At 53.9% G+C, this 70,530-nt stretch overlaps 1 protein-coding gene across 2 annotated transcripts; it reads right to left on the bottom strand.

Moving 5' to 3' along the window:
- Positions 1–48,876: 48,876 nt before the first annotated feature.
- Positions 48,877–65,079, bottom strand: PRELP (proline and arginine rich end leucine rich repeat protein). 2 transcript variants are annotated; one of them, XM_059675471.1, is made up of 3 exons: positions 64,906–65,079; positions 53,849–54,810; positions 48,877–51,419 (listed from the first exon to the last, which is right to left on the bottom strand). In XM_059675471.1, exons 2-3 carry the CDS (start codon positions 54,792–54,794, stop codon positions 51,247–51,249), a joined length of 1,119 nt encoding a protein of 372 aa, XP_059531454.1. In that variant the 5' UTR covers positions 54,795–54,810; positions 64,906–65,079; the 3' UTR covers positions 48,877–51,246. The 2 variants fall into 2 exon arrangements, with proteins under 2 accessions (XP_059531454.1, XP_059531455.1); XM_059675472.1 differs by having other exon boundaries at positions 64,916–65,078.
- Positions 65,080–70,530: the final 5,451 nt, after the last annotated feature.

Genomic DNA, 70,530 nt, shown 5'->3' with positions numbered 1-70,530 from the left:
CCCAAATACGAGGCACTCTACCCAAACCCCACTAGTGTCTCTCCTGGCGACCCAGTGTTGTGCCTCAGGCAACAAGATGGGTGGCAGTTAGGACTGAGTTGTCTTGATCTGAGAGTTCCCAGCATTCAGAATATTGAGCAGCGTTTACATAATTAATTAATTAGAGCCGATTCAAGCATATCCTTAAGTGCTATCCCTCTCTCATATTTCAATGCACATTTTGAAGAAGTGAGAAAATTGCCCTGGAGCGAACGGGTTGGTGACTCTCTGTCAGCTGCATGGTGGTGTGGGTCCCTGGTCCGGTCCTTCCTAGGAGAGTTGCCCAAATCCCCCGTTCACTCTGGGAGCTCCCCTCTAGCCAGAGCAGTGACATGCACCGCACCTGGGGGCAGCACTCACATGCCATATCTGGAGAATGCAAAGATGGCCCAGCCCAGCATCCCTCCATGAACTCCCCATTGTTGCTTCAGTGACCCCGAGTCCTTTTCTGAGGGTCACAGCCTAAGAACCAAAAAGGGAAAATTTAGACATTCTCCCCCCCCCCACCGAGCAGCACTGCTCTCAGACCGCCCAGCAACTAGACCTGCTTCCCTTTTCCTTGAAGTGTCCCGGGAATAGGGTGGTCAGAGTTAGAAATGTAAAGAAATAAATCACAAGACAGGATGCCTGGTTAAATTCAGACTCACATGAATGAATGATGTTTTAGTATAAGTATGTCCCATGCAATAGCTGGGCACCCTGCATTGTATCTGGCAACCCTGCCCAGGGAAGGAAATGACATCATCTGTTGGGGTTGATCTAAAGGCACTCACCCTCCTTTCCCCGATTCTGCTGCCCCTTACGCTGACGTGCTATCAGCTCCTTTAGGAGTGAGCATAGTATTTAGCAGATTATTGGCCAAGAGTAGGCACCTCTACAAAATGAACCAATTAAGTAGCTCCCCAGGATTTTCAAACTGGAAATAAGAAAGAATTAAGTGCTGTTGGAGGTTGGGGTTTGGAAAACATGGAACTCAGGGGCTGACGGCAGCCTGGATTTCACACACAGGGCAGGACTGGTCTCTACGGAGAGAATGAGTGGATGGGCAGGCAGGAGCAGAGGGGAGAGCGGGAGACAGTTCTGACAGTGCTGAAATGTCAGGGTCCCGTCATTCCTGAGGGCTCTGCCTTTGCCATGTTTTGATCTTTGATCTTGCTTAGATTCTATGATTATGTTCTTTTTCCCCCCCCCAAAGAGTTGGAACCAAATACATACAAGTTGCAGCTGCTGTTATTTTGTTGTATTAGAGTAAGAAGGTGTGAGTAGGAGCCATGTCTTACTCATCTTGGCCTCCCCAGCATCTAACCCAGTGCCCAGCAGAGAGTGGGATTTCAATGATATTTCAAATCTCTCTCTATAAAACCCTAATATGCAAGTAGGCCGAACGGCAGAACAACCGAACAACCGAACATCCGGTTGCTATAATGTGTGCTGACCACCGGGGGTGCGTGCAGAACATGGCGAGTGTTGGCAGCAGGCGGCAGAGCGCGGCACATGGTGGGCATTGGCTGCGGCAGAATGGTGGAGCAAGTGAACAGGGGCGCCAGACCAAGGCGGGGTGCTGGTCGCTGTCATTGGGACAAGCCTCTGGTGGTAACTGAAAATTCTTTGCTCCTGCGCGCTGCAGTCCCGCCAGGTGCTTGCACCTGCTGCTGGAGCCGGCTGCAATCGCTCCCTGCCATCAGCCTGTGGGAGTGGCAGAGGCAGGAGTGGGGCTGCTGGCAGATAGGGGACGGGGGGGGGGGGGGGGAGGGGGGTCCTTGGTGGGAGGGGCCAGGCAGGGGCGTGGAGGATGGGCTGAGATCCGCCCCTGTGCCCACCGCAGCCTCACGGCCCACAGTTCCTTTCAAGGTGCACAAATTTGTGCACTGGGCCCCTAGTAAGTTAATAAATGACTCCATGGGATTGGAGATCAGCAGTTTAATGCACAGTTGATGCATCTTATTTCTTGAACAGAAGATACTGAGACCAGCAACTTTTCTCAGCAGCTCACCGAAAAGCCCTGAAACTCTTGGAGCATCTGCCACCCACACCTGGCCTGATGTGGGAGGCAATGCTATTCAGGTTTGAATGCTTCTGTCCAGGGGGGAGAGTGGTGAGGCTTCCCAAGCTAGCCTCCTTGCATTCTGCAGTTGTTTCTATTCCTTTCTAGACAAATGAGAATAAAATAGAAGCAAGTCCCGTAGGGCCCTCCTACGGAGGCCCTGGGAAGGTGGCCTGGCTCTCATGGCCCTCGCCCCAGACAATAGGGAGACACAGGCAAAGGGTCCCTGCAAGGCATGTCCAGCGGTGCCATGAGGAACAGCTGTGCAGAACCAAAGTGCTCAGGCATCCACACTGTTACAGCCCGTCCTGCCTGAGCTCTGGCCCTTCAAGCCCCCTTACCCTGGCGCAGTGGCCTCCAAAACCTGGAATTTAGTTGCCAGAGTTCAGAGATCTCAGGTTATATCAGAGGCAGGGCCCGGAAGTACCCACGCCCCCCAAGACCCTTTAGGAAGAGGAGTCAGCTTTCAGTTTCAGTGCCGAGAGGGCCCGGACCGAGTAGGTGGACGGTACTTCTCTTTGCCAGGGGAAGGATGAACTTCTGTCCCCCACCCCTGCACCCGAGGAATTCTGTCACCCCTAGATTATTTGTGCCAACCTTTTGAGTTGAAGAATTTTAGAGCTGGGCGAATTTGTTTGTTTTCCCAACTTGTACCGCTCTTTTTGTCAGAACAAATTGCCTATACAAAGGGATGGCTTAACATTCAATTATGGAGAGAGGAAACAGAAAGCAAACTAAGGCTTTGCAACATCAAAGTGAATATTATCTTTGGCAAAATGTAAAGAGGCGAAGACGAAAAGGGCTGATCAGAAGGATCTGTTAATAATGGGCTTGTCAGCTGATCCCCGAGGCCCCTAAAGTTCTTCCCTACATTTGTTTGATTTTCTCTGGTTCTGGGCTCTTGTCACATTTCCTTATCCACTGTTTTTGTTTCTTCTATGCTCATCACGTCTGTATGCTGATTTCTGTAAAGATGGCGAGGAAGGCCTCTCTGGAATAGAGATTTGCTAGCGCATGGGAGGACAGGACAGTGGTGATTTGCAGAAAATGCTACTGTATCTCCATGAGTATATTCTTTCTGGGGACTTCTGGGCTACCCATCTTCTCATCCTCAGAAAGATGTGCCTATTGACCTTCAGGTGAATAGTTATACTCCTTCTTTATTATCCACTAGGTGTCTTTTTAGAAAATATGCTTTTATTGATTTCAAGGAGAGGAAAGAGAGGGAAAAAGAGATGGAAACATCAATGAGGAGAGAGAACCATTGATCTGCTGCCTCCTGCACACCCCCTACTGGGGATTTAGCCCACAACCCGGGCATGTGCCCTGACTGGGAATGGAAACCTGACCTCCTGGTTTGTGGATCGATGCTCAGCCGTTGAGCCACACTGGCCAGGCTAAGTTTCATATTATGTTAAGTTCTTCAGATGTATTATCTCATTAAAAAAAATTAACAATCCTGTTAGGAGATATTATTCCCATTTCACAGATGAAGAAACTGAGTCCTAGTGACACTAAATAACTTGACTGATGTCACACAGCTGGTCAAGCCAGGATTGGGACCACAACTTTTCTGACTCCAGAATCTCAATGCATTTGTGTAACTGGCTTCCTTCCTTGATCCACTTCCCTAAACTGCTTATTTTCCCCTCTTTCCTCAAGCCATTTCAGGGTCATCATATTCTCTAGTGAAGGGGTCTTAGTCTGGGTTTGCAGAAGAGCTTCAGGGAATTAGGGAAGCCCCTAAAACCATATGCATCTTTTTTAAAAACTATATTTTTTATTGATTTCAGAGAGGAAGGGAGAGTGAGAGAGAAATGGAAACATCAATGATGAGAGAGAATCATGGATCGGCTGCTTGTGCCCGCCCCCTACTGGGAATCGAGCCAGCAACCCAGGCATGTGCCTTTGACCAGAATCAAACCTGGGACACTTCAGTCCTCAGGCCGATGCTCTATTCACTGAGTCCAATCAGCTAGGGCTGTGCATCTTGAACGTATAGATATTTATAAATGTATTTCTGAGAAATACGTCACATTCTCTGACGGGTATGAGGCCCTGAGTGTTGCAGTAGGTTGGCTCATTCCAAGGAACTCTCGCCTCAGGTTCTAAGACAGAAGTTCCCAGCATTCCTGAGCCTCCACCTCACCCAGGGAGCTTGTTAACATGCGAACACCTGCCCCGCCCCTGGGACTCTGGCGGACCTGGGGCCAGAGCTGGGATCTACATTGCGACATGCACCTCAGTTGCCTGAGCTCAGAGATCTGGGACATACCCCTCCTTTGGAGAATAAATCATTCTCTAGGAGGCCTTATTTACTCTGCGGTCCCCACGGATTCCTGGTGACTGCAGGTTTGGCATTACCCCATAATTGTATTGTAACCATTCCTTTGAGAGGAATCCAGGCTGTTACCACCTCTCCCACGAAAAATGTGTGACCCTGTCCATGAAGGTCAGGGTTGTGTGCCACAGAAAGAGGAGATCCAGGCACTGAGGACCCCTGGGGGTAGCACTGGGCTGTGGAGTTGAGGTGGGAGATGAGCTCATGCTGAAGTGGGACGAGGGTGTGAACACCCCTCTTTCCTGGACAGGTGACCAGTGGCCTCTAGTACTGTTCCCCTCAGGCTCTTGGAATCTTGACGCGGTCCGGCTCACCGAGGTCAAAGCTCTGAGGGACTGCACAGCTTCAAAACTCTGGGCTAATTGGGCTGGTTCTCTGCTGTAGCCTTGCGTAGAGTAGAGCAAGAGAGGGACAGACTGCAGCCTACTGGTCCAGCTGAAAGCACGCAGGGCAATTATGTAGTTAGCCCCTTTGTGGGGGCCCCTTTCTGCTCTGCAGGTATCAGGAGCTCTGAGCAGCTGGAGGCCATATCAAGGGACTATTAATTCACCCGCCAAGTTGTAACAGTTGAATTCTCTGCCATGCCCTTTCTGAGGCTCCAGTTAAGTGCTTTGATTAGAAAAGAGAGGAATCCTGATCGTCAGAGACGGGCACACCTGGGCCCCTCCAGAGCGCTTCCCACTGTGTACCCGCGAAACAAATGTCTGACGCGCGGCCCCACAAAAGGCATTCGTTGACTGGGACAAGTATATAATGAGGTGTGGGCGTGAAATTTGAAAGCAAACATAATAAGGAGACTCAGTCCATTTTTTCCTTCTGAAGTAGAATAAATGAGCAACAAAAGGGAGAGTTAGGTGTAGCCCAAGTTGTTGCTGAGCAACAGAGGCCCTCAGACCAACTGCAGTGCTGTTTCTAAGGCACCACGCAGGCCGAGCATTTAGGATGTGATCTGACCCAACACGTTTTGGTCACTGGTGTAAGAACCAATAGAATTCCTTACGACAGACAGGCAGCCCTGGGTGTCAGTGGAAAGAACACACTTCTGTGCTCATTGCACATGAACATGGCGGGGAGTCTTACTCTGCCAACAGCAGCTGCACCCCGAGGTGAACTGCTACAGTCAGGAAGCAGAGCATCAAATTTGTGTTCACAATGCAAAGTACAGTGCCAGACTTCAAAGCTTACCTGGGGGAAGATGTGCAAAAATAGCCGAGAAATAGTTCAAGAGAAGAATAAAGACAGAGGATCTCAAAACATACCACAAAGCTTTCGTAATTAAAACAGTATGGCATTAGTATACGAATAAACAAATGTACTAGAATAGATAGTCCAGAAACTCTATGTAAATGGGAGTTTAGTAAATGGTCATGGTGGCATTTCAGATCTTTAGGGATGAGGTATTGGGATTATTAGATATTAATTTGGAAATAAAATTAGCTTCACACCATATACAAAATTAAAATCCCAGGTGAATTAAAGATCTAAATATAAGGGGAAACCCCCCCAAATTACAAAAGTAGTAGAAGAAAATAACATTGTAACAGGGAGAGTTTCTTAAAAGTAATCCATAAAAGAAAAGATTATCAGATTTGACAGTACAGAAATGTTCAACTTTTTGAAGACGTCAAAAAAAAATCAAAAGACAAGAAGCAGACTAGAGGAAAATATTTGTAACATGTAGAGCAGAGAGTAGACTACTATCCATTATATATAACATTTTTCTGTAAATGAATAAGAAAAACAATCCAATTATTTTAAAAGGTAGCTTATAAAGTAATACAACATAGAAACTAATTTCAGCAGCAAACTAAAATACTAGTAAGGCCGACTTACTATTTTTTACCCACCACATTGACTAGAGTTAAAAGGCAAAAATAGATACAATTACTGCTTTTGGGAACTGGGCAGTCATATACATCATAGATGGGAGTGGAAATCTAAGTGTATCACAAGTTTTTGGAAGGTAATGTGGAATATTTATGACATTATAATTCAATATCTAGAAATTCATCCTATAGAAATGCTTATCCATGTATGGTCATAAATAATAGATGGGTATAAGGAATATATATGTTCCTTAGCAGTTTAAAAGTATAAAAAAACAAAACAAAACTAGGTCACTCTCTATTTCTGTTACACAGTCTTTCTTTGAACAGGGTACAGTTGATTACGTTTCCCCTCAACAAATTACAGTTTTATCTTTCTGAAATTGCACCCAATTTATTTTGATTGGAGTCTAGGGTGTTTCCAAACTCTTCAGTCACACTTTCCAGAAACATCTTGGGTTAGTCCCACATTCGCTGTGTATGAGTCTGACGATTTTAACTCACAGAGGGCAATCTTATTTCCTAGCACCCATCTATGAGCAATGAGAAAACTGGTAAAATGCCACATGAATTTGATATATTCTTAACTTTTCTTTCCCACTTTGGAGTCTAGAGGGCTGTGGCTCTTATGGACTCGTTGTCACAGTGCTGAGGCAGAAGCATCCTGGCTGGAGTTCATGGAGGAGGCGGACGCAGAGGAGAAGGGAACCAAAATATAAGTTGCTAGTAAGTGCCTGGCACCATGAAAACAGTGGGTCACAACCACGGTGATGTCACTCCATAGGACACATTTGGCCACGTCTGGGGATATATTTCGTTGTCACAAGTAGGAGGCTTGTGGATAGAGGCCAGAGATAACATCCTACCAGGTACAAGAGAGCTCCCCCTGAAACCCCAACAAAGGATTATACCACCTGGAATGTCAATTGATAGAAGATTGAGTATTGACAGAAAGTGATATAAGGCATCTTACATGGATTGTCGCATTAATATTCTCTATGAGGGAGGAACGGCCGAAAGTCTTTTACCTGGTAGTAGACTTGGCACTAAATCAACTCACTAACCCAGTTAACGGATGTCCTGTTTCCTCCATAAAGAAACAGCGAATGGTGCCCGTGGTACACAACCTGCTCGAGGCTGCCCACTGCCCAGGACGCGTCTGCTCCATCCACAGAGCTGTGCTTGGCAATTGTTGTTGTTGCTGGACCTTGTAATTTTCTTATTATTTCAGTTATGTAATTTGGTCACATATTGCATAAATCAGAGTTCCTCAGCCTTGGCACTGACACAAATCAATGAAATACAAATGCAAAGATAAAGGGCATTGTCTCTGTGATAGTGGACATGGCCGAGATTGCCTCACCCTCACAAACCTGTGTCCTCTAATTCCTGGGACACAGCTGGCCTGCTTCCCAGACCCCTTTAAAGCATTGGACTGGGCCATGTTTCTTTCTTTTAAAAATGTTTGTATTGATTTTAGAGAGAGAAGAAGGGAGAGAAATAGAGAAATAGAAACAGATGAGAGAGAAACATCAATCAGCTGCCTCCTGCATGCCTCCTACTGGGGATCCAGCCCACAACCAGGGCATGTGCCCTGACCGGGTATCAAAACGGTGACCTCTTGGTTCATGATGCTCAACCACTGAACCACACTGGCTGGGTGGATCGGGCTATGTTTCTACTTCTCGCCAGTGGAAGGTGAGCAATGGTGATATGCAGCATGTATCCCTTCTAGGTGGGGTAGCTAAGGAGTGAGTGCACCTTTCTTTCCCCTGCTTGGCACTTGACTTAGCCCCAAATAGTAACTTTGAAAACCATATATGGAAGATTGCAGAGCCAAAAATGGAGGCGCCTGCATCCCTGAACCAGGCTTGGAGAAGAGCCTCTCACCAGTTAGGAGCAACTGCCTTGGCCTTCATATAAATAAAAAACCAACTCCTATTGTGCTTGAATCAATACACATTTTTGGGTTTCATCATTAGAGCCAATAGTATTTCCTTAACTAGTACAACCGGATTGAAGACTTTGGAAAATACTGGTAGAAACTAGTCCCTCAGAATTTGCCATGAAAGTCGGTGTGTGAGACAATGGTAAAATATTGGTAATGAAGTCATGGACACCTAAAAGGATTTTATAATCATATTTCTCCTTAAGAGTCTTTAAACTCTTGCTCTATTTTGATGATGCAAGAAAATCATCTTGGGATCCAATCAACAAACTCCAAAGGCCTGGCCTTACATGAAAAGATTATCTGTCTATGTACTGGAAACTAAATGCTTAAAGTAAATATGTATAATTTTTAACGATTTCTTGCTTTAACTGACTTTTTAAAAAAATCCTCACCTGAGGATATGTTCTTCTATTGATTTTTGAGAGAGAGAAACCTCCATGTGAAAGAAACATCGATTGGTTGCCTCCCGTAGGACCTTGACCGTATCAAACCCACTACCTAGGTATGTGCTCTGACTGGGAATCGTACCTGCAGCCTTTCGGTGCATGGGATGACGCTCCAATCACCTGAGCCACTCGGCCGGGGCACATTAACTGACCTTTTAACATAACCCACTACCACTACTCCCAATCCCACTGAACGAGAGGGCTTCTAGTGTTCCACCATTTTACAAATGAGGAAACTGGAGTTGCAGGAGGTAAGGTGTCTTCTCAAATCACGTGGCCGGCAAGTTGCAGAGCCAGAATTCACCTCCAGACTCCCAAACTCTCCACTGTTACCCAATGGGGTGGCTTTCCTTCCTCTTGTTAGCTCTGAGACTGCTGAGCCGGACATGGACTGTGATCTCTGTATCTGATGGAGAAGTCATTCCTGGAGTTCAGAGGCTCATTACAAACAATGGGTAGCTAATGCAGCCATGCAAGTCGCTCATTGGGCAAATGCTTTCGTTTAAAGGGGTATTTAAGGGCATTAAACATGGGGCCAAGAAGCACAGGCCCTGGTCCCATGCCCGCCCTGCTCAGAGCCCTCAGCTCTCCGTGAATGCAATGGCACTCCAACCCTGCAGCGCTGTGGCCATCCTGGGAGACAGATGCTCCAAGGTCCAGGTGCACCGTTACTGATGCAGAACTTCCTTTACAGTTTAGAAACGGACTCCCGACACGTTTTCTTGGTTGAGCCTCTCAACCACCCTGTAAGGCAGATGGGGCAGATATAACCTCATTTTACAGAAAATTGAGCCTGAGTGGTGTTGAATAATTTCCCCAAGTCCCATGTGTGCTACGTGGCAGAGACAGAGCTGAGATATAAACCCAGGTCTGCACTTCCCGGTTCCATGTCCCTCCTGCCACACTCCACGAACTTCTCCTGCCACTGCAACAAATCCTATCACCTCCCAAACTCTGTGACGTTGCCTCCTTAGTGAGTACAAGTAGTAATATCAGACATCCCTGTCTTGTTTCTATTCTTAAGGCAAACGCTTTTAGGTTTTGCCCATTGAGTATGATGTTGGCTGTAGGTTTGTCCTATATGGCCTTTATTATGTTGAGGTATGATCCCTCTATTTCTATTTTGCTGAGAGTTTTTATAAAAAAATGGGTGCTGGATGTTAAATGCTTTTTCTATATCTATTGACATGATCATGTGATTTTTTAGCCTTCATTTTGTTTATGTGATGTATCACATTAATTGATTTGTGACTATCATCCAAGCTTTACATCCCTGGAATGAATCCCACTTGGTCACGGTGTATGACTGAGGCCCGGCAGGGTGGAGCACCAAGTAGTCTGGTGGGCAGCGCCTCCATAGCCCAGAGGGTGGGTCTGCCTCGGGTCTCACAGCTTGTATGTCCCTGTTCTGTGCTGTTCTCCCTTCCTTCATGGAACAGGGCTCTGTGGGGGTATCCAGGTCCTGGCCAGGGTGGTTTAAACAGGCTTACATAGGGGGTGGTGTGTGTAGCTAGGTGATGGCGAACCTTTTGAGCTTGGCGTGTCAGCATTTTGAAAAACCCCAACTTAACTCTGGTGCCGTGTCACATATAGAAATTTTTTGATATTTGCAACCATAGTAAAACAAAGATTTATATTTTTGATATTTATTTTATTTTTTTAAAATATATTTTATTGATTTTTTTACAGAGAGAAAGGGAGAAGGATAGAGAGTTAGAAACATCGATGAGAGAGAATCATCGATCAGCTGCCTCCTGCACACCCCCCATTGGGGATGTGCCTGCAACCAAGGTACATGCCCTTGACCGGAATCGAACCTGGGACCTTTCAGTCCGCAGGCCAACGCTCTATCCACTGAGCCAACCCGGTTAGGCTTGATATTTATTTTATATATTTAAATGCCATTTAACAAAGAAAAATCAACCAAAAAAATGAGTTCCCGTATCACCTCTGACACGCGTGTCATAGGTTCGCCATCACTGGTGTGCCTTGTAGGATGGGGGGTGCTGGTACTTCCTCTCCTTTCAGTGCCTCAGCTCTGCACCCCCTCAGAGCCACCCCAAGCAGGAGTGGGTCCACAAAGAAAATAAAAACAAAACACAAAAAAACCAGCCCTGCTTGGCACTCCAATCTCAGCGCTGCCAGTCCTGGCTGGCTGGGGCCCCTGCCCAGGCTCCCACCAGGCCAGATGTCTGAGTCCCTCGTGCCAGCAGGCCGCGCTGCATGGGTGCAGTTTCCCGCCCAGAGCTGTTCCGCAGGTTGGGGAAGGTGTGCTCCCCCTTCACTTGGGCTGTGGAGATGGACCCTCTTTCCCAGGGCACTTTGGCCCCTGCCCTGCTGTTCGCCAAAAGTTCTTTCAGAGAATAAATGGTCCCTCGGATTCACTGCTGGGTGAGCTGGTCAGACCCCCCCTCCCCCGGCGGGTCCCAGTTCCACTGCGTGGCCCCTCCCACCCTGGAGAAAGAATTTCCACCAAGATTTAGAAGTGTATGAGACCTGTGGCAGGTGGCTGTGTTGGCAATAGGCTGGAAGCATAGCACCCATAGCTAACAGGTGGGAAAAGGCAGCATTCCTGGTGCAGAGTGCAGAGACTTGAAGTTGGTAAATTCCAGCCTGGTAAGTCTTTTAGGAAATGAGTGCACTCATTCAATACTGATATTGTTCCGCAGTGGTACAGTCCTTGAGAGCCAGAAACACGTCCATGTCTTTGACAAGTAATCCTGCTCTTGAAAATTTATGCTTAAGGAAGTAATTCAACAGAACACCAAAAGCTCTTGGAACAATGGTGTTCGGAGAGGCATTCTTTATAGTAGAGAACATTTGGAAACAATCAAGAGTTCAACAATAGGAGCTGATTAAGTAAAATATGAAACCTCCATAGAATGAAGTGTCAGAAAGATATTAAAAATGATACTTACATTTCTATTAACCAAAAACAATTCAGCAAGTATTGATGGAGGGCACTCTATGAGTCCTTGAGGGCTGCCATAACAAAGTACCACAGACTGAAGGGCTTAAACAGCAGAAATATATTTTTCCACAGTCCTGAAGGCTGGAAGTCTGAGGTCAAGGTGTTGTCAGGTTGGATTCTTCTGAGGCCTTTCTCTTTGGCGTGTAGAGGGCCGTCTGCTCCCTGTGTCCTCACGTTACAGAGCAGAGTTCACCCACCGGGCACCAGCAGAGCCAAATGCTAGACACTCAGACCTGCAGTGGAGAAAGGTTGGCTATTTTATTATGAACTAGAGGCCTGGTGCACGGATTCGTGCACAGGTGGGTCCCTCAGGGTGGGCCTGTGGGCATTGGGCCCCAGCTCGCGCCCCCAGCCTCGCAGCCCTCCAGCCCTGCCTGGCACCCTGCTGTGGCCTAGCACTGCCCCCTCACCTGCTCCACCATCCTGCCTACAGGACAATGGATCGGGGCCAGGCCCCCTGCCTGGCTCTCTCAGCGTCTGGGAACCGGGTGGCAGCCCCACCCCCTGCTGCTGGTTGCTGTCTGTGAGACAATTGGTGGGTGATCGGTCCCTGCTCACACCCGCCTTGGCCTGGCACCACCCGCTTACCTGCTCCACCATCCCACCATGGTCCCGCTCTCCTCAGGGCCCATTGAGGCCGGCAGTGCCTCCACTGCTGCCCACTGCCAGTGCTGTGTCGCCATCGCCTGCCATGGTCTGTGCCGCCCCCTGGTGGTCAGTGCATGTCATAGCAAGCGGTTGAACTACCGGTCGAACAATTTGCATATTAGGCGTTTATTATATAGGACTAGAGGCCTGGTGCATGGACTGGGCGAGACAGCCCCAATCAGCCCCAATCGGGACTGGGCGAGACTGGCCGGACATGCCCTGGAGCCCTTCCACAGTCCCTCCCCATCCCGATTATACACTGGTGGGGTCCCTCGGCCGGGCCTGCAGGGATTGGGATGAAACCAGCCCAGTGCACAGATTCGTCCAGGGCATGTCCGGCCCATCTCACCCAGTCCTGATTGGCTGGACTCCAGCAGCAAGCTAACCTACCGGTCGGAGCATCTGCCCCCTGGTGGTCAGTGGGTGTCATAGCTATAGGTCGAACAGTCATATGGTTGGTTAGGCTTTTATATATATAGATGGTGCTGCTCCAGAGAATGGGACACTAATGTTGAAAAGCCCTAACTCCCCTATCCAAGGATCAGGCAGGTTTTAAAGCATATATGGGGACAGGCATGTGGAAGTACTAGTGGAGCAAGTTTTAATTGAGGGGGGGGGGAGTGACCTTGGAGCTCGGCCATTTATGCTAAGGAAACCAACATAGGATCTTCCTGGACAATGAACTCCCTGCTTCTGAAATGGTTCCTGCGTTCAAGTTCAGGTTAAGTCCGGGTCCTTTGGCTGGGGGGCAGCAGAGGTGGAGACTTTGGTTCCTAGTGCTGCTGGAGGTCAAAGTTCCCTCTTCTGCATGTGCTTAGGCTGCTAGACTTGTGGGTTTTGTCTGTTGTCCCTGAAAAGCAGTATCAGGTTAAACAGAACAGACTCATTTTAGCTGGTTCTGTGGTTACATACACACGGTCTTTCCTTTGTGTCTGGGTTCTAATTTTTTCGACACCAGTCATGTTGGAGTAGGGTCCACCCTAATGGCTTCATTTTAACTTAATTTACCTCCTCATAGTTCCTATCTCCAAATGCAGTCACATTCTGAGGTGCAGTAGATTATGTATAATAACTTCAGTATGTGAATTGGGGTGGAGGGGGACGTGATTCAGTCCACAACAGGCTTATTCTGTATCTGGGACGATGCTGTGGGTTTGGGGAGCTGATATGAGAAAGACCTGGTCCGCCACTGGCTGCTGAACATCTGCAGGCAGGGAAAGGGTTGGCTCTGATGGAAGGGCAGACTATGTCAGGGCAAGAGGCTGGGGCGGGGGTGGGAAGACTTTGCAGGAAGACATTTGGGGGACTGCTGGAAGCAGAGTGCAGGTTACGCTTGGCCTCTCTGAAGTGGTCCTTGGACACTGTACACACAGGACTCCAGGGCTGTAATCATAGTGTGTCTATTCTGTCCCCCACGCCCCTTAAAGTGCGCTCAGCTGGGAAATTTCCTCCTCAGTTCCCGCACCAAAACTCATGCAGTTTTAGGACTTTCTCTGATCACTCTTAGGTATGTCTCTGGGTCATGTGAAATTGATCAACTGTGTCCCAATTTAGAAATGAATGTACTAATCAAAGCTTCCAACTTAACTTATAGCCCGTCTGGCTGCACCTGCTGTATTTGGGCCATCTGGGTGATGATAACCTTTTCCTTCGAAGTAATCTTCTCTCTGCCTCCACCTCTTGGATTGGAGTTGAGGGAGGGAGAAAAAGTTACGCTGTCCCTGTGCACACGTTGTGTCCATGGCTAGAACAGGACTCACAGGCTCTTGGCTGGGGAGTGGTAACGCTGGGCTGTGGAGGGTAGAATGGCTTACAAAAGGCTTTTCGCTAGGTGTGCGTGCATCAGCCGAGAGCAGGGAGAGGAGGCGGTCATCACCCAGGATCTCTTTTTTTAAAGAATATTTTGTTATTGATTTCCAAGAGGAAGGGAGAAGGAGAGGGAGAGGGAGAGGGAGAGGGAGAGGGAGAGGGAGAGGGAGAGGGAGAGGGAGAGGGAGAAGGAGAAGAAAATGTCAGTGATGAGAGAAAATCATTAATCTGCTGCCTCCTGCATGCCCCACACTGGGGATCGGATCAAGCTCGCAACCCGGGCATGTGCCCTGACCAGGAATTGAACCGTGACCTCCTGGTTCATAGGTCGACACTCAACCACTGAACCACACCGGCTAGGTAACACCCAATATCTTGACACGGCCTGGCCTGTGGCTTCTCAAATGGCCATCTTCACTTTAGTCTGCTAGCTCTTGTGAGAGCCTGTCAGGGCAAGAAGCAAAGCTGCAATGGAAATTTGAGCTTCTGGGACACACTGGACTTTACACTCTCCATGAACATGTAGGAGAGACCAGAAGTGGTGACCCGCATGAAGAGAAGCCGCGCCTGAGGTCTCAGAGTGGCCGGCACTGCGGCCTGCATCTGCGGACGAGAGATGTTGCCCGACTTCCTCGAATGAGGCACGATGGTGTCAAGCCCACAGGCTGGGGGGGGGGCCACACGCCTGCATCTGATCCCATCTCTCTGTTAATCAGCTCTGGGCCTGGACCCAGTCACTTACTCTTAGTTTTATTTTATCTACCAGTTAGAAAGTTCTCGCTCACAGAGTTGCCAGAGGATTACAACATATAAAGTATAGACAAGCATCTACCCAGTACCTGGTACATGAGAGGACATACATGAATGTTATTTTCTTCCTTTCACTGATGAACGCTGAGATGCAGCATTTCCTGGAAAGGGGACCTGGCGGGTCTGCCAAGGGCCAGCCAGTAGCGTGTGGGTTCTTGACTTCGAGCAGGAAAAATTTCACAACACGAGTCCAGGTGGGTTTCAGAGGACATTTTTTTTTTTTTTTTAAAGCTGGGGACAGGTTGACAAGGAAGGGCTGGGGAAATGAGCTCAGGCTGGGCTGCTTTGGCTCCGAAGACGTCAGAGAAGAGGGGCCTTGGGACAGGTTCAGGGGTTTTCCACGGGGTGAACTGCCCTTGCCCATTGCTGCCCGGGTTCAAGCCCCCTGGGGTTTCTCAGAGTCTAGGCGATGCAGGCCTGTGGGGGAAGAAGAGGTGGAAGTTCAGCTGGGACCTTCTCTTCGAGGGCTGGGAGTTCAGGAGAGATCTGAGGGAAGGATTTCGATAGAATATTCACCAGCTTTATGTGGATGAGCCATAAGGAAATCTATTCCCTTCCCTTCCTCTGTCCTTGGGAGTGGTTGGCAAATGGCACTAACTGGATTTCTGCTGTCTCCCTGAGTAAGGTGGTTTAAGCTGTTTACCCTCTGGTTGGGGAGAAGAAGTGCAAACCATTTACTCTTAGGTGTCCTTGGTTTAGGGAAGACAGGACTTACTGAATAGCTGCAAACTGCGGTTTAACTATCTGTCTCAGTTCCTCACAGCCTTCTCTCGGGTCTGGGGTCTGAATGAAAGACCACAGTCATCTGTGTGGATGAAAAAGGGGCAAAAAGCGGGCCTTACAAACTCAGCGGCCTAATGTGACCACACGGGATGGTTTGAGATGAAAACTTCTAAACCAGGGCGAGTCACAGCGGGCAGTCATGTCCTAGGCTGGTTTCTTCTTCGCCAAAGGTCAGTCTTTATCTTACCTGTGGCAAAGATGGTCTTTTCGTGTCAGGGTGATTTCCATCGTCCGGACCCCTCAGGGCACAGTCTCCCAAAGCAGGAGACCGCAGAGCTCCTCATTATTATGGTTGTCCTGTTAATTGCGAACTGTTAACTACCCGATGCTCATCCATGTAAAAGAATGTGTCTATTCCTTTTACTTTGTCTTCGATCCCAGAGATTTCCCCCCTGCTCTGCCTCCTCCCGCCCCCCTCATCTATCAGCAGTGGATTTCATGTAACCCCCTTACTTTGAGTCTTTTGTTTCTCCCCTTTGATTCCAATGTATAAAATCAGTGATAAAACTGCCATTTGCCAGAGCATTTTCTCAATTTGTTGAGATTTTGCTTCCCGGAAGTTGCCAGCTGGGCTCACATCAATTCATACAAATCCTTACAGTTTGAATGTTTCCTATATGGACACCTGAGATATGCCTGGGCTGACTCCCCAGGACATGAGGCCATGTTGAGCGTTTCCAGGACCTGACGGTAACCCAGGGCAGCTGGTCCTGAGGTCGGCTGTGATGGCTTTTGTTGCTTTCCTGGTCCTGGAGCTGAAATACAATTGAGGTCTAGACGTTATCTCTAGGGAGGAAAGGTCAGGGGGTCCAAACCGCATGACTAGCGACATGCGGGGGAGGAAAGGTCACCCTGGCGGCAAGGTCTCACCCTACAATTGCCCATTGCAGAAAGCCCAGGTGACCGTCTGCACCTGGCCCATCGTCCTTGCTCTGCTCATGTCTGTCTACCAGGGGTGGGCAAACTTTTTGACTCGAGGGCCACAATGGGTTCTTAAACTGGACCGGAGGGCCGGAACAAAAGCATGGATGGAGTGTTTGTGTGAACTAATATAAATTCAAAGTAAACATCATTACATAAAAGAGTACCGTCTTTTTTTTCAATAGTTTTATTCATTTCAAACGGGCCGGATCCGGCCCGCGGGCTGTAGTTTGCCCAGCTGGAACCGCTTCCCACAGTGACGCCATGGGGAAGATTAGTTAGGGTCTGTCCGACAGCCATGATGTTTGAAGAATGTTTTCCTACTGAAACCTCCAGCTCCTTCTGGGGTCCTGGGCCCACCCAGCCCTGGGTCACAGAATGCTCACCCTCCAGGCAAGTGAAGTCTTTTATTTTTATTTTATTATTTACTCATTTTGTTAATCCTCACTGGAGTATCCTTTTTTCCATTGATTTTCAGAGAGGGGGGAAGGGAGGGAGGTGTGGGGGGGGGGTGGGGAGAGAGAAAGAGAGAGAAAAAGAGAGAGAGAGAGAGAGAGCGAGAGCGAGAGAAACATTGATGTGAGAGAGACACATCAATTGATTGCTTCCCTCATGAGCCACAACCCAGGCTAGGGATCGAACCTGCAACCGAGGTACATGCCCTTGACCTAGAATTGAACCTGAGACCTTCCAGTGCTTGGGCTGGTGCTCTAACCACTCAGCACACTCACCAGGTAACGAAGTCTCTTTTGATATTTTAGAGAGAGTGGAAGAGAGAGGAAAGACAGAGATAAATATTGATGTGAGAGAAAGATATCAATTGGTTGCCTCTTGTATGTGTCCTGCCCAGGGCCCAGGCAGGGAGGAGCCTGCAACTGAGGTACCTGACCTTGACTGGAATCGAACCCGGGACCCTTCAGTCCACAGGCCGACACTCTATGTACTGAGCCAAAGCAGCTAGGGCTTTTTAAAATGTATTTTTATTGGTTTCAGAGAGGAAGGGAGAGGGAAGGAGAGAGAGAAACTTTAATGATGAGAGAGAATGACCACACCGGCCAGGCAGACTGGCTGCCTCCTGTACTCCCCCTACTGGGCACCGAGCCTGCAGTCTTGGCATATGCCCTGACTGGGAATCAAACCCTAACTTCCTGATTCATAGGTCTATGCTCAACCACTGAACCACACTAGCCGGGCAGGTGATAAAGTCTCAATAGCCATTGACCAAGACCTTGGAGTTGTGGTGCTAATGGCTTCGATGGGAAAGGTCCACTGCCCATCCTCCTCCACCGGCCACCAGCCATGTGCCTGGCTTCCCACCGGGCTTGTGGCTGCTCCTCATGCGGGCCCAGTTAGGTGGGGACATACTAGTCTTCTCCACTCTTCCGGTTTCCATGAGAATGACTTCTCGAGGGTAGCACTCCTGGCCTCTTCCTGCAGCTCTCTCTCACTCCACCAGAGGAGAAAGGGAGTGACTTACTGAGAAGGAACTGAGTGGACGTGGTGACCCCCTCCAGGATTCTGCCTTGTAATCTGCATTCTGAGCTCCTCTATCTGCTTAGCAGGACACCAGCTGGCTCCCAGAGCAGGCTTGCTGTCTGGGAGTGGAAGTGCGTCAAAGTATAATTTTCAAAAAAGTTAAAAACATGACTTCCACGGAAATATGGAATGAATATGTGTCAAAGATCTGCTTAACTCATTAACCAGGAAAGGCTAGAGCTGGTTTTTAAGCGCATTTGGTGAAGAGATTTATAGACAGGAGAGGAATGCTGAAATAAGTTGATTAAATTAGGTGCAAAACTGGTTAATATCCCACCCTGCAATTAAACTATAGTCTTTGTAGTTACCTTCTCCAACAAACAGATATCATTTGCAACCCTATCAGACAAATTGACATGCAATGTCAATGAATCTAGGGCCCTAATACATAGTCAATAAAAGTCAAGCGAAGTCAGTTGGTTGGAGAGTCACCCATACACCAAAAGGTTGCAGGTTTGATTCCTGGTCGGGACACATACCTCGGATGTGGGTTCTGAAAATGTTCTGGAGCTGCAGAGTGTGATGTTATGGAGCAGCTGCGAAAAATTGTGAATATACTCGATGTTGGAATTTACACTTTGAAGAATCATAGAGTTAAAATTTATATAAAGTTCTTTTTAATATATTACTACATTTTCTTTAAAATACATTTTACTTTAATACTGTCAGAAAAAAAAAAAAAAAAAAGTCAAGCGAAGTCTCATTTCTCCTAGAGAATTAGATCAATCTTGGTGGGTGAGTTAGATAATCATCCAATAGAACATTGAGAGAACAAAAAGTCATCTTTTTGTAGTATTTCCAAGTTATGATAATTTGGGGTAATACTTAAGGAATAAATTCAGTACTGGGGCAGGGGGGTATTAGCAAGCCCATCGACCATTTTGTTAAAACAGCTTTTTTGCTGTGTCCTCTTTGTAATTCCCGGGTCTCTGTCCCATTGGTTTGTTTTAACTTGGGTAGAGAAGAGAGGGGTTATGTTTATGGAGACTCCCAAGCCCCGTGGGCATCCTCTCCCTTTGGCAGACCCTGTCTTTGCCCTGGGCGCTGCTCCAGGATAACTCTGGCCAGGTGATGGCCGAGACCCCCTTGTACCTCCCCCTGCCAGGCAAGAAGGCACCATCAGTTCAACTCTCACACTGTGAAAGCCCAGGAGGAAACAGACATTCATTTTCTGCTATAAATTTGCTGAGACGCCAGTTTAATAAACAAAATAGATATCTCTTTAGTGTTTTCTCCCGTTATGAATATGTATGAGCTGTTAGAACTCTGGGAAGAGGCAGGCTTAGAGAGGGCTCCTGGATTTAGAGTCCCCGAGGCAGAGCATGACGGAGAGCCTACTCAACTTATATTCTTTTTATAAAAAATATGTTTTTATTGATTTTAGAGAGAGAGGAAGGGAGAGCTTAGAGAGATAGAAACGTTGATGAGAGAGAAACATCATCAATTGGCTGCGTTCTGCATGCCTTCTACTGGGGATTGAGCCCAAAACACAGGCAAGTGCCCTGACGGGGAGTCAAACCAGTGACCTCTTGGCCCATGAGTCAGTGCTCAAGCACAGAGCCACACCGGCCGGGCTTGATTTTTTCTTTAATGCACCCCCCCCCGCCCCCCCCCCCCCCCCGCCAACCTCCCACCCCTATACTGGGCCTCTGAAGATGCTGAGGAGAAATGAGGTTGGGTGAATAGCCATTTCCTATAATCAATCAATACACTCTCAGTGAATGGCTGTTGCTTGACAATCACAGAGATAGGCTCAAGATGTATAGACTCGATCCTTCACAAGTTCATAGTCTCCTCAGGAAGAAACCTATAGGCAAGCAAATTACAAATGCAATGTGACAAATACAGCAATGGAAGCGTGTGTGCGGTATGGGGATCTGTGTATAAGGCAGCTTGGGGTAGAAAAAATACAAATGTGCAAATAGACACACCTAGGTTCAAGTTTTAGCTAGATTGCTTAGCTGAATGTTTTAGACAACTTATGCATAAAATGGGGTCAATGGCTTCCTTACTGTTTTTGTTAGTATTAGAAATAATGTACTTAAAGTACTAAATATAGTAAACAACCTAAATACCACTCAGTAAATCATAGCTATTAATGAGGCATTGATTTTAAAAAATTTTATGACTTAGCTACAGTAAATAGCTCACAATAGAATTGCCCTTGGTGATGTATAAGGCACTTTCCATATCGTAACACTGGGAAAGAGGCAATTTTTGCCCCATTTCACCAACAAGAAACCTAGGGCTTAGAGAGGTCAGAAGCATAGGCCGAGGCCACAATGGCTCCGGCAGAAACCCTGAGAGAGGACCATTTGTTATTTGGACAGAGTTACGGAGCCCGTGTCACCCGGAGGGCAGAGGTTATTTTGCTTTTTCAGGCCCAAGTGCTGAGAAGAGGACCCTGGCGGGTGGTCTTTGCGAACAGGTAGGAATGGGTGGAAGGTGGTGAAGGTCACGTAGGCCACTTGGAAGCAAGCGGGCCCTATTTTTTGTTGCTCTCTCAGGAAGGAGCTCTAGGCAGGAGAGACCAACACTATGTCAATGTCCTCAGACTTTGGAACCCTCCTCACTTCCCTTACATGACAGTTGTATCTCCCACCCCTTCCCCTGAGTGATGAGCAGTAAACTCCCCGTAAGGAAAACCACCTGTCTACATATGTTGGGGCAGCTGGGAACCAGGAACTGGGGAGAGAGCACCCTACTGCTTGGGAAAAGGGGACCCCAAGGGAGGTGTTGGTGGTGGCAGCTTTTCAGGGGAAAAGGAGGCAGGCTGAGTCTCTGGCACATTCCAGAGGCTGGGAAGGAGAAGCAAGAAGAACACAGGAACCGAAAATTGTCCTGGGGCTTCCCAGTGGAACAGCCACCTGGACATGCCCAGGGGGAGCCAGGCTGGGAGCTAGGTCTTCAGAATCCTGACTCTTGTCACCTCACCACACATTCCCTACAAATGCTGCGCCTCCAATCCCGGCATGATGGAGGTAGAAGGCCCCGGTTAGCTTTCTGAGAAGCTCTGAGAGGGTAGAGTGGTTGGACGTTGGGCAGGAGAAAAGCTGGCGAAGATGACTTAGAGGTTGTCCCGCTCAAAGAATCAGGTTCTCTGTGGCCCGTGGTTGGGGGAACGCCCAGAAGTCTAAATTCAGGATCGATTCCAAAGAACTGACACGTAGCCTCATTCAAATTCATAAGAGCTATTTTGCCCATGTAAGTTTCTCCTATTAAAGCTCATGAATTTAAGAGGCTGCAAGCTGGCGGCGAACACTGGAAGTCAGACTTCTCCCCTTCTCTCCCATTCCTGTCCCCTCCCCCGCCCTCAGCTCAGCAGGGCCGCTGTGTGCCTGCCGCGTGGCTGAGATTGTGAGATTGGCAGCAGGGAGGTGGTGATGTCCAATTTTTCTTCACACAGTCACTGCCCCCTTGTCTGTCCGGGGGCTTGGGGTGGCAGTGGGGCAGCAGGTAAGCAGCCAGTGTCTGCTCCTGCCAATGTTAGAACAGAGTGGCGCATGCTTCATTAGCAGCAACATGGATTTAGGCTAAACTTTAGATAAAGCTAGCGAGAAGCCTGAGGAGCGACAAGGGAGAGACTGTGAAGTTTTGAGGATTCTCTTCTAAGATATTTTGGTCTTTTTAAGATTTTTATCTTTATTGAAAGTATTGCCGCTGCCCCCCTTCGTCCCCCATCGATCCCTTCCACCCCCCAATCATTTGGTCTTATTTTTTGAAGTATGTTAGAATACTTAACAGATAGTATGATTTTTCATCCCTAGATACTTCAGCCTACAGCTCTAAAAAATTAGGGCAAACTGATAAGGATGATGATGCTGATGATGTGTGTGTACATGTATGTACACATGTGCATGAGTGTGTGTGTGTGTGTGTGTGTAGGCAGTTGTTTTCAGGAGGAACTGGATACATTCTACTCAGAGGGGAGCAAACCATACATATTCTCTTCATATCCCTCCTAGCTTTTGGAGACTTCATCTCCTGCTCAGCCTGGTGTCCCTGAGCCACGTGTGTGTGTGTGTGTGTGTGTGTGTGTGCGTGTGTGTGTGTGCTGGAGGTGGAGAGGGAAGCACCTGGGGAAAACAGGCTCAAGGCAAAGCCCCTGTTCCTTTGTCTCCCATCGTGGCCTTTCCCTTTCCCTTAGGCCCTCGGCATCCATTGCCAGCGATTCCATAATAATCTCTCACCGAGAAACCTGAACAACATTGAGTGCTGAGTGTGGGACCCAAATTGCAAATCAATGAAGCCTGAATTAAATATTGATTTTCCCCCTTTCCTTTCAGGGAAGCTTCTTTGGTTTTGTTTTTTACTTTTTAATTTTTCATCCTGATCTTTAACCACTCTGAGAGTGAAAGCTGAAAGGCTAATCCCCAGGCAGAGCCCGGTCCTCCCCACGGCCACCCTCCGCCTCCCCTCCCTCCCTCCCTCCCTCTCTTCCTTCCTCCCTCTTGGTAACTTTCCTCTCTAAAGATGGAATGCCAGGAAGTGGGAGATGTGGCTCACAGGAGGGTGACTGGTGCCATCAGCCCACAGGGTTGTGGCTGAGCAAAGGCAGCTGCCCCCGCACCTCAGGGCTCCTGGCCTGGCCCTCTAGCCCCAGAAGGGAGGACTCAGTGCCATCCCAGCCCAAATACGGGATGCAAATGAAGCCTCACAGGGCTTGGCCCATTGGATCTTGCTGGGCGGCTCCTCACCTGCCTCAGGAGGTCTTCCCTGACCTGCTCCTTCTAAAACCCAGGGCTCCCATCCTCGGGGGTGTGCCTGCCGGGCTGGAAGAAGAGAGTGAGGAGCTCCTGAGCCTTAAAAAGATGATGGTGCTTTCTCTGCTGCCCCTGCATCCCCATGGAACAGAAAATGAGACGCCAATTAAGAGTAAGGAGCGCCAAAACATTCTGACTTCCCCGGAACGACAACTAGAATACGAAGCAGAAAGTCACTTTAATATCCTTCTGCTGTGCCTGCTTGGGGGTTCCTACAAGTGGCCCAGTGCTGGGTGTGGTAGGGAGGCGGGGTTCTTTCTGAGGAGAGTCTGGAACCCATGCCTCTTTGCCTGGTGGCCTGTGGTCCTGAGACCTCCGGGCTCCCTGGAGAACCTGCCAGTCCCAGGCTCTGGGCAACACAGACGCGCTCTCCCAGCCCGAGCCTGCTTCCTTTCTCCTGCGCTTGCAGCTTCCTGAGCCTCCAGCACCTCAGTCAGCCTCTGGCTCTGGCTGCAGAAATGAAAACATCCAGGTCTCTGTCCCCAGAGGACCCGTCTCAGGAGGCTGCTCCAGGGTGAGCTGGAGGAATCTAACTGCTGCCCTCTCACCAGCTGAAGGCCTGCTTCCATAGCCCCCCGCCCGGGCACCGCACGGTTCTCTGTGCCGAGGTCTGCGAGCCTCCGGTGAAGGTGTGAGGAGTAGAAACATCTCGCTGGCCCAGGAGATTTCAGAGCCGGCCCAGGAGGAGAAGCCCGGGCCCAGCCCTGTGTGCCTCCCCGCTCCCTGCTTCATTCACTGCTCTGGCAACTCCTTGCCTCAAACTCTGCAATGGGCCAAATGTGGCTTTGAATGGCAGAGAAGGCATTCATTCCGCTGAACATTTATTGAGACCTACTGTGTGCCAGCAAGCGCAGAAGGAATATGGAGACAAAAACACAGACCCTGTGATCTTCAGGGCACCTATGTGGGGAGACAGACAGACAGACAGACAGACACACGAGCACTTACACTATAGTGTGACTAGGGCTATGATATAGTCCCTAAAGCACAGGAGAGAGACACCTAAACCAGTGTAGGCTGGGGTGGGGTGCTGCGGGGTCAGGACTGATTCTTTGCTGCTTCCCATGGATAAGTTAGCCAAACAGATTAGGGAGTGGGGAGGGGTGTTCTAAGAAGAGGAACTGCCAGGGAGCAAAGGAAAGGAGACATGCGGGAGCTCTGTGTCATCTGGAACAGCGCCTCTGCTGAGAGATGAGGCAGTAACAGGCCTGGGCCCAGACTGCGGAGCAGGCTGCCTGAGTTTGCAGCCCGGCTCTGTGATCTTGGGAAATCTATAAAGTGAGAACAATCTGTCAGTGGGACCAGCTTCATGGAGATTCGGGGAGGTAATGAGTAAGTGAGATGCTCTATATAAAGATGAGCATAGCGTCTAGCATGCAGCCAACAGTCTCTGCATTTTAGTTTCTGTCATTGCTGGTGAATTGTGTGGCCTTGCAAAAGGTAACAGCTACCTCTTGTCCTCAGTTTTCTCATCTGTAAGATGGAGTTCTTAACGAAGTGTACTCATTTGTGAGCACGTCAAGGGACTGTCTTACTGACTCTGACCCCCTCTGAAAGCAGGGCCCAGTATATAAACATACCTTTAAGGTTGGTCTCTTTCCCTACCCTTGCTTCTCATTCTCCCAGCCCCCACTTAGGGCCTAAATACTGGAAAACAGTAGCAGCCATTTATTTTCCTCTCACTCAGGATACGTCCTGTTTGATGCTCATCGTCCAAAAATAGATCTGACTCCAGGATCAGCTCCTTTTCCACTAAACTCCTGTTGCCACAACATATTTTTAGTCTAACAATGACGTATAGATTTTTGCTTAACAAATTAGCAAGGCATTAAAAAAATCCAGTTGTAGTAAAAATACAGAGACACGGGAACATTGCTGGTATAATGTTTTAGCTGTAATACATAAATTGCTAAGATTCCTTTGGATAGCAAGCTGACAATATGTATCAAAAACCTAAACATGTTTATGCTATTTTTTCCCAGTAATTCTTGATTCTGACAATAAAACTCACGATAATAATCCTAAATACATACAGAAAGGCGTGTTGCGCAAATAGATCTGTGGCTGCATTACTGAGACCCAGGGAGGATTAGAAAGAGTCTGTCTGTCTGTCTGATCAATCCTGAGGGAATGGCTAACTAAATTATGACAGAGCCATCTCCCCCAATGTAGGCAATTAGGAGGGACCTGAAGGGGTCAAATTCAGAGAGACAGAAAGCCACACGGTTGCCAGGGGCCGGAGGTGGGGATGGGGAGTTATTTTGTTTAATGGGTACAGAGCTGCAGCTTGGGAAGATGAAAATAAGTATGGAGATGGATGGTGGTAGTGGTCGCACAAGAATGTGCATGTACCTAATGCCACTGAATTATACACTTAAAAATGGTTAAAATAGTAAAGTTTACGTTATGTATATATATTTTTGAAAATATATTTTTATTGATTTCAGAGAGGAAAGGAGAGAGAGAGAAAGAGAGAGAGAGAGAGAGAGAGAGAGAGAGAGATCAATGATGAGAGAGAATCATGCACGCCCCACACTGGGGATGGAGCCTGCAACCTGGGCATGTGCCCTGACCTAGAATCAAACTGCAACTTCTTGGTTCATAGGTCAATGCTCAACCACTGAGCCACGCCGGTTGGGCTGTTATATATATTTTCCATAGTAAAAAAAAATATGCATTGAAGAAGACTAAACAGACATTACATTTTTTTTTTGGGTTCTAAAACCCAAATAGAACTTGTCTGGAGTCTGGAAGATGAGATAGTAAATGTGACAGAGGAGCACCCTTGTTCAGTTGTATCATGAAACAAATATCTATGCACCAAGCTGAACGCTGGGGACAGGTGCACAGTGGGACACACAAGACAGCCTGGACCGACCCCTTTCTCCTCAACATGTATCAGAACTGGGGAGCTGCGGTTTGAGGGGAACCCGTTAGCCTGTCTGAGGTAATCCAACCTGTGATGCCTTGTGTGCCCAGTTGTGCGGGTTGGGGCAGGGGCCTCTGCTGGGGAGGTGGGCATGGCCTTTGCCAATGAAACTCTGTTTCCTCATCCAGCTAAGATTTAGGCTTCCAGTCACCAGAGAAACGTTCCGGGGCTGTGGGCTGGCGATCTGGCGATCTCACAGCCCTGAGGGGGGCATGGACAGTGCTTGAGACTTAGTGGGGTAGAGGGGACGCAGGGGTGACCCCCCACGGGCCAGGCCTGTGTTCATGCTCGCCAACGCCTGGTAGAGAAGTGTTTTTAAACACCTCCCCCCCCAGCCTCTGGGAAAGGGGGCTAAACATAGTAAAAGGGGGGTAGTGCTCAACGTCATAACTGGGAGGGGGCAGGGGGCGTGTGTGAGGAGGTGGCCCAGGCAGCCTTGTGCTTCATTGGCTGGTTGGGGGGTGTCCACGCCCTTCATTGGCTGGTTGAGGGGTGTCCACGCTCTTCATTGGCTGGTTGGGGGTCTTGTGCCTGGCATAGGGGTCTTGGACGCTGCATCAAGGGATTAGTGCACAGACAGTAAAGCTGGGCACCTACTTCAAGCCCTGGATCTGCCACTTGAGGTTTAGTCACTTGGACAAATTATTGAACCAGCTCTGGGGCTCAGTTTCCTCATCGGCAAAGTGAGGCTCATAGTAGCATCCACCTTGTGGGCTGTCACGGGCTGTGAAAGGCATTTCAATTTGCAAAGTGCTTGAAGCAACGCTAGGCACATGGTAAGCGCATGGCAGGCTCTACTGAATGAGATTCACTAAACTGGGCACCATGGAGCTCGCGGAGCGAGAAATTCTTGGAGCCTGAACAGCAGCCACAGACTCGGACCTGGGAGTAGTCCTGGCTCTCAGCGGGGAGCCCTCAGTGTCTTCCCCTCTCTCTCCCCCTCAGCTCCTCTCTCTTCCCCTCTCTTCCCCTACTTTCCCTTTGTCTCCTCCCTGGGGGCAGGAACTTTATCCAGGTCTGGGAACCCCGCAGAGGCTGGGAGCCGTGGAGCAGGAGCCGCTTGGCTGGCAGCCCACCTCCTGCCCGAGTCGGTTCCTACAATCACGGAAACCAGCCCCACACTGTCCCTTAACGCTGTCCCTTAAAGACGGTTATGACAATAGCAGCTCGGCTGCCAGCAGCGCTTGGTTCTCCCCTTCGAGTCAGGGATGCGCAGCTATTGCTGGTAACAGGAGCACTGGGAGCTTCTCGGCCTGGCGGGAGGTGCCCAGGGTTCCAGAGCCACACAGAGCACTCAGTCTAGAAACATCCGCCTCACCAAGGTGGCAGGAAGTGGGCGCCAAGGGGTATGGCACTGCCCAGGCTGCCTTCACAGAGGCTGGTCAGCAAATCTCCCCGCTGGGACATGGCTGGGACCTGCGGCGCTGGGCAGCCCACGGCCGCTCCCCTAAGCAGAGCAACTCCTGTGCCCTCCCCTCCTCCTCCGTCACCTGCATCCTCACCGCATGCCGCCCAGCTGGTGCCCAGGGGGACTGAACAGTGTGTGGGTGCCTCTGGGTTAGGTGTGAGGGTGAGCGTGAATGGGCATTTGCGGAACCTCTAGCATGTGTTAGGCATCGTATCAGGAGCTTGGCCCATATTATTTCCTTTAATTCTCACATCAACCTTTTTAATGGCACAGTAGTAAACCCATTTTACACAGGAAACGAAGCTCAGAGAATCAAGGTGATTCGCCCAAGGTCACTCAGCTAAGAAGGGGCAGAGCCGAGATCACACTGAGAGCTGCTGGACTGTGTAAGTGAGAAACCCCATTTCATGGGGCAGAGGTGGCAGAATCTTCTAGTTCGTGGATGTCAGTCCTGCACAGCCCAACCCTGTTCTCTGCAGGCCCCGCGGGCCCTCGATGGGCTCTAGGTCACCTCGCACTGGAGCCCAGAACAATGGAACCTGCCAGTGTCATACATGCCTGAGCTCTGGGCCTGGCCATGGCCCTGGGGGCTGAGAGAGGCCTGCGGCTCCCTCCCTGGGCTGGAGCTCGGCTCCTGTGTGCCTCCAGTCCCTTCCTCCGCTGGCGCTGGCCTTGGCGCTGGCGCTGGCCTGCTGAGGGGAAGGCCTCCTGGTGGCTGAAGCCCTAGTTCATTGCTGTCAGAGGCTCTCATGGTCCCCGAGTCCCGCTACTGGCTGATGCCTGGCACCCGCCCCCCTCCCCCTTTCCCCAGGATGGTCCTGTCTCCTGGCTGAGATTGTGCAAGTCATGGTCACGTGCAGCCCTTGAGCAAGTGCTGTGGGGAAGCATGGCCAATAAAAGCCAAGTGAAAATCCAATAAATCAACAATATTAAACGATATAGAAGTGGATTTCATACACCCACAAAAAATTGGATGTGATGTGAACATTTTTCAGTTTTATTGGAAATAGTAAATGGATTAAGTGTTAACAGTTAAAAGTGATTGCAGACCTTTGCAGTAGGCACTGGCGAATCCGGGGTCCTCCCGGGGCCCCCAGTAGCCGCTGTGTCCCCTGCACACTTGCTGAGCGTCTGCATGGAAACGTAGAGATTGTGCCGTGAGGATTCATCCTGGTAAAGAGCTGGGCGCTAGTTGTCTCCTGACACGTGGCCCCTGCTTCCTGAGAGGACAGGCTGCAGGATGGGCCCTCAGGCAGCCCACGCCCTGGGAGGGGCTCCCTCCCTCCTGCGTCAGGAGAGCTCCCGGGCCCTCCCCTGTCTCCCAGGAGTCGCCCTGAGCCTGGGCGATGGCAGGGACGCTATCATCCAGAGCTCCTGCTCCATGGGGTGTCCCCAGACCCCAAGACTGCATCTCTTTTGGTATTGGAGCTAGTGTATTTTTTAAAATTGGTTTGCGCCTCTTTCTTTGCCACTCGCCCTGCCCCCCTCCCCACCACACCCGGCACCCCCCTCTCCCCCCTGCCAGGATCTTTCAGAGAATGGAACAGGAACTGCACAGGCACCTGGGACCCAGCTCCCCACCCAGGGGCATCCGGTTTGGATTGTCCCCAGCCCCCAGCCCAATCCTCTGTGCTGCTCACAGCCTCTGTCGTTCAGGCTCAACCACTGGCAGCTTGACCAGCCCACTAAGCTTCACCCTGCTCTTGCCCACTAACCTCCATCACTCCCCTGCCCAACTCCCAGAGGCAGCCTCCAGCCTCCCAGCCACCCAGCCGCCCAGCCGCCCAGCCGCCCAGCCGCCCAGCCTCCCTGCCTCCTAGCCTCCCAGCCTCCCTGCCTCCCTGCCACCCAGCCGCGAGCATCCCTGCCACCCAGCCTCCCAGCCACCCAACCACCCAGCCTCCCAGCCGCCCAGCCACCCAGCCACCCAGCCTCCCAACCTCCCTGCCTCCCAGCCACCCTGCCTCCCAGCCTCCCAGCCACCCAGCCTCCCAGCCTCCCAGCCTCCCAGCCACCCAGCCTTCCAGCATCCCAGCCACTCAGCCACCCAGCTGCCCAGCCTCGCTCTTGGTGAGGACGCATTCCTCCCAGCGAGGACACAGCTTGGGCTGGAACCCCATGACACTGCTCATCTGTGTGCCTTGCTGTGAAGCTCATCCCCCTTTTGAGTCTTGGGTTTTTCTTGCCTGGAAGTGGGTGCAGCACCTGGTAAAGGTGTGGATCATAGGGAGAGAGGTGTACAGCACCTACCCCAACATCTGGCCCACAGTGGGTGCTCATTGGTCCTCGTTCCCCATTTCCTTTTCTTCTTTGTAGCTGATCTGTGTCCTCCTAGCATCTGGTTGGGGCAGGAATGTGGTAGGCTTGGGAGTCAGATGGTACCTAAGAGACCTGATGCTGGCCGGGGCTGCTGTCAACTTGGCCTCATCTCCACTCACCACTCCTAGGAAGTGATGTATGTGGATCCAATGGCCGCAGGGCTCCTCATGCACCCAGAGACATGGATGAGCTCTAGCAGGCGGATACCACGGAAATGAAAGGAGCAGCGCTGTGGTCTTGGTGTGACAACGAGTGCTGGGAGTTCCTCCCGTGGTCTTGGTGTGACAGTGGGTGCTGTGACACACACACCTGCTGGTCCTGGGTTGTTCCTGTGCCACCAAGGGAGGGTGCCTATCCTGGGAAGGTCACTTTTCAGGGGAGGAGGGTCTGGGACCCACGCTCCAGGATGTCCTGCTGTCTCTCCGAGGCCCGGAGCAGCCCTACACCGTGGTCACCACGACTGCGGGCTCAGAGGAGAGCTCAGGATCTGTCACACGTCCGCTTGTCAGGCTCTGTGTGTCAGGCAATGGTAGGCACTGTGTGTGTACCCTCTACTTAATTTAATTCTCATAAAGACCCCGAGAAGAAGTCAGATCCCCATTTTACAGATGAAAAAAGTCACAAGAACAGTAACGTACCTTGTGGCAGAACTAAGGTTCAAACCCAGGTTCATGTCCGTGAGGTAACCAGACCGGCCTTGTCCTGGGGTTGCAGTCCAAGGTGTCTTCTCTCCCTGGTTCCTCCCACTGGGGAGGAGAGCAGGGGCGAGGTGTGCATTAGTGGGTTCAGGGGACCAGCAGAGGAAGGGGGACACCTTGAGAAGATGGGGGAGGAGAGGTCCTGGAACCTGGAGGGAGCTGGAGCTGGGGACTCCTGGCAAGCGCTCTGGCCCTCCTCCCTCACCAGGCCTCCACTGGCTGAGCCACGGGAAGCTGAAGGTCTAGGGAGCCTGCGTGGTGCGGGGTGAGGAGAGAGGGGTGTGGAGGGGTGAGCGGAGGCAGGCTAGTCAGTGCCGGGTGCTTGGGGAGCTTTCTGGATCTCTGCCTGGATCTCCAGGACCCCGAGAAAGGGGCAGCCTGCGTCCAGGGCAGCAGCTTCTACCTGACGTCTCAGGTGTGAGAGCTGCAGGGGACAGTCTCTGCTCTTCCCCTCAGGGACCCAGGGGGTGTCCTGGGCTGAACAGGAGCCTCCCTGGAGATCAGGAGGGGTGCTGGGTTGAGGGGGGGGGAGTCAGGGAGAACTTGGTGCCTCTGATGGAAGAAATGGAAGAGAGGGCAGGCAAGGCACACCCACCAGGAGAGGCACCTGCACGCTTCCTACCTTCACAGCACACCCTCCCTGTCGTCAGCCTGTTGTTCTTTCTACAAATACGTGTGGTGCCCTAATTGTGTGCCAGGTCTGTCCCTTCCATGCAGATGCTTGTCCTAAGCAGCTGTCTGTGTGGGCATCGCCCTCCATGGGCTGCTGAGTGAGTGAGGAGACAGCAGTGACAGGTCACATGCTGCCTCCTCCGTGCAGTCCTCCAGTCGACCTCAACCCAAGGCATTGCCCTCCTGAGCTCCTGTGTCTCCCACCGTTAGCATCACTGCCCCCCGCTACAGCCTGCAGCGTCAGCTCCCCAGGACAGGCTGCACATTTGGTTCATCAAGGTCACCCTCATACCCGGAGGAAGGGAGCCACAGCATGGAGTGCTCAGCTCACAGGTACTTCTGTGACCCCTACTGCCCATGCTCATTTCCAGAAAAGAGAGAGAGTTCAACTGCCCACCAATCACGCAGTCATTTTCTGTCTTGGGCAGGAAAACCAACCATGCCAGCTGCCTAGCCCCAGGACCCTACCCCAGTCCCAGCATCTTATCACATTAGCTGCTTGAAGGTGGGGGTGAGGGTGGGGAGTCAGGGGTGGGGGGAGTGGGCAGGGGGCTCCCTTGCCTTCCTGTGTTTTTTTTTTAATTTTTATTTCCCCCTCACCCAGGAGCTGATGGGGAGCAGCAGGCTAGTGGTAACCTGCCAACCAGGATGATGGATGAGCAGGCAAGGTTGTCCCCGTTGTCCTGCGTGTACACGGAAGGGGTATGTGCAGCCTGGAGGCCTGGGAGAGTGGAGTGCAAGGGCTGGGGCGAGTGGGCTGCAGCCCCACCATCACACCCGGGGCTTCCCGGCCTGCCAGGCAGCTCAGAGGGCGGCTTGGGCTCCCAGAGAGGCTGCGGCAGTTCTCGTCCGCCCTGGTGCCTTGGATGGAGTCCTGACTGGATTGATCCCAGGACGGTGTCTTTGCTCTGCTAGCTGCTGGCCCAGCGTCTCCTGTGCCTGAAAGAGGGAGGTTGAATGGGAGCCTGAATCTATGCCAGGAGAGGCTGGCGCTGGGCTCATTTCTGGGGCACTGGGGCACTGGGGCAGTGGGGCACGGGGCAGGGAACGGCCCTCCACTGCTGGTGAGCCGCTCACCACTGCACCCCGAGAGTTGTCCACACCCGTGGCCCTAAAGAGAGGAAGGAGATGATTGTTTTGGACTCTTGATCTTGCACCTCCCTACCCCATACTCTCAGCCACCCCCTACCTCTCTGTCATTTGTGCCCTGGAGCTCAGGACCTGGTTGGAGAGGCAGACAGGTGAATGGAAGCGGCTAAGAGAGGGCCCCAGGGCCCTGCTGCCCCATGCAGCGCCTGATGATGGCCTCTCGCGTTTCTCAGCTGCTCTGCTATCATATTTCTCCCCCTGCGCAGCCCCACTGGCCTCAGCTGCCCTGAGCAGCCTCGCCTGCTCATCCATCATCCTGGCCGCAGGCACCAGAGTGCATCTCACAGGGAGACCTGCCTGCCCTGGGCCTCCAGGAAGGGCTCAGTGTCAGGGAAGAGAGCGCTTTCCCCAGGGGTCAGAGCACCGGCCTCAGGATTGACCGGCTCTGAATTACCAGGTCGCATCCCAGTCGGCCCTGGTGCTCCAGAGCCAGACAGGGGGCCCTGCTTCCTTCCCGCGTCGCCTCTTCTCTCGGGATCCCTTCAGCACGCATTTACTCCACATTTTCCCTTGTTGGTTGCTTTTCCAATAAGTGGGGGTTTTGTGCACAGCCTCCCCGTCACATCAGAGCTCTGAGCATGCGGGCCCTGCCTCTTCCGTCGGCTGGAGCCCGCTGGAAGGCTGGACTGACCACTGGCGCTCAGTGTGGAGTGGTGATTCTGACTGGTGACTGGGTGGCGGAATAAAGAGCTCTTTGCTTCCAGGGAGACCTGAAGATGAGGGGAGGCGGCAGGGAGCCCCCATGACGGGCGAAGCCTCACCAGGGCCTTTTACAAAACTCTGCTCTGAGTGAGGCCTGACCCACTCACCCCCTTCCTCTCCACTTGTTCCTGCCGCCTGGGTTCTTATCTCTCCTGCTGCTGCTCTCTCCTCTCTGGTTTCCCTTCTGCTTCCGCCCACATGGCACCCAGGTCTGCGCTCTCCCTGCCCCATCCCTGCTTCCTCACTGCAGGTGTGCTCAGCAGCCACCCTGGCCCTCCCTGGATTCCACTCCCCTCCGCACCAGGAAAACGCTGCAGGTAGAACCTGTGCTGGCCCCTTGGACGCCTCCTCCACTCTGTGCAACCACTGCGCCCACTCAGAGCTCTCATATCTTTCTCCAAATTCACAGGCACCAGCAGCCTAACCGTCAAAACCAGCTTTTGCAGAACCTCCAAAATACTAGTACCAACCTGACCCTCTGACCCCCAGGTGCAACCCAGCAGGCGACCTTGCACTGTGTCTGCTGTGGCTGGCCTGCTCCCCGCTCCAGCCTGCTCCCCCACCTTCAGGCAGAGGGCACTTGCCGGTGCCCAGTCTGGGCCAGGAGCCCTTCCTCCCTCTGCCTTCATCCCTGGACTTCCCCGGGGTCTCCTACTCACCCGTCTCCTCCTCCACCCTCTGCCTTCCTTCACCTCTGCCCACCTGCACACCCACTCCAGCCCCGGGGAAAGGCGGCCCCACCTGGGTGGTCTGGACCACCTCTGTTGCTGTGATCACTACTTTGCATTTTCATTGTTTATTCATGTATCTGTGTCCCTCTCACCCCATGGAGCCCCTGGCACATAAAAGCAATGATTCCAAACGACCAAATGAGCAAAAGGAACCGAAGGAAGCAAGGATTTGGCCTGGACAGGTCTGGTGGGCAAAGGCTGGCCGGTGAAGAGGGTGGGCACCAGAGAGGCAGGTCAGGAAAACGAGGAAAACCAGGCAAGCAGTGTCAGGGGCAGTCACGGGATAGGAGAGGGATGCTTGACGACATAAAACACCCTCTCGCTCCTTGCGCCTGTCAGCGCTTTCCTTTCCAGAGTGAGACATGGAAACCTGTTTCCCTGAGGACAAAGCCTGGTTTGATGACAAACCCTGTCCGCTTCCTTGGAGGTGGCGGGGGCCCTGATGGGTGGGAGGGGCAGGAGAAGAAGGTAAAGGACGGGGGTGGCTGAAGAGAAATGGAGAGAGAGAGAAGGGAGGAAAGAGATGGGAGGGGGCGGGGAGGGGACACTCTCTCCTGTGCACAGATTACTAATGCGGTGGAGGCGCAGGGCCCTGTGGGGAGGCGTTTGCTGTGCATGAGAAAGCAGGCAGCCCCTGAGGCAGCCTCGGGGCTCCCGCAGCCCAGCTGGAGGGAAGGGCCCGGCGGGGCTCTTCTTGGCCCTGAAACAGCAGGTGAGAAAGGCCTGAATTCTTGGCTCTCGAGAGCCGCCACGGCTCCCCCTCGTCCCCCAGGTTGTCTCCAGAAGGGGCGGGCTCTTCTGCTCCCCAGAGGATATGCCACCCACCCAGGCCACAGACTCCTTCCTTGTGGAGGTGTGGACATGGTCATGGGGGCTGTGCCCAGCCCAGTCCTGCAGCTTCTGGAAGCTTCTAGGAGTCCTGTCCCTGTGTGAGGGGCAGTTCCTTGGAGCTGGCTGGGCCTGAGCAGTGTTGGGGTGTAGGGGAGGGAGTGAACATGTCCCTATAAGGGTCCTTCCCTGTGCTGAGGGGAGCAGAGCTGCCCAGGGTGGATGGGTGCGCGGGTCAGGGGGTGAACGGGCCCTGTTGATGCTCTGAGCACCAACAGCGGCTCTCTGAGCCCCATCTTCTCACATCTCTGCTAAGAAAACAAAAAGACACGTGACCTCGTGGGGTCCCAGGCTGCTTGCTCCTTGGAGATCATCTAAACCAGGGGTGGGGAACCATTTTTCTGCCAAGGGCCACTTGGACGTTTATAACATCGCTCTCGGGCCACACAGAATAATCAACTTAAAAATTAGCCTGCTATATTTGGTCAGATATTTGATTTGCTCACCCCTGATGCCTTGGCAGGGCCAGACCAAATGATTTCTCTGGCCTTATGTGGCTAGAGGGCTAGATGCTCTCCACCCCTATCATCCAATTCCCTCATGGCCAGAGGAGGAGAACAGAGAAGACACGCGACTTGCTTGAGGTCACACAGCAGGGGAGTGTCTGAGCAGGGACCCTTTCCCCCTCTGCTCCTCCTGAGGCCCTCCACCATGGCTCTGAAGGCTTTGGGACAGATTGAGGCTCTAACACAAGGTCTTCTTTAGAGGATGGCCAGGGCGAAGCTACACTACAAGAGACCCAACCAGGCTTCCTTAGAACACTCCCCTGCCTCTCCGCTGCTGATGTCCCCTCGGTCTGTGAGCTCCAGCCCAGCAGGATTTCCTGCTCTTAGCTCCTCGCTCCTCTCTGCTGGTCTCACTGCTCCTCCACTTGCTCGCCCACTCCTGGTATCCAAGCAGCAGACTTCCTCCTTGAAGGTCATCCTGGCCCTGGTCACGGCCACCCTCCAGTCCATGACTCCTGCTGTCCTCCCCTCTGCCTCATGCTTTTAGCATCTCTCCCGGGAAGAGGGGATAACGGTGTTTGTTTCTTTGCAGAAGGATCCACTGCACTTACATATAAGCCTCCTGGACCTCCCTCAGGCCCCTGCCTCACCTCACCCCACACTCAGCTTCGGCTGTTCTCACGCCTCCCCTCCCCGCCTCACACCTGCTCTGCTCATTAGGCTCATGGCCAATCGTGGCTAATCGTGCCTCCTTTTCCCTCTGCCTGGAAAGCATTCCTCTAGCATCTGCATGGGTGTGCCTTCGTGTCACAAAGGTCGTGCACAGCCCTGGCCACTTCCCAGCGGCCCTCCTCAGCTGCCTTCTCCGGTGCGGCCGGGCCCCCACCACCAGCCTCGGCCACAGCGCCTTTGTTCTGTTGTGGCCCAGCATCTGTCTGGATTATATGGTTGATCTGTTATTGGTTTTTGTTGTTGTTTGTTTATTCCAATAGTGCTGGTCTCCCCCACTGAGCAAAGACCGTGTTGTCTTATTTATTATGATGTCCCTGGTGCTTGACACTTAATAAGGACTTGTTGTTCACAGGCTCAGTGGAGGACACGGGAGATGGTTGAGATGCAGGCGGGGCCCGGATGCACGCGAATCTCTTTGTTGATGGGGTGCTGCAGACTCGGGGTTCCCTCTCTGCCCTGCTCAGAAGAGTGGGGTTGAGGGTCCAGATGAGACTGGGGATCTCCAGGCCAATCGGCAGGACCCCTATCTGCCTGTGATGGAGGCGCTGTGCTGCCTGCTTCCATGTCATCACCTTGTCCATCGCGGCTCCTTCACAGGCTGTCCTCGTGATGACTCCGAGAGCATCGCCTGCCAGACTTCACCAGGGCGAGGGGCGGTGGGAACTTGCTGGGTGATGGCATCACACACACACACACACACACACACACACACACACACACACACCCTACGCTGGCACTGTGCGCCTGGCCCCCAAGCTGCAGTGTGCAAGTATCTGGGGGTAGCGGGTACAGCAAAGAGGAGACAGGCCAGGCTGCTTCTCCAATTCCCTCCTGTTAGGAAAAACCTGTAGCAGCAGAGGCTCCCCCGGGAGCTCAGACCTGGCCTCCTCCCCTTGTTGTGATTCTGTTTACCAACAAGCGGGAAGGAGCCTATTGTATTCTGGGTGAAAGAAGCGGAAAGAAATTGATGAATAGGAGCTCAGGAGCCAAGAAGTTGGCCTCAGAGACAATAGAGAGGAAGGGAGGGGGTATGGGAAGGGAGATCTAGACCAGAAAGTCTTGGAGGAGAAATCCAGGTGTGTAGAGCCAGCATTTGGGGATGTTAGGAGAGGGAAGGGGCAGAAAACGGGTACTCTGCTGAGATTTCTGTAGAGGTCACACACACACCCTCCCCGCTTTCCCCCGCCCTCCTGCATGGAGCTGCCCTAAATGGTGCTTATTGGGTGGTTCTATGTGCAAGGCTCAGGTAGGAAGTGTGAGGCGATAAGTGATTCAGCAGGTAACAGACACCCAGCACGTATTCAAGAGAGTGGAGGACTTAGCGATGAGCCAAATTTCCATTCGGCCTCCTACTTGCTGCATGAGCTCGGACAGAGGACTTAGCCTCTCTGCCTTGTATGAAATTGGAGCAGTCCCTGCCTTATGGAGCTGCTTCGGGGATTAATGTGACGATGCATGCGATGCGAAGGGCCAGCACAGGCCTCACCGTGTCCTGAAAATAGAGGCTGGCTAGCTTTCCGCAGCCTGGACCCCTGGCTCCTCCTTGAAGCCAGTGAGACCACCTTCTGCACCAGGTGGAGGCCCATGTTCACAGGGGTTTGGACAGAAGGACCCTGAGGGATCCGGGGCCTTTGGAATGTTAAATTCCGGCCAGCTTCCACCTTTCCCTACCTCCCATAACTTCTGCAGGGATGATGTCCTGATCTGCTGCCTTAAAGACTGACTTATTCCAAAGGAAAGCATCTCCCTTGGCAAGCCAAGTATGTAGAATCTGGGAGACTCGAATCTCTAAGGACTGCATCTTTAAAATCCCTCCCCTGCAGGGTGCTTTAGCTTGAAACGTGTGTGTGTGTGTGTGTGTGTGTGTGTGTGTGTGTGTGTGTGTGTGTGTAACTGCTCACACCTCCCTACTTGGCAGAACATGCCCAGCACGGGGGCTGTCTGCATCTCTCTGGCCTGGCATTTTCCAGGACTACGGAGAGCTCAGGACCTGGGGCACTGCCAGTGGTCACCTCTCCTTGCCCACCCCATTCCCCACCAGCACTCCCCTGAAGGCCAGAGGCTCACTTGCCATCCTGTCTGCCTCCTGGACATGGCTCCATGGAGGTTTATTAGATCCCCAGAGAGGTGCTGCTCTCTGAGGGCTGGGCTCCAGGAGCCTGTCCTGAGGTGGACGGGCCCTCTGGGGGAGGGAGCACCTCTCCTGAGATTGCACGTCCATATCCCTTTGGTGGTGGTGGGGGGAGGGGGGGCGGGTATTGATTACAGATGCTGTGCGATTCGAGAGTCGTTGCCTGTCTTGTCAAGACGGGTCAGGATGGGTGTCCCTGTCACAGGTTCCTGGCCCCTTCTGCAGGAACCAGAGTGGCCTCGGCAAGGCCTGCAGCTAAGCCAGCTTCCGGTCAGGCTGCAGTGGATTTGGAATCAGAAACTTGAGTTGGGGGACTAGATGCATTCTGTTTTTCCATATTCTCCGTCCTTGCTTCCCTCTGTCCCCTTCGCCACTGGGCACCTCCTTGTCCACGTTGGTCTGCGCTCCAGGCAGCAGGAAGGGAGGGTCTGGTGTTCGGTCTTAGACTGGAAATGGGATGGGAATTGGTATAGACACCATGCCCCTCGGGCCTGGATATGTTTCCAGCAACAGAATCGGGCTGAGGGAGCCCCTTGGGGCAGGTGAACAGAGGGGGGTGCTGGTGTGACTCGCCACATGCTGCTCGGCAAGCCAGGGCCAGGGGCAGCTGGCCTCAGGGCTCTCTGCCTCTCGCTCAGTGGCTCCCTCCACCACAGTGCCTCTGCAGGTGGCCACAGCATGAAAGCCGTGTGTTTACTCCTGTGCACAAACCACACGCTAGGCACACACCAGAGACAAAAGCTCCGGAAGGCGGGCTGGGACAGTGGCCCAGGAGAAGGCTCACAGCTGTCTGCCCTGGTGCCTGTGCACAGAGAGGCCACGGGGAAAGGAGGCAGAGGGAGCAGAGAAGGGAGAGCTGAGGGAGCGTGTTCTGTGTGTGCACATTTAGGGGGTGCGTGCATGCTTGTCCAGAGCCACAGGTCCCCCCATGCTTGGGAGGGGGGATCTGAAGACACGAAGGAGGCCTGAGTCTGGGAATGTGTTGCAGAGACACAGGTAGAAGCGGTCCCTCCGCGGCTTTTCCACCCGCGGGGAGCAGGGAGCCCGGAGCCCTGGGGAAGCCACTTCCTCCCTCCAGACGGAGCCCCTCTGTCAGCTGGCGGGACCACGGGAGGGAGGTGTGGGAGATGGCGAGGTGGCAGCTGCTGGAGACGTAAAGCTGGCCCAGCCTGAGAGATGGAGCCATGACCTTGAGAGAGAGGAGAGGCAACATCAAGCTGGTGTCTAGCGTGGGGCGCGGGAGGCAGGCAGGCGGGGAGGGAGCGCAGAGAGGACTCAGACAGTGGAGGGGGCAGGCAGAGCCGCGCCTGCTCCTGTCTGTCTGCCTCCCTCTCAGAGCAAAATGCAGGCAGGACACAGAAACACAGGCACTGGCGAGGGGGGGCTGGACCCACAACTGCTGGGGGGGGGATGGGCAGAAGGGGGCAGTGTGTCCTTGAGCCTGTGGTTTCCCCCGAGATCCACAGACGCCCCATGGCCTCATTGCCCCACGTGCTCCTGCAGGATGCAGGCCCGAGGCGCCCAGTTCCCAGCCTGGGAGGTGCTCCCCGCTCCTTGCTTTGTGGAGGTTTCTTGGTTGGGGTGGGGCGTGGGGGTTTGGGGGGAATCCACAGCTCCCTCCGCAGGGCCTGGGATTTCCATTCTCCTGCAGGAAGGGCCTCCCTCCCTAGTCTTCTGTGTGTTAAGGCATCTCTTTCTCTTGAACGAGCCACTTAGCTGCCAATGTTCTGTGTGCAAAGGAGGGATAATAATACCTCGTCTCCGCGTTGCCGGGGCTGTAAATTCCTTCCCATGTGTACCAGAGGCTGGGAGCGCACATTACAGCACAAGCCACACTGTCGCTCAGGGAGGAGCCTAAAGGGACAGGAAGCCGGAGGGAAGGCTAGGCAAGGTCAGGGCCAGGCAACACTTCGAGCCCCTGAAAGCATTTAGCTCCAGCCCCTCCGGCTGCCCTCCGACCCTCCCTGGCCCCCCAGCCTCCCCCAGCCCTGGGCCTGGGCCTTGCTGTGGGTTGAGGATGGGCAGGGGGAGGGGCAGTCATTGCAAACACCTGCTGGCCTCTTCCTCAGGGGGCACTCACAGGCCAGGTAGCAGCCTCGAGGAGCCTACGGGGTGCTGCGCGTGTGTGTGTGTGTGTGTGTGGGGGGGGGGGGGGGCGTGATGCTCCTTCCCTCAGGGCTGGAGGTGACCACCAGGGAATGCCCTGGAGCAAGGGCCCTGTCCAGGTCGCCAAGGTGGAGCACAGGTGCACCTGAGGAGTGAGGCTGGGGGAGTCACGGTGTCATCGCAGGGCATGGCAGTGCCGGACTGGACCCCGTGGCTCCTCCTCTCTGCCCTTTTCTGCAGGGCTGGCTCCCACTGTACCATCTGCAAGACGGAGGCCTCACTCTGGTTACAGGGGTGCTCTCTGCTGCCCCCGCCAGGCTCCCAGGCCTGACTCCGGCAGGTCCCTGAGAAGTAAGGCCCAGCTCCTTCATGTCAAGATGTGAAGACTGCTGGGAGCTGAGCCTGGTTTCTCTCCCCTCCCTCCCTGGGTCATGGGAGGTGCCAAGGGACAGATGCCCTCTGCAGACTCTCCTCAGGGAGGTGGTCAGCAAGGCCGTTCTCCATGCTGGGCTTCTCTAGCCAAGAGGGGGAGGGGGGCAGTGAGGAGACAGCTGCACAGAGGAGCGGCCAGGGCCTGGGAGAAACCCGCCTCCTTGACTGGCCTGGAGGGAAGTGCCCACACGGAAGCGGGGAGTAGGAACAGGAGTGGGGACCTGGGCGCCCACTGACCTGGGTGTGAATCCTGGTGCTGGCGCTGTAGGAACGTGAGCCGCTTCCTTCATGAGCTTGCTCCTCTTCTGCAGAACGGAGATTAGCATCCCTGCTGTCTGGGGCCTTCGCTGGGGTAGATCCGCTGATGTGCATGCAGGCCTCTATTGCAGGGTCCAGTAAACTCCAGGAGTCCAGGAAAGGTTAGGCCCCTCCTCCCACAGCAGGGCAAGGGCCAGATGACTTTCTGTGCTCAGCCCAGACTAGCCTCAGGGCACAGGGGTGTGAGGTGGCTTAGGGCACCCAGGAGCCCCAGCTCTGAAAAATCCTTTTTCATTGGATTATTTCAACAGGGTTTCTTGCAGCTGAGGTATGCCTAGGCCTTGTCTTGATGTAATAAAGCAGGAAATGGAAAAGGATAACATGGAAGAGGATTAAGACTGGTGGATATGACAGAGGAGAGAGAGAGAGAGAGAGAGAGAGAGAGAGCGAGAGATCCTGAGCCTTACTGTCTGAAATTCTGTTCTCCAACATTCTGAAAGGAAAGAAGCTATTGGCTCCCTGACCTCCCAGGCCTCCCCTGGGCCAGGGTCCCGGAGCCCTTGGGTCTCTATGGGAGAGGATGGGTAGCACAGCAACCGCAGGAGCGGCCGAGGGCACCTCTCACCACCTCCAAGACTTCCCACTCCCAGTTCGCAGTCTGTGTGCCAAGTCTTGGTCCAGGTCGTGTGAGAGCTGGGGAAGTGCTGTATCGTCTCTGGTTCTCCATTTCTTCCTTTGAGGACTGGGACTAACTCCTGGGCTGTCTGCTTACAGGACTGTCCTGAGGATGCTGGGCAGAGGCAGGGGAGGAAGATGAGTGGGCAAGACACACATGCCCATCCAGACTCAGGGACCACCTGGGACCTCGAGTGGTTGCCTTGGCAACCGAGGGCCTGGCTAACTCCTCCTCCTTCAGATTTCAGCTCAGATGTCCATTCTTTGAGGTGCTCTGGACCCTTAGACTGGGTCTGCTCCTGTAAGCTCGCAAGGTGTTCCGCACATTTCTTCTACAGCATTTATCAAAATGAGTAGAATAGTGTGGTTGTTTAACACGTGTCTTCTGCACCAGACTCTCAGCTCCTTGAGGAACAGAGTGCATCCGTGGCATCCCTTCTCATCGCCAACATGTGACACGGTGCCTGGCGCATGGCAGGGAGCACTCAGTAACATCCCTGCTGCAGGAGGAAATGGTTTGCCTCCCTCAGGCAACACCTGATGGCAAGGGCTCATTGACTACACTCCCCTTGCCCAACATGTTGTAACAAGTCAGAGGAGGGTGGCCTCTCCCTCCCATTATAATTCCAGGAGCAAGTTGGCTGGCTGGCTGTTGCCCTTTTCCCCATCCCCCCAGCACAACACACACTGCCCTGGATCCAAGAAGGTTGTAGGTGTTAAGCTCTATGCATTTATTTATCGTGCGCAAGGCTGCCCTCTGGTGGTTAAACATAGAAGAGCGCCTGCAGCCAGGAACCGGCAGGCTGATCCGACTGAGGCTGGCCGGTGAGCCAGGACAGGTGAGCGCCAAGGAGGGCGCCCAGGTGAAGGGTCACGTCAGTCCTCCGTGCTTATGAGTGGCTTCCTCCAAATCTCACAGGCAGCCGGGCCTAGGAAGAACAAGAAATTAAAGAAAGCCTCACAGAAACCCCAACCTCCCCCAGGGGAGCGGCCTGGGGGGAAGGCTAGTTTAAGTAGCTATTCTTCTCCTCCATGGAGTGCTGGCAACCGCTTAACAACCAGCTCTCAAAAAAAAACAAAACAAAACAAAAAAAAAATCCCAGTGCGTAGCATTTACCGGCTTCCCTGGTACAAATACCCACCATGGCCCATTTCAAAGTGCCGCAGGCGGATCTGGGAAGATGTCAGCAGAGTAGCATCATTCTACCGTATTTCTACCCTACAGACCCCATGGGCACACACCAGTTCAAAAGCACGGTTGGTAGTAACATATAGTAAAATAATTGGGAAATGATGAGTTTGGGTGCTTATTACATTTATTTTCAATGTAATATACCTAATTGGGTTTGTGTAATTTAATTTTTAATAATGGCTGTGTTTAATAACTAACGGGCCTGCAAATTTCTGGAAAATTTAATAACTGGTTCTTGCGCGCCCAGGAGTAAGAGCACACCACCGTGCCCCCCCCCCCCCCCCCCCGCTTCCTCCGTGTCTTTCTTGGGCTCTTCTCCCTCTCGACTTCCCTGGCACCCCACGGGGCCGGAGGGATGGGGGATATGGGAAAGAGCTTGGTTCGGAGAATAGCAGTGTCTGCCGCCGTGCTCTCTTCCGGATTCCCCATCCCTCCGGCCCCGTGGGGCGCCAGGGATCATTGGGAAGAAATCTTTCGAGGACCCATCCCACGTCCATCCTCCACCGTTGGTTGACACAAAAGGAAACTGAGGCCCAGAAAGCTGTGGTAATTGGTGGGAGAATCTGGAATAGAGACTAGTCTCTTATCTTAGGCAGAGGCTAAGGCGCAAAGAAGCAAAACAAACAGCCGCGTACAAAGCATCAGCGCCGTGGAGAGCAGATTTAGCCTGGTCCCGTCCAGAGGCCAGGAGGGCGCAGAGCCACAGCTGCCGGGACACCCTGAAAACGTAGGCTTGATCCTATCGTCCCCTTCCCAGCCTCCCAGCTTTTGGGAGAATAAAAGAAAACAGGTCGCTTCTGCCATCTCAAATCTTCAAGGAAAGACATTTGCAGCGGTTCTCCACCTTCCTAATGCCACGACCCTTTAATACAGTTCCTCATGTTGTGGTGACCCCCAACCATAAAATTATTTTCGTTGCTACTTCATAACTGTAATTTTGCTCCTGTTATGAATCGTGATGTAAATATCTGATCTGCAGGATGTATTTTCATTGTTCGCAACCCGCAGGTTGAGAATCGCTGCAGAGAGACCTGGGGCTTTATCCATTCGAGAGCTGGGAAGACAAAGCGAACAGGAAAGGCTAGGGTGTGTGTGTGGGCGGCGGGGAGGGAGGACTGTGTCTGGTGACTGTTCACATGCCTGGGTGGCAAGAGGAAGTACCCTCTGCCAGGCTCACGCTCCTCTCCTGCCAGGGCCTTGCATACTCGGCCCTTTGAAGCCCGTGGCCTGGACATGGTGGATGCATACAGGTGGGTGGCTGTCCGAGGACGATGAGGGACGCTCTCTAGGTCAGCATTGTCGCAGTACACAGAGGAGCCAGGGCACACGCAGACCAGACAGGTGGGCAGGCCTGGCTCAGGGGGAAGACAAAACAAAGGGGGGGACCCCTGCTCATCAGACCCCTTTCCGCCGCGGGGAGTATCTGGGCCAGGCCACTGTGTCCTCTGGGGTTGCTGCCCAGCACCGACGATCACCGTGCCCCCAGGCAGAGTTGTTGGGTGCTCCCAGCCTGGCACTCGGCCCCTTACCTAAGAGAAGCAGATCCACCCTCAGGTAAGGCCCAGCCCAAGCCCGGTCCCATATAGGTTTCCCTGGGCCTGTGTGGGTGTTTTGAGGTCATCTATTGGTATCTTTTCCATTGGTTCCTCTCTGGTCGCACAGGTACAATGAAGATGAGATCAAGCCAGAATTAAGGGGAAGGGCCAGTGGTTGCTGGCTGTGCCAGCTGCCTTGTGGGTGAGGAGTTAGACACGTCCCGTGTGGCTCCCAGAAGCAGAACAGAGCGAAGGCGGAGTGGACGATGCCTGCCCAGAGTTTATTTCCCTTTCTTACGGCACCAGCATCCCAGTTTTCCATTGGGAAAGAACCCTACGCTGTCCCCTGTCCATGGCCATGGCCATAGAGTTAGGCCAGGCCGTCGAACTCAGATTGGCTTAGAACACTGGGATGCTTTCCTGGCCGTGCAACGGAGCAGTGCATGGTTTCTCTCTCTTGCTATTACCACTCGGACAGAGATTACGCGAGACCCGGTCTGTGTCCAGCTCCGGGGCCCATTGTCAGCAGTGACACCGCCTGAGACGAAGAAGCAGCTCTTCTCACCAGCAGCCACGGGACAGCGCAGGTGGAGCCGACAGGCCCCGCGCCCTTCCTGTCCCAAGGCCGCGCGTGGCAGGCCCAGCGCAGGCCCGCGTGGTCCCTCTGAGGCTGGGATTCTGTAACTGAGGGGCCACGGGCTCCTGGCTGAAGGGTTCTCTCTGCTGAGGCCCCGATACCCTACGTCCGCCCGAGGCAAACATCCCAAGACCAGGAACCGAGTTACTGCTTTCCCCTCCACCTCAGTTCTGACCCCAGGGGCGTGCCAGCCCCTTGCTGCCAGGCGCACCAGCACCCCGGCCCCCCCTCCCCGGAGGGCACCGGGGACAGGAGGGAGCTGCGCTGGAGGGAATACAGAGCTGAAAGGCTTATGACTGCTTCGTGTGCCCCCTGCCAGGTGACGGCCACAGAGCTATTTATTCTTCCCGACCGGCTTTTAATTGTCTCTAATCTAATTACCACTCAGCCTCCCACCTCCCCAGCGATGCTGTTAATTAAGGTGGTGGCTTTGCGAGGCGTGGCGGCGCTCTGGCGTTCCCTGGCTTCCTCTCCAGTGTGTGTGTTTCGGGCAGAAGCATTAGGGACAGCCAACTCTCTCTTCGATTTTTTTATTCTGTTCTTACGGCGGCTGTTTCTCTTCTCCCTCACCCTCCACTCCCTAGCCCTTACTGCGCTCCACTCTGGACCCCTGGTGCTGGGTCGCGGCTGCCTGTTGAAACCTTGAGGCTGGTTGAGGAAGCGGCAGACCCAGCGTAGCCGGCCTGGTCATCGTGGGGTTTGACAGGGTGTCCGTGGAACCACAGTGCTCTGAGCGAGGCTGGTCCTGTTTGCTGGGCACAGTTTAAGTCAGCTTTTGCCTAAACTTCAGACTGTGGGAACCTCAGTGACCATTTCTAACATGCACAGAGTCCCTGTGGAGAGGGATGGAGGGGTAGCAGAAGGAGAGAGCAGGAAAGGGGCCTCTTAGAAGCACCTGGTCCAGCAGCTTCATCAGTCGGATGAGGAAACTGAGGCCCTGAGATAGGAGGGACTGGGATGACAGAGCAGCTGGAGGCCAAGCTCCAGATTCCCAGCTGGAGCTCTTCCCCAAGTCGGCACTGGCCAAGCCCCCACGTCAAGCAAGTGCGGACACCCCATCGGCCCCTGCGAAGGCTGGGAGGGGCTGGGAAAGAGCTTCAGACCGGAGGCCGAGGCCTTTCTTTTCTAGGAAGAATCGGAAGGCATCGCGATCTCCCCGTGAGGTTCGGCTTATGGTGTTACTTGAAGGCAGGGGGAGGTCTTATTTCTAAGGAAAGTCCAGACAGGTTTGCTGCAAATGAAGAGCTTGCAGACGGTAGGGACCACTGCCCACTCCCCACTCTCATCTCTTCCTCTCTTTCTCGGTCTGCTGTCTCTCTTTCTTGCCCACCCTCTCTGGGAGGGTAGGCAGTTCCCATGTCCTGAGGGACCCCACCCCTCAGATTCTGCACGGCTCTCAGAGAGGACAGCAGTGGGGGTGTGGAGGGTGGGGCTTGCCTTCCAGCATTTTTCTCCATCCGGAGGGTGACGATGTTCTGACTTTATAGGCGAAACCCAAACATTAAAAGGGGCTGAGAGCTGAGGCACCCTGACCACCACCCACCACCTGGAGCCCCAGTGTGGGTCCCCTAACCACAAAAATCACCAGATGGGTCTAAGGGCCGGTGATTCAAAGAGGGGGATGGGGGTGGGGGTGGGGTAGGATTTGGAAGCCAACGTCAAGTTCTCTGGAGATGACGGCGAGGAAGGTATGGGACATTCTTTGAATCTGCTGAGATTGGGCCTAGAGAAGACTCCTGATCACAGGCGGCATTGTGGGGGGTCCTCAGGGCACTGAGAAGACCCCCCCATATAATTGTGGGGAGAGACCCTCCTTTGCCTGGCGCCACAGGCTCTGCTGGGCCGTCTCGGTGAAGGTGGGTGGGGCAATGTGTCTCCCGGGGCCCTCCCAGCCTGCATGCTGCCAGGTTCTTCAGTGATGCTTCTCCCCTCAGCAGGTACTGGATCCAGCTGCCGGCCCGTAGGACCACCTAATGGGAACCCCTTCTTGCACAGATGGGGAAACAAGACACAGGGAGGGGAAGGGAGAGAAGGGAAAGGGAGGGGAGGGGAGGGGAGGGGGCTGGCCCAAGGTCACACAGAGCCCGGGCAAGCGCTCGGTTTCCTGCCTCTCAGGCCGGAGGGTTCCCCTTTGTTCATATGACCCTCCCTGCTTCCCTGGTCCCTGGGAGTCCCGAGACCAGGTGTCTCGGTGCCCTTGTCGCAGATGGCGCTGGCAGAGCTCACCTCTGCCGGGCACACCGGTGAAGGGGCAGATCCAAGAGCAGGCTGCCCAAAGGGCAGTGCGTGGCCGGCAGGCTCCTGGCCACCAGCTGTCGTGGAGACGCTGCCCCAGTCCGAAAACCTGGTCACCAGAGCAAGGCATATTCCTGTGCCCCTGGCAGCCACCCCCTCCCCCGGGGGAACCACCAAAAGGGGCTCAGCTGGGTGGAGGGAGAGGGAGCCCTGAAGCCAGGACGGTGCCCCAGAAGCAGATGGCCTATTTGGCTGCTGTCCTCTGCCTGCTCTCTGCAGCCAGGGCCTACCCCCTCCCCGCTGCGCCATTCATTCCCTGTGATGGGTGCAGCTGTAACTGCTCCTTCATTCTGCCTGCCTCCTGCTCCCATCTCCTTCCCCTCTTTCTCCGTGGCACACACCTGCCTGCTTTGTTGCCATGCCCTCTGCCTGCGGTTGGCCCTCCAACACCACCTCCCCGCCCCCCATCGCAATCACTTGGACACTGACCTCACGCCCTATTCTCTCCCAGCCTTGGCTCTACGTTCACAAACGTGCCTGCCACACGCTCTGGTTCCACAGATGTCAGGGAGGCCCTGGGATGTGGATGTGTGACCTGTTGGGGACCATTTGGATGCTCAGTTCCCCAGAGCCCAGAAGAGGTGTGGGAGGCTCTGGGAGCCCTTCTAGCCCCAGCCCCTCATTAGGGGAAGCAAAGGCATGCTGATGGGGTGGACGTGGCAGGCGGTGGGGACGCAAGTTGGCCAGCTGCCCCTTTCATGGGCAGGGAGGGAGAGGGGGTGGAAATTTCAGGAGTTCTCCTGCTTTTTGAAGAGTTTCTTTCTTTCTTTCTTTCTTTCTTTCTTTCTTTCTTTCTTTCTTTCTTTCTTTCTTTCTTTCTCTCTCTCTCTCTCTCTCTCTCTCTCTCTCTCTCTCTCTCTCTCTCTCATACACACACACACATACACACACACACCCTACAGGCTACATGCCAATCCTTCCCACCTTTCCCCTCCTCCTATGTCCTCTCCCCCCTCATCCCACCTGCACAGTCCTGTTCAGCCCTAAGACCTTAAGATACAGCTCCCACGAGAAGAGCCTTCCTGGGTTCTCTCTGGCAGAGCGGGGGGCCTCTCCACCAAGCTCTGTACACGGCATTATTCTAGCTCGTCAGACACGCAGTTACTAAGGGATGAATCCAGCTATGCTTGCTCATGGGCATGGGATAGGTGTTCCCCACCCTTGAATTCCGCGCTGGGAACCTTGCACGCAGCTAAAATCTACAGACAACTTGCTGGATTGAACTGAGGCAGGTGTTAGAGCAGTGGTTCTCAACCTTCTGGCCCTTTAAATACAGTTCCTCACGTTGTGACCCAACCATAAAATTATTTTCGTTGCTACTTCATAACTGTAATGTTGCTGCTGTTATGAATCGTCATGTAAATATCTGATATGCAGGATGGTCTTAGGCGACCCCTGTGAAAGGGTCGTTCGACCGCCAAAGGGGTCGCGACCCACAGGTTGAGAACCGCTGTGTTAGAGGAAGGGTGGGGGCAGCATCCTAAAGAAGATGTAGGTTGGGAGGATCACACGCCTACTTCTAGAACCTTCCATCTGAAGGGAGACTTAGGGGTGCCCTCCTCTCGCCCTTCTGTGGACAGACACCTTGCACAGCCGGTCAGTCCTCCCAGATGAGGTGGCCCTGGGTGCTGGCCTGAGGCAGCGCTGCCACTGCTCTGGGTTTTACACAGCATCTCGACCAGTCTGCACCCGTCACCGGGTCAGGAGCGGTGTCCGCGTTGCGTCTCCCGTTTCTGGCTCAGAGCTGAGCCTTTGGGAGACGCTCAATCATTGGCATCTGTGGGTTGAAAGTCCTGGGCCTTTGGGCCTCCAATGTAGCTGTCAGATTTCTGGTCAGACTTTGGGAATAATTTTTCACGAGAATTGTTAGTTTTGGGGGAAAGTCACCAAGAAAAGGCTTTGGAATCGTTTACTTAGAGTTTCTTAAGACTAAGACCCTTTTCCCACCCATCGATTCAGAGCACGGGGAAAGGGGGGTGGCGGGAGGAGGAAGGGGGCGGCAGAGGGACCTCGGGGGATTATTCCCGACCTGTTCACAGGGCCCAGTCCAAGCTGGATGCTCTCATATTCCTTTATTTCCTCTGCTGTGAAGCGCGCTGCAATGCGGGAGCTGGTTCACAGAGCCACGCGGTCTCCCAGGAGGACAGCCATATGGACAGAGTACACACAGACACCCACCTGTGCGGCTGGGCGTGCAGAGGCAACAGCACCGGGCCCAGCCTGTGTGTGCTGCGGGGGGGGGCTTCCTGAAACCCACGGGAAACCAGCACAGCGAGTGTGTGGGCAGTGGGGGGACAGAAAGAGGGGGTTGCTTTCAAGTCAGTTTAACTGGAATCCTCTCTGGCTCACAGCCGCAGGGAGCGATGGAGGGAAGGGGTGATGGTGCTTGTGTTGCTGCTGGGTCTGCAGGGGCAGGAGAACGGCCCCCTCCCGGAGCCACAGGGCTGTGCTCCCCGAGGGCCTCCTCAGAGGGGCTGAGGTTAAAGGTGTGACCAAGGTGCAGAGGGGGCTTATCCAGGCCGGAGCACCAGGCTGCTTACAGCCCCGGGACGGCACTGACCCTAAGCAGGAGCCTCGGAGAAGCCAGCTGCAGCGGAAGATGAGGCCCTCATGGGAGCAGGGGAAGGGGGCTGGGATAAAATGCACTCCGTTTCTGTAAACTAGCACAAGAGGACAACGAGAAAGAGTCTAATGGGAGCTTCTTGAAGTTAGGGGTCTAGCTTAATACAAGTTCTTTAAAATCTCTGGACCTTTTCTAAACCTGTCTTGAGGGGAGGCACTGAGTACCACTCATTTCTAGAACATCCACGCCAGCCACCCGCACACACCCTCGGGGACTGTGGAGGGGCAGCACCCCCTAGAGGCAGGCCAGAGGAAGGCCTAGGTGAGTCAGCCCTGGGGCCCAGGTCCCCTTGAGGCCGGCCAAGCTGCACCTGGGCCAGGCAGGGAGGGTGGGAACCTTGGGGGAGGGACAGTCCGTCCAGGGAATAAATAACTGCAAGGGAGGGAGAGAACGCGGAGGACTTGCCTTGCATTGAGCAAGGGCCCAAGTGGAGCCGCAGAACGGAACGTGAGCGCTAGAGGGGCCTTGGCGGGGTGTACAGCCTGTGGGAGCCGAGAGCGGAAGGCGCGGCAAGGTCAGACAGCAACCGGGAGCAGACTGCATCCTCACCTGGGCCCCCAAGGTTCCCACCATTGCTCCCCCATCATGGAACAATCCCCCCCCCCCCCCCGCCCACCGCATTCCCAACTCAGGGCCACTGTAGCTCTGTGCCCTTCAGACCCAGAGGAGAGAGAGACCATGCACAGGGCCCCTGGCTCTTCAAGTTGGGAGTCCTTGACCTTGGGAAATCACCCCCAGGGTGGTGAAGAGGAGGGGCCATCTGTGTCCCACATCAGCCACCAGGTGTCACTGATGTGTCTGTCTTAGGGGGAGGCCAATGTGCACACGTGGAAGAAGCTTCTGGAAGATCTCCGGGTGCCCGCCCCTTCTCTCCGGTTTCCCAGGAACCTCTCTGGGTCGTCCCCACTGACAGAGAACAGATGGGGGGGGGTGGCTCTACGCCCTCCACTGGGACATGGTGATCCCCAGGCATTAGGCCTCTTGTTCAGAGTGGCCAGGGGGCTGCAGGACCCCTTTGCACCCCACGGGCACGTCCCAGGGCTCTGACTCCCACCCCACTCCCCCTGGCTGATTCCTGGTTCCCCAGCCAGGCTTCTCCTGGACTGGTCCTCCCCGCTCTTCCTCTCGGAACAAGGAGGCCCCGTTAGGAGGGTGTGAGCTACGTTCACCCTGGAGAGAGAGGGCCCGGCTCCTCCCCGTGAAGAGTAGGCCGGGTGCAGGCCCTTGCGGGAACCTGCCCTTCTGCCCTCCCCGGCCATGCCCTGCCTTCCTTTCTGGAGGACACGGGCCGGCGGCGATGTCTGGTGCCCGTGGACAGGTGGCGGAGCAGCACTTTGCAAGGCAGATCCTTGGCCAATGGGACCTGGGTGCTGTGGTCCTTTGGGGCCAGAGCTGCCCACGCAGGAGGAGTCCCTGCAGGGCTCCCTGAGCCTCACCTCTGGGCCACTCCGGACCGTTTTCTTGCTTCACCAGGGCCGAGATCCAGATGTCAGTCCAGGCCCAGACTTACCCAGGAGTGACGGGGAGGCAGGGCGAGCAGGGACTATGAAATTTTTAAACAGACACCTGTGCTCTGGGCCAGAGGGTCAGCATGCAGTGGGTGTCTCTGGGCTGGGTGGACCCCCCCAAGGCCTGGGAGGTCTCAGTCCTGAGGCTGTGGCTCATCCCGCCTCAGGAAGGTGGGCTGAGAAAGGCAAAGCAGGGAGAAAGACAGGGAGACAGAGAAGACGCGTGGTGGGCCCGGCGCCTGGGCCACCAGCCTTCAAGGGCGATCGGAGAGGACGCCGGGCAGAGCGAGGCCTAGATGACCACGGACTGCAGCAGGCGGAAGCACATCATGAGGTCCAGCGGGATGGGCGGCTTCAGGTAGTTCCCGTCCAGCCTCAGGTAGCGCAGGTGTGGCACGTTCTCCAGATCCGAGAAGTCCCGGAAGGTGAACAGGTTGTAAGGGCAAATCTGGGTCCCGTTGATCTCTACGGAGAGAGAAGGGGAGAGGTGAGCAGGAGAGGAGGGCGGGGCCAGGGCCGAGGGCACTGAGATGAGGAAGGAGAGGGTGGACGACTGAGAGTCAGGACTAGACTTCTCCCGGGAACTGGCCGACGGTAGGAATGTGTGATGCTGGATAGTCGACCCTCACCGCCAGGCCCGGTTACTCGTTGTAAAATTAATCAAGTTGGAATTGATCCACAGTGGTTACTGGAGATTTACTCTGAGGAGTCACGGAGGAAGAAAGCTGTGAGTTGAGCCTTCAAAGTTGGGTAGGATTATAGCAGGGGGAGGCCTGGGGCTGGGGTTTTGATAGAGGAACCTATTTGCAAAGAGTTGTGGGGGCCAAAAGGATCACAGGAGAATCTGGGAGTAGTGAACAGCACAGTGTGATGAAATGTGATGAAATAGGGAGAGTGAGCTGGAAAGGTGAGCTATGGCCCCAAATTATGGTCGGCTTTCAGCGATTTCACTAAGGACAGGCTTTGATCTTCAGCCTGAGGACTGGTATTGAACAGGGCTGCTGTTGTGACAGGGATGGTAGGATATGTGAACTATGGTGTCCTGGGGGTGAAATCTGGAAGGAGCCTATACCGTAGAAAGATGGACCTAGCTGCAGTGGGGAGAGAGTGGGGTGAGGCGAGATCTGAGCCGGCAGGTGGGTGTGGGAGGGTCCTGTGGCCTGGACCTGAGGCATGTGGATGGGCAGAAGGTGGTCCCAGTAACTGACACAGGGCTGCCAGGAAGGGAAGGGGGTGTGGGGAGGGCACAGGACCCGAGGGGCTGGCTGAGCCTATTGATTCTGACGTGATTACTGATCCTGGGCTTTCCAGTGGAAAATGAGATTTCATTTTCTCCTTCACCTCTTGCTAGATGACATCAGATGCAGCAACGAAATGAAGTTTTATTCCCCTAAGCCTGGCCTCATTTATCATCGGCGGGGCCGTTGTTTTTCTCTCTTCACCACTGGGGCAGCAGAGAGAGCCTGACAGGGATTTTCTTACAGCCTCTGTCACGTTGGCCCGTCAGGGGGCCGCCCTGATGCTCAGCTCCCGGACCGGAGACACGGTGAGGGTGCGTTGGTTTTTCCGAGTTCACCCTCAGGAGGCTGGCTGTCCCAGAAGCCTGTTCTTCCACCGGGACAACCTGTCAGTTATGTGGCTTCTGGCTATACTTTCGGCCTATCCAGCATCCCGGGGAGCAATGAGCGGCCTCCGTTTACTCCCTGAGTTTGCTTCTTGCCAGATGTTAGAAGCCCCTCTCACTCTGTAATTATCCCAGACGAGTGAGCAAAGCCTGTTCTCCCCACCACTTGCTTCCAGGTTGTAGACACTCAACAATCTCCCTCACCCCGTTGGGCTGGGCAACTAAGGGCTCCTACAGTGATTTGAGGGGAGCTTCCCTTTCCCTTTGGCCCCTTCATCCCTGCAGCGGCTGCACCCCTGATGTGCTTCCATGGCCAGGTCATATTGGTGCTTTTGATTTTAAGCCTTTCTCCTGACGCTCAGCTCAGAGCTCACATTGCTGATGGAAGCAAAACTAGTCTGTTCTCTTGGGCTGCAATGGATACCCCATAGCCCAGGACCCCGTAAAAGCAGCTGAGGGGAGTCCTGCCTTCAGCGTACCGTCTTACACAGCTAGCTACTCCAGCTCCCCAGATGGACTCTGAAAGCCCCCCACACCAGCGTGTTTTCCTGGCTGCCGCATTTTCACCAGGGGCGGACCCGGCATATACAGGGGTGGGCAAAAGCAGGCTTACAGTTGAAACAGCGTTTATTCTGTAGTATTATTTATTTATTTATTATTGTATTGTTGATCATTATTATGAACCTACTTTTGCCCACCCTGTCTGGCTGCCTCTCTGTGTGTACCTTTTATAGATGCTTCAGAAGCTAGGCGCAGACTTGGGGGGATGCCATCTCACTCAGCTGCCAGTGTCCACGGCGGACAGGCCCGGGCATTTCAGAGAGGGCATTTATTTTTTATTTTTTTTCAGAGTGGGCATGTAAATGTCACTGTTCTGCTTTTAGGAGAATGTCCAGGACTGTATTCCGTGTCCACCCTACCAACAGATCTGGAGGGCAGAGAAGTTGGGGTTGATGAGAAGAGATGGAGGAAGAGAAGCGAGCACCCTCCAGCCATGGCATTCGGGGCACGGCATCCACGTTAAACGACTACATCCTCATCCCAAGTTGATGATATTATTACCATTCTCACTTTACAGAGGAGGGAACTTCCCAGGGAGGCCAACTATCTGTCCAAGCTCATGCAGATAGAGAGTGGTAAGGCCGTGGTTTGAAGTCCAGTGTCAAGCAGGGTGTCTCTTGCACACCCCCACCCTGAGGCTCCTGAGAACAGGCTGACGTGGCGAGTCCCCAGCCTCCCGCCCCGGGCCTGGCCCCGCCTCCCCACTCACTCTCGATGTGGTTGTTGTTGAGGTACAGGTGCTCCAGCTTGTTGTTGATGGCGGGCACGCTGCTGATCTTGTTGTGGGACAGGTGGAGCACCAGCAGATTGGAGAGGTTAAAGGAGTTCTTGGGGAGCCCCCTGTCGGACAGCTTGTTGTAGTTAAGGCGAATGAAGGCGAGGTTGGGGAAGGCCTTGAAGTATCCGTTGGGGATGGTCGCGATCTGGTTGCTGTCCAGGTAGAGCTGGTGAAGGGCTTTGGGGACCTTGGGGGGCATTTTCTTCAGCTCGTTGTGGGCCAGGTTGAGCTGCATGAGTTTCTTGAGGCCCTGGAAGGTGTCAGGCTTGAGGACGTTGTCGCTCAGCTGGTTGTGCTGGAGGTCCAGGAGCAGTAGGTTCTCCAGCTTGCTGAAGACCCCCGGGGGGATCCTGGAGATCTGGTTCTGGCTCAGCCTCAGCTGCTCCAGGTTCCGGGGCAGGGCGGAGGGCACCTCTTTCAGCTGGTTCTTCTCCATGTAGAGGAACGCCAGGCTGGGTAGCTTCTCCAGCACCTTCTGGTCCACCTTGCTGATCTTGTTGTTGTCCAGGTTGACCCACCGCAGGTCCGAGGCGTTCTTGAAGGACTCCACTGGGAGCTCGGTTATGAAGTTGTTCTGGAGATAGAGGTAATGGATGCGGGGTGGGATGACAGGCACCTTCCTGAGGTTGCGGCTGTCGCAGTAGAGGGCAGATGGGAAGTCATGGGGGCAGTAGCATTCCCGGGGACAGTCAGCAAAGAGAGACGGAGGGCCTGGTGGGAGGGGAGGAGGCAGGTCGGTAGGCTTCGACGGTGTGGGCCTGGGCCTCGGCCTGGGCCTGGGCCTGCCCCCGGGTTTTGGTCGTCTTGTTGGCTGACCTTTGGTCACTGAGGCCAAGATGAGGAGAAGTGGGAGGAGCAAGGAGAGAGATGACCTCATGATCCGGGTGATGCACCTGCAGGGAGAGATGCGGAAGGTCATTAGCCAGTTGGGCCTCAGCATTTAGAGGCCATGACTTTGCAGTTCAAGTGGCCGGGACGGCTCCCGGGGGGGCTCTGGAGGGGCCTGCGGAGCATTTCCCTGTTCGCCTGTATCTAGCAGGTGAGAAAGTAACCAGGGCTCGAGGGTCTGGGTTCCCTGCCGGAGGCCTCGCCACCCAGTGTGCTCAGCCCGCTCTGGGAGGGAGCCCTCCTGCAGAAAGCACACCTGGGGGTGAAGCAGGAGTCCTGCGCTTGCCCTCCAGCCCCCAGTCTCCCCCTCTGCAGCGTGAGAAAATCAGTCCTGTCCTCGTAAGAGGGAGTTAGGGCATATGAGCCATGGGGGGTGGGGTGGGGGGTTACAATCCAGACGTGTCCTTAGAGATCACACAGCTCAATGGTTTTCAATGGTGCCCCATTTCTATGGAGGGAGGGAGACCAAGGAGCTGGCCCTGGGACACCCAGCTCACTCCTGCGCCAACCTGAGCAGCTCTGTGTTATTTTAATCTGATCTATATCTATATCTATATCTATATCTACATCTACATCCATATCCATATCCATATCCATATCCATAATCTATCTATATCTATATCTATATCTATATCTATATCTATATCTATATCTATATCTATATCTATATCTATATCTATATCCACATCCACATCCACATCCACATCCACATCTATCTATATCTATCTATATCTATATCTATATCTATATCTATATCTATATCTATATCCACATCCACATCCACATCTATCTATATCTATATCTATATCTATCTATATCTATATCTATCTATATCTATATCTATATCTATATCTATATCTATATCTATATCTATATCTATATCTATATCTATATCTATATCTATATCTATATCTATATCTATATCTATCTATATCTACATCTACATCCACATCCACATCCACATCTATCTATATCTATATCTATATCTATATCTATATCTATGTCTATGTCTATGTCTATGTCTATGTCTATGTCTATGTCTATGTCTATGTCTATATCTATATCTATATCTATATCATATCTATCTATATCTATATCTATATCTATATCTATATCTATATCTATATCTATATCTACATCCACATCCACATCCACATCCATATCTATATCTATCTATATCTATATCCATATCCACATCCACATCCATATCCATATCTATATCTATCTATATCTATCTATATCTATCTATATCTATCTATATCTATATCTATATCTATCTATATCTATATCTATATCTATATCTATATCTATATCTATATCTATATCTATATCTATATCTATATCTATATCTATATCTATATCTATATCCATATCCATATCCATATCCATATCCATATCCATATCTATCTATATCTATCTATGTTTAGCCAAAGCACTCATTTGAAAAATAAAGTTGCATTGCTAAAAACTGGTTTGAAATCCACCAATGACGCGCAGACTCTACTGTTTATAAACACTGAGTACTGGAGGGAGGAAGTGGCTGCCGAGGCCAGGAAGTTATTTCGTAGCAGGGCCAGGGCTCCTGCCTTCCAGGGTGGGGCCCGTGGAGATTCTGGGAAGGAAGGAAAGTGCTTCAGACACGTGTGTGTCCCCCCTGCTTGTCCCTCACCCACTGCGCTCGGCTCAGCGAACACTGGCCCTTGCCAGCAGGACACACACCAAGAATTCCCCCACAGATGTGGAGGCTTCTGGAAAGAAAACAAGGAAGAGCTTGAAAGCTGTGGGGAAACCACTTTCATTTCTTGTGGCCTGTTATTGCTGCTCTCTCTCTCTTTTTTAAAAAAATATGTTTTTATTGATTTCAGAGAGAGGAAGGGAGAGGGAGAGAGATAGAAACATCAATGAGAGAGAAACAGCGATTGGCTGCCTCCTGCACAGGCCCCACTAAGGCTCAAGGCCACAACCCTGGCATGTGCCCTGACCAGAGTCAAACCCACAACCTCCTGTGCATGGGATGGTGCCCAACCAACAGAGCCACACCGGCTGGGAGGGATGGCTGTTCTATGCGCTGGAGTTGGTCTGTGGAGGGACCAAGAAGAGCTTCCCGCTAGCCTCAGTGACAGGGGAATAGGTTGCTGGAGGATATTTTGGGGTTGCCCTTCCCATTGTCCCCAATGGGACCATGTGGTTCTAGTTGAACTAAGCTGGGAAAATAGCAATAGACTCAGGCTAGCAGACGCATAGTGGCAGCTCCCACAGGCCTCTCCCCTGGCCTGACTGGGAAGGGCCCGGGAAAGGGGTTCATGTACCACCCCCTCCCCAGAGCCCTCATCCTTATGACAGCCCTCTGGTCTCCAGATCGGGTCGCCATTCCCACAGTGCTTCTCCCGGCCGCTCTGGCTGCTTCTTCACAATTGTGGTGTCTGCCCCGCCCCCTTCAGGGACCTGGGACACCCTGGGGATGCAGGCTTCCTGGGGTTCTCTGAGATAGATTGGGCTGGAGTGTGTCCCCCGCTGCATCCAGACCCTGTGATCACTGCCTCTGTCCAGGCCACCCGCTCTCTTTCCTTTGAGCCCGCATCCACTGCATGAGTGGCTGACTCGGTGCCGGCTTTGCTCAGATGAAGACAATAGAAGCCCCTCACCAGCTGCTCAGTCCCAGCCAGGTGCTCCGAAGGAGCTGAACGTAAAAAGAAACAGGAGAGACGGCAGAGCTCAGGCCTGGAGGGCCGGAGGGAGTCTCCCACATTTTTCACATGCAAACCTGACTTCCAGCCTGCATACATGTGCACACACACACACACACACTTCTCTGCATACACACACACACACTTCTCTGCATACACACACATACACACTTCTCTGAGCACACACATACACACTTCTCTGCACACACACACATACACACTTCTCTGAGCACACACATACACACTTCTCTGCACACACACACATACACACTTCTCTGTGCACACACATACACACTTCTCTGCGAACACACATACACACTTCTCTGCGAACACACATACACACTTCTCTGCATACAACACATATACACCTCTGTGCACACACACATACACACTTCTCTGCACACACACACACACCTCTGTGCACACACATACACACTTCTCTGCACACACACTTCTCTGCGCACACACATACACACTTCTCTGCACACACACACACTTCTCTGCACACACACACACACTTCTCTACGCACACATATACACACTTCCCTGCACACACATACACACCTCTGTGCACACACACATACACACTTCTCTGTGCACACACACTTCTATACCATACAGAGGCAAACTCATGTTTGTACGTGCTCTGTGTGCCTATGTAAGCCCGTGTATATAGTACCCTGAGCACAGGAAGGAAGGAAGGAAGGAAGGAAGGAAGGAAGGAGGAAGGGAGGGGAGGCAGACAGACACACTAGGAGGAAGCAGGGAAGAGGTTGCCTGCAGCCTCTGTTGCCTCTCCACCTCCCTCTAAAGTGGTCTCTGCCCAGGCCGGCTCCCCCACGGGGACCAGGAGGGCCCCTTTCCTGGGCCTCCGGTCACAAAGGAGCTGCTGTTGGATTCTCGCTTTATCTACGGTCGGGGCTACAACAGTCCCAGGACACATGAGAGGACGGGAAAGAGAAGACAGTCATCGTAAAACTACACTTGGAGTCTTGTGGCCGGACCAACGCCACTTGACGAACCATGAATGAATATTTCATAAGTCCTGTAATTTTCTTGACAACTAGAGGCCTGGTGCATGAAATACATGCCCTGGGAGCGGGGGGTGGGGGTGGGGGCTCAGCCTGGCCTGTGCCCTCTCACAGTCCAGGACCCCTTGCTTCTTACTGCCCACCTGCTCACTGCTCCTTAGCGCTGCCTGCCGTGGAGGAGGGAGAGGCTCCTGCCACCACCACTGTGCTCACCAGCTGTGAGCCCGGCTTCTGGCTGAGTAGCACTCCCCCTGTGGGAGCGCACTGACCACCAGGGGGCAGCTCCTGCATTGAGTGTCTGCCCCCGGGTGGTCAGTGCGCATCATAGCGACCAGTCATTCTAGTCATTCTGCCATAACGGTCACTTAGGCTTTTATTATATAGACTAGGGGCCCGGTGCACGAAATTCGTGCACTGGGTGTGTGTGTGGGGGGGGGGAGTGTCCCTCAGCCCAGCCTGCCCCCTCTCACATACTGGGAGCCCTCCAGCGTTGACCCCCATCACCCTCCAATCGCAGGATCGGCCCCTTACCCAGGCCTGACGCCTCTGGCCTAGGCGTCCGGCCCGGGCAGCGGGGATCCGCAGCTGCAGCGGCCCCACGATCGTGGGCTTCGCTTTAGGCCCAGGCAAGGGACCCCTAGCTCCCGGGACTGCCAGGTTCGACCGTGCCCAGCTCCCATCACTGGCTCCACCCCTACTTCCTGCTATCACTGGCCAGGGCAGAAAAGGCACCTGATTCTCCGATCATGGCTGGGGGGCAGGGCAAAGGCGGCCCCAGGGCCGCCTTTGCCCTGCCCCCCAGCTCTTAGCTCCCCCCTGGGTTTCCAATCACTGTCAGTGGCAGGGGGCTTCTTCCTGCTTTCCCTTTCACCTCCCTGCATTGTGCCTACATATGCAAATTAACCGCCATCCTGTTGGCAGTTACCTGCCAATCTTAGTTGGCAGTTAATTTGCATATAGCCCTGATTAGCCAATGAAAAGGGTAGCTCGTACGCCAATTACCATTTTTCTCTTTTATTAGTGTTGATAACACCATCATTTTGCATATCAATTTTAAGGAGGCAGTTAGAGCATTACTATACCATAAACAAACATTTTTAAAAGCCCCAATTGTTGTGACCCTGGAAGTTTTCATTTGGGCATTTATTTTCGTATCCCCCAGAAACCTGAAACAAACAATCTCTCACGATGGGAGAAGCCCTGCCCAAAAGAGGCTCCCAGTTTCCTGGCCTTGCTCTGTCAGCACAGCCTCTGCCGGGTCCTGGGCCCCAAGTTAAGCAGGAAACCGGTCCAGAGCTTCCAGCGGGAGCCCACGCTGCGGGTGACCCCGGCCTTGCCAGGGGTGTTTCTCAGTGGCTCCAGGCCTCATGGGTAGGAGTGACAGGGTCACAGCTGAGTCACAGCTCTGCCTGCACACCAGACCCCCACTCCTTCCCTCAGAAATGAGCACAGGCCTTCCTCACCCCACCGCCCGCTCTCCCACACCCTTCAGGAAGTTAGGATCTGCCCACAGTCCTGAGCCTGTACATTCAGACCTCGGGGGGGCTGGCCAGGCCCCACCCACAGCAGATGGGGGCTCCCTAGGAAAAGCTGGGGGCGCTGCTCCCCGGAGAGACTGGGTCTGTTAACTCCCTTTCTCTTAGCCTGTGCAGAACCACCCTGTGTGCTCGTGGGCATGCGAGCCGCCACGCCTCTTTCTGGGGGAAATAGCGTTCATTTCTAGGGCTTTTCTCACCCGGCAACGCCTCTTCCCGCTGGGGCCTGGCCCTGGAGGGAAGTCCTGACAGCGCAGCTCTGGCGTGCACTGTCCTGTCCTAAATCCTGAACTCCTCGGGGACTCACCGTTCCCCTGCCAAAGCCAAGGTCACGCTTTCTCATGCTGCTGCCTTCCAGAAGCTCTGCCCAATCATAGGCTCTCCTAGGGTGGGTCCCAAGTGTGTGTCATTTTTACATTTCTCCCGCCTCCCAGCCTTCTGCTGAGCTCAGAGCTCGTCGCTGAGCGCTGGGGGGCCAGACGCGCGGCCCAGCGGGCCCGGTTCGCAGGCACTGGCTCTCAGGACGCTGCTGCTCTGGGGGGACTGCCATCGCTTTGCCCGGCTCAGAATTCAGTCTCTCCCTTTAAGAACATTTCCTAAGCGTGTTTGAAGTGTGAATGTCAGTTCCAGGATTGGAGATCTGGGCTTGCATCCCGCCCTGCCCCTCCGCCCCAGGCCTCAGGCTCCCATCCCTGTGAGGATCAGATGAGGTCATGCGCACGAAGGCCTGTCACAGCGCCTGAGCTCTGCAAATGGCAGGGGCTTCGCTCATCCACCGACTTGTTTAGAAAAGAGCAGGTGCCCCAGAGGCTGGTTGTAAAGCGAGCTCGCCTCATCTCTATCTAGCTCGGTGGTTCTCAACCTTCCTAATGCCGCGGCCCTTTAATACAGTTTCTCATGCTGTGGTGACCCCCCAACCATAAAATTATTTTCGTTGCTACTTCATCACTGTAATGTTGCTACTGTTATGAATTGTCATGTAAATATCTGATCTGCAGGATGTATTTTCATTGTTACAAGTTGAACATAATTAAAGCATAGTGATTAATCACAAAACAATATGTAATTATAGATGTGTTTTCCGCGATGGTCTTAGGTGACCCCTGTGAAAGGGTCGTTCGACCCCCAGAGGGGTCGCGACCCACAGGTTGAGAACCGCTGGTCTAGCTCATGAACCCATTCATTTCACGTTCGAATGCCCAGGACTGGTGCAATACACAGGCTCGGGGCAGGGCTGGGCTGAGGTCCACACGGGATTTCCAAGTCACTGGGGGAAAGTTGAAGGGTAATTGGTTTTGTATGGAGAGTCGGGAATTGGGGTTGGCTGGACACACGTTGGGTGTGTCTCCCCGTTAAAGGAATACTCCACACGGCTTACTGGCATCCTTCTTTCTTTCTTGTCAGATTCCCTGCCTAGTTGGTCACCCCTAAACCTCCATGGCTTAACCCAGCCACCACCCTGCCGTGGGAAATGGGGCTGCCTCCTGCCCCAGAGCCACACCCAGGGACATGGGCGTGACCCTCATTCTCGATTCCCAATTCCTGATTCCCGCCTTTCTGTTCTACATTCCAGCTTCTGAGAGCCACCCTGCAGCCCAGGGGGAGGGGGGAGCCAGGAGGGTCAGGCGGTCTCTGCCCAGGTGAGCAGGAGCCAGGCAGGCCGCCTCGGTTGCCCTAGAGCAGCCATGGGCAAACTACGGCCCGCAGGCTGGATCCGGCCCGTTCGGCTGTTCTATCCGGCCCGCGGAGCCGAAAGAGCAGAGGGTTCTCTTGCTCTCCCCTCCGCTCCTTCACCAGCAGCAGTGTTAACATGGCAACGTCGGGAAACACGGCCGCAGCTCCTTCTTCTGAGTCCAGTTTAAGAACCCACTGTGGCCCTCGAGTCACAAAGTTTGCCCACCCCTGCCCTAGAGTCTTGCAGGCCTGTGAGTAGGGCTTGTGAGGCCTGAGGTGAGGGGAGGGCTGATATGGGCACACGAGGATGGATTCAGTGGGGACACTGTGCAGCTGCCGCTTTCCTGGGGGCGCAATCTGCAGCTGCCACTTACACACAACCCGCAATCCGGTGTAAGTTTTGGCCGACATAAGTTTTAGCTTGACTGGGACTGTGGGGGGAGAGCTTCGCGGTGCAAACTCTCCCCGGGAGGAGGGCCCTCCGCCTGCCCACCACCCCCTAGTCGCCCAACCTGCTCTCGGCCTCAGTTTTATCACCTGCGAAAGGGGTTAATAAAATTGGCCCTATCCCTGCATTCCTCACCCAGTTGTTGTCAGAGCAAGTGTGAAAAGTCACTTTAAAATGTGCTACAGATCAAAAAGTGCTAAAAATCAATATAACACTAGGGTGGAGAGACCATCTGCCTCCCCAGCTTCTACCACAAGGCAAAGTGTAAACAGAGGGAAGATATTTTGGCTTCAGGCCACCGGTGCAGAGGAGCAAGTTTCCATTGGAGGGGTGGGAAGGGTGGGGAAGGGTGGAGGGGTGGGGGGTGGAGAAGGGTGGAGGGGTGGGGGGGGTGGGGAGGGAGAAGAGGGCACAGCACTGGCTGGCTCTGCTCCTGGACTCGCCATCTCCCGTCTGCGGGCCTGGGTGCTTGGGGATCAGGGGCCTATCCCTATAGATACCCTTCAGTTTCGTCACTGGGTGCTCTTGGGCAAACCTCTGACCTTGACTAAGCTCAGCTCACTCATCTGTAAAATGGGCACATTAAAACCTTTCTGTGGTGATTTGAGGGTTAAATGAGTAAATGTGTGTAAAGTGAGTGCTCCCTGAATATTAAGCTGTTGTTAGGAGCAATGGGGTGGCTTTCTCTCCAGCCTGGCCGGAGGGCAGCTCAGCGCCCCACCAGGTGGAGGCATCCTGGCAGATGGGTAGGGGTTCATGGGTCCCCTCCCTCCAGCTCCTTCACACAGAGCGACTTCCTCTCGCTTAGGGCCTGTGTGTGAGACCACAATGGGGTCTGAGAACCAACTAATTGGAGAGACTGGAGAGACCATAGAACCCCCAGCCACCTGGACCACTCACTCTGCCCTCCAATACACTATCCCCCCACCACCCCCCGCCTTTCTGCCACAGGTGAAGGGATGTGGAGGGGGAGGCACAAAGGTGGCTTCCCATGTGACCCATGATTCCCATCCCAACCTCCCACATCTGCTTTTTTGGCCCTTCCAGCCTTGAATCGCCCCTCACATGCCCAGTAAATGGGGATGCCCACTGGGCAGACCTTGTCGTCCAGCCCATCTCCCCGTGAGGCCATCAGAACAGACAGCGATTGGGCGGGAGGAGAGGGGTCTGGCGGGATGGGAAGGGGCCCAGCGCAGTGCCCCAGGCTCAGGGCAGGCAGAGGAGCAGGTGGGAGGAATCTTTCTCTCCAGGATGCTCCTTGTGATGTGGCAGCCGGTGCTTGCAAGGAGGATGGAGGGGAGAGCTCACAGGGGATCTTTCCTGGGTCAGCACCAACTCCCACTCCCCGAGGAGGTGGCCCACGTGGGCGCTCTGGTCCTCCTCCATCAGATAGTCCGTGTCCAGGAAACCACAAAGCCCTTCTGCCCAGCCAGCAACGCCATGAGCCCCGGGCTCTTCGGTCCCCACACAGGTCTCCCTCAGGCGCCTGATCCAGGGTCTCCAGCCCTGGCCGGCCATCTGTACTAACACAGTGACAGATTCCCAGGTCTGTGTTCAGCAGGTCGGGAGCAAGGGGTCCAGACTTCTGTGTTTTCAGTAAGTCCCCTCGCAATCCCCCCTCCCCTGCCCCCAGATGACTGTGAAGATCTGCAGCCATATCTGGAGGCCCTGATCTAGCCCTCCTCCCCTACCCCCCCTCCCCTCCCCTCCCCTCCGCCTGGGGACAACTCTCCCTTGTTGAGATGGACAGGGGTCACCTATTTGGAAACAAGCCCCATTCAGTTACCCCTCCCGTTTCCCCTCCCTGACTCACTGAGAAACTACAGTACTATCGTTTTTTCCTCTGCTGCAAAGACTCCTGGGATAATTATGAAATGGTTTAAAGAGAGCTTTTGTCGGGCTGCCTGCAGAAAAGTGAACTGCCTCCTGAGCTGGGGACTGGGACCCCAAGGCTCGGAAGCTGGATCCTTTCTTCTCTTTCTTTCCCAAAGCCAGTGGTTTGGACCAGCGAGACAGAACCTCAGAGCGGCCGGGCGGGTCCTGTGCAGGCTGGAAAGCGCGGTTTTCTCCCTCCGACCCAATTAAGGTCTAAAGGACGAGGAAACCCTCCCGACTCCTGTCTTGTTCATGTCCTCCCTGCTCTGCCTACGCTCAGCACATGATCTTCGTTGGCTCTGCCACCTCAGTGGGAAGACACGCTTTCTCTGCTCTTATGGCCGGAGAGGCACATGAGAGGGTGAGACAAGATGCAGTGTGTGTGTGTGTGTGTGTGTGTGTGTCTAGCTCTGCATGTCACATGCAGTCAGAGTGTGTGTGTGTATTCGTGTGTTTGTGTGTGTGTGTGTGTGTGTGTGTGTGTGTAGAATGAAAGTGCAGCCCCCGTGCAACTTGTGTGCGTGCCTGTGACAGTGTGTGACAGTATGTGAAAGGTGCAGAGACGTGGGTTCTGGATTCCGGTTTCTATGGAAATACGTGATGTGTAAAAATACTACGTGCAGCATAACTCCGTGCTACAACAAACATCTGTACCAAGAAAGTTCAACTTTTGCAGCCAGCAAATACACAGGGAGAGGATGATGGCGAGAGGGAAGAAGCCACGAGGAAGGCTGACGTGAGCTCATTTGAAAGGAAGCAGGAGACGGAGATGAGATCAGTAACCAGCTGCCCAGGGCAGGACACTGGCTGGAGGAAGGGGGCTTCCTCCCCATCTCCCCATGGGGCTTACCTGCACACACCTGCCTCTGCTCCCAGCTCCGGGTGAGTCCCCGGCAAGGCTCACGGCTCACGGCTCCCTCCGCTTCCCCCCACCCAGCGGTGGAGCTGTGGCAGCAGAGAGCCCGCTGGAAGTTCTGACCTCCCGGTGGTGTGAGCGTGCTTGTGTTTGCCTGACTGTTCTTCTACCAGATCCTATTGGGGTGGGGAGGCTAGGTTAGGGGGAGGGACAGGCCGATTGGAGGGAGGGAGGGGAGGAGGGAGGGAGGAGAGCAGAGAGGGAGGGAGCTTGGGAAAGGAGGAATGACAACAATAAAGTCTTTATTTGGCAGCCAAAGCTCCCAAAGACTTCGTCCACACATCATGCCCACTAACAAACTCATCTTTAATAGCATTTCCTTCTGCCGCCGTTGCTTCTGGGGGGGAGACCGTTTGACCCTTGTTTGGAAAACAAGCCAAAATAACAGAGGAAAAGGCACCGAAAAGCAAACTCTGTGTGGGCCAGGGCTGGATGGCTGGGTCCACACCAGCCGGTTTCATCCCGCCTCCTAACAATTTCATTCTACACCACACACACACACACACACACACACACACACACACACACCACACACCCCCCCCCCCACCACACACACGCACACACGCACGCCCGCGAGCGGGCTTCTCCCTAGTCACCTGCACGTCCCCCGCTCCCCTGGGTCAAATTTCCAAACCGGTGAGGGGTGTGGGGCATTTTCTCTTTCCCTCCGTCATGTCATCTTCTTCAGGAGGTTGCTGAGGAGCTGGTGCCTCCCTGAGCAGTGAGCGGGCACAGGAGAGAGATAGCCTTGGTTTTGTTGCCAGAGGACCAGAGAGGGAAAAGCCTGGCCTGGAGTCACACAGCAGACTACGGCAGAATTAAGGTTTGATCTCAGACGAGGTCACTGCCCCTCGCCCAGGTGGACAGTGTCCGTGTCTCCTCTCAGCTTCCCCGTCTGTGTCACACTCAGGAGAGAATTAGGGGCTGCATGGCCATCACACAGCGACAGGGAGGAATCCAAAGGTCCCCGGTCCACGTCATCCCAGGAGAACCGTTCAAGTCCGACTATCCCTCGGCCAATTTTCCCCAATGAAAACATGGTGATGCACACGGAGCAGCCCATCCAAACCTCCTGCCACCCCAGCCGACGCCTTAGGAACGTCAAAGACACTCTTTCTGCCCGCAGGCCCATGGAGCCGCCGCCAGCCCTCCCAATCGGGGTACAGAACATTAAACCCGGGGCCAGCGGCCCTGGACGCCGCCATGGACAAGCGAGCTGATCGTGGGCAAGGCACTTACTCGCGTGGAGCCTCAGTTTCCTTACCTATGAAATGGGGATGATTCCCACCTCACAGGTTGGAAGATGACAGGATGTACGTATGAGAGCACTTTATAAACTGGATGATGTTAGGATTAGGAGGTGAGTGTGGCGAATGGTAGGCAGCCTAAGAAACAGAAGGAAAAATAAAACGGGGACCTTCTCTCCCCACCTTGCTTCCATCCCAGAGCGTGAGCTTTCCTCACCTGCTGGGAGGTCTGGCAGGAAGTCAGTGCGACCCCCTTGGAGTCACAGGCGCCCTGAATGTGCCAAGCCACTCGGGCATTTTATTTTTCATCCCAATGAAATAGGCCCCCTCCTGCAGCCTGAGGACACCACCCCTCGATTTGCTAGTTTCCCTGAGTGGGTGGGTGGTAAGAAAGGGGAGCAAGGTACAGTGCTGTGCAGGGGGATGGGCCAGGGGTGGGGGGAGGGGTTAGACAGGTGCAGGGGGTGTGACTGGATCCATTTCCACGGGGCCCCTCCAAGTGCCCAGAGTCCACGCTCATCAGCATGGCCGATGGCCGATGGCCGGCTCCAAGCCCTTCCCCAGCCACTGTGTCTGTCCCTCCCTGGTCTTTCCCTGGCCCGGGCCTCGCAGAGGGAATTGCCATGAAGGAAAGAGAGCATCCGGGGCTGTTAGGGATGTCAGGACTGTGCTAATTGGCGGCCTGTGGGTCTCATATGGCTTGAGGACGCGATAGGTTTCTTGATAGCGTATTCATAATAAAGCCTTTTTATTACGGAAAATTTAAAACATACACATTTACTCAGAATGGTGTTAATAACCCCGTGTTCCCCATGCCCCACTTTCACTAGTACCAACTCATGGTCCATCCTGTTCCATCTCTGCCCCATGCCCCCGCCCACACAGCGCTTGAAGCATCAGTACTTTTTTTTTAATCCTCACCTGAGGATATTTTTCCCATTGCTTTTCAGAGAGAGTGGGAGGAAGAGGGAGAGAAAGAGAGAGAGAGAAACATTTATGTGAGAGACACATCTACCGGTTGCCTCCTGCAGGTGCTCCGACTGGGGGTGGGGATCAAACTGGAAACCCAGGTCGGTGCCCTCGCCTGGGACTCAGACCCGCCCCCCTTTGTGCACGGCCGAGGCTCTGCCACTGAGCGCTGAAGGGTATCAGAGCTTCACCTTGGCGATGTCTCTCGTCTTTCTGGCCTCAGCCCGTCCCGTGACATGCGAGGCTGTGCCAGCACCTCTGAGTTCTCACCGAGCAGTCGTGTGAAGGGAGCCTGAGGCTGGGCTCGGCATCCAGGGTTGGAGTCCCACCCTGCTGCTCCCCAGCTGCCCAGCGAGCAGATCTCCGCCGCCTGCCTCCCAGGTCACCCTGCCCACCTGCCGCCGAGCACACCCAGGCCGGCCCAGGCGCCGGGAGTGTGGTCTGGGCGATGCCCGGGGGCTCCCTGGCTCCCTACAGCGGTCCCCGACTCCCCTCCAGGAGGAGCCCCCCTCCGGAGTCTCGGGGACCCCAGGGTGGCTGCCCTCCAGGGGGGCCTTCTCTCTTCCTGGTGTGGCGAGGACATGAGGTGGGCTCTGGGGGAGCGGTGGGGAGTCAGGCTGCCCAGATGCTAGGAGGGACCCACTCCTAGGAGGGAGCTGCGGGGGTTTGGGGGGGAGGATGTGGGGCAGAAAAGGGCAGGGGGTGGGGGGCTCTGCCACAGTGGCGGAAGCCTTGGTCCCAGAGAGCCTGGCGGTGCTCACACCTCCCACCGGGTGGCCATCCCCCCTCTCAGGCTCACTGCTTATTGGACCCTCAGCGACGGCTGCTGGTTACAAGCGAGGGCTTGAAGCAAGGGAAGAAAGGGCACGATTGTGTGTGATCCTTCCCATAGAAACACAGGCGACTTCTAGCAATGCAGGCTCCCCCCGCCTCCCACCGCCCTGTCCCCGAGATTCTGCCGGGAAGGAGCAGTGTGGCCTGAGGAATTTCGGCTCCGACTGCCCTGCGGTCATCAGGCCCACAGGGGCTGGCCTGGGACCGTCACCCCTCACCAGTGGAGGCTCACAGCCTAGGGCGCTGGGCGGCTGGGAGAAGCTCTGGGAGTCCTGTGGTCTCTCATCCCGCCGCCCAGCCTGGGGCCCTGGGTTGCCTGTGGCCAGTGGGCTCCTGGTGGGGAGAGACAGCGTCCTGTCATCATGGTACAACCCACAGCACCCACCGGGGCCTGGCACCCCCTGGGGACTCAGTAGGAGTCTGTTCCATCACCTTCAAGAAGGTCAAACAAGGAGGCCCTCTGTTACTCTCTTTTTAAACGATCTTATTATTTTATTTTTATTTTTTTACTATATTTTTATTGGTTTCAGAGAGGAAAGGCGAGGGAGCGATAGAAACACCAATGATGAGAGAGAATCATTGATCAGCTGCCTCCTGCACGCCCCTTACTAAGGATCGAGCCCGTGACCCAGGCATGTGCCCTTGACTGGAATCGAACGCGGGACCCTTCAGTCCGCAGGCCGACGCTCTATCCACCTTGAGACACACCAGCCAGGGCTCGAGCTTATTATTTTAAAAAATGAATAAGTGGTACATTTTCTTGTTTCAAAATCCAAAAGGTACAAAAGGTTGCGCAGAAGAAAGTCTTCTGCCCGCCTGTGTCCCCATCACCATTTCCTCCGGGAGACACAGCGACCAGCTTCCGTGCCTGCAGGTTTGTTTGTGCAGCGATGAGTGAGCAGCGGCACACGTTCATTTTTCCTGGGAGGCACCCTGATGGCCACGCCACTTGGTACACAGGCTCTCTCTCTGCCCCTGATTTGTGGACCTTCGGGCGGGGGGCCTCTTCCCCACTCCTGGGCAGGGAGACCCAGACGTGGGCCAGTGCTGCTCCGCCTCCGTCTGTGCTTGCTGTGGTCTCAGCTCCTCCTCTGCCCTCTCTGGGCTGCGGTTCTCTCCCTGCAGGGGCAGGGGTCGGCTGCCATCCATCGACTTCATTTCTGAATCCGAGTGCGCATGTCACGGACACAGTGGAAAACGCCATCTCAGTCCTTCTGGGGGCTCCCCCTCCCCCAGGTTGTACAGCAGTAGCGCCAGGGCCTGGGTCAGGGAAAGTGCCTGTGGGAGGTGCACGGGGTCCCCAATCAGGGTCCCCCAGAATGCCCGGCCACGCCCTTCATCCTGGGGGGCCCCTCTGGCCCAGCAGCTCCCACACACTTCCCAAGGCTGTGTGCGAGGACAGACCTGCAGCGCCGCCATTGCCGCCCGGAGGCCTGCGGTGGGCTGCACTCTGCCAGGGGCTCGGCCCCCAGAACCTCACCTCCTCCCCTGACCTGGCCCCAAGCAGCGGCCATGTCTTCCCTGCAGGAGGAACCTTCCCTGGGCCTCACTCCTGGCCAAAACTCCGATTCAACCAGAAACCCCCAAGGGCTCAGCTTGTGGAAAACGAAGCCGTGGAACGTGCAGGCTTCTTCCATGCGCCACCCGCCTCGCCTGCGCCGGGAGCGGGAGCGTGAGGCTGGGCTGCCTGTGCAGCCGGAGGAAGGAGGAAGCAGGGGCAACAACAGGGAGGGAGAAAGGAAACATGTCACCAGCCACAGGGAGCCCCGGGGAGCTGGAGGCCCCTGAATCCTTCACTCGTTGTCCACAGTTTTTTGTTTGTTTGTTTTTTAATATATTTTTATTGGTTTCAAAGAGGAAGGAAGAGGGAGAGAGATAGAAACATCAATGATGAGAGAGAAGCATTGATCGGCTGCCTCCTGCACGCCCCCTACTGGGCATCGAGCCGGCAACTAGGGCATGTGCCCTTGACCTGAATCGAACCCGGGACCCTTCAGTCCACAGGCCAACGCTCTATCCACTGGGCCATACCAGCTAGGGCTCATTGTCCACAGGTTTGTCTGGAGCTGTCACCCGAGGGCCGGCCGAGCAGCCCTGCACCGTCATGGGTGTGACCGACAGCGCTAGCCTGGCCTGCTTGATCAGCACTGCCGGGCTTCCTCAGGTGAGGGGGGATGGCACTTGCCTTCCCAGGTGGGGTCCTCCTAGGTTCTGGGGTGCCTTATGCCCCCCAGTCACGTTTTCCTGGAACTCCTCTAATTATTTCACCTTGTAAAATCGCCTTTTAGAAGTCACAGCACCGGGATCTAATATCAAGGTGGCAGGTGTAGTGCTGCTAAGGTCCTAGGGCCATCCTACTCCTGGCAGTAGATTCCGGGGAATAACCCTGCCTCGCACAGGCCCAGGCACGCTGCAGCCATTGACGATAATGTGTGGCCACCTGCGGTCAGTGATGCCCCGGGTGGCAAGGTCCAGGAGGGCAGGAACAAGGCGGCTCCACCAGGCAGCG

Source organism: Myotis daubentonii, chromosome 18 (assembly GCF_963259705.1).
Source record: "Myotis daubentonii chromosome 18, mMyoDau2.1, whole genome shotgun sequence".
NCBI classification, from domain to species: domain Eukaryota; kingdom Metazoa; phylum Chordata; class Mammalia; order Chiroptera; family Vespertilionidae; genus Myotis; species Myotis daubentonii.
The sequence above is the reverse complement of the archived record's forward strand: the minus strand, read 5'-3'. Positions and strand labels throughout refer to the sequence as shown.

Excerpts from the sequence above, each read along its gene's own strand:
- PRELP (XM_059675471.1), bottom strand. The coding sequence starts at position 54,794 with ATGAGGTCATCTCTCTCCTTGCTCCTCCCACTTCTCCTCATCTTGGCC. Across the intron at positions 51,420-53,848 it reads CAACAACAACCACATCGAGA|AGATCAACGGGACCCAGATT; the intron begins GTGAGTGGGGAG and ends CTCTCTCCGTAG.